Raw genomic sequence first — 72,089 nt, 5'->3', positions numbered from 1 at the left:
TTCAGTGGTTCTTCCTTATTTGGACCAAAAGTTAGAGAGACCCTCACCAGATGTGAGCAAGACTGTAAGACTCTATCTGCCGTAGGAGTCCGTTTTTCTACCCCTACTAGACCTTATCTCAAAGGTCAACAGGGAGGGAAAATGTGGTTCCATAATACCCAAGGAGCCTTTCCGAACTCACAAGGTGAAGCCTCCTCCAGGGGGCAGAGGGGGTGGCAATAGTGGAAGACAATGCCCACGTGCCAGAGGGGGTCCACAGAACCAGGGTGACAAGGATCAGTTCCTTGGGAAGCCCTATCAGCGCTCCTGAAAGGAGGCCTGACTGTCCTGCTCTGGAGGCAGTCTGGGGACGTTTGTCTTTGTACCTAGGCGCCTGGCTAAAAATCTCAGAAGACCGATGGGTACAAAATGTTATATCCAGAGGATATTCCATCCCCTTTCTCTCAGAATCCAGACCAACAAAAGGAATCCTAGACGTTCCACCCAGTCTATGGGATGTGGCATCTGTAGAGGTCCAAAAACTATTGCAAAAAAGAGTCATCCAGCCAGTCCCAGCAGAACAGCAAGGATCCGGAACTTACTCAAGATTCTTTTTGGTACCAAAGAAGACGGGACTGGAGACCTATTTTGGACCTCAGCAGACTCAACAAATATGTGGTAAAGACGAAGCTCCGGATGGTCACGCTTCAGTCCATACTCCCGTTCTTAGGGAGGGACAATTGGATGTGCTGTATAGATCTCCAGGATGTGTACTACCATATCAAAATGGCCAGGCCATCCAGGGATCATCTGCGCTTCAGGCTGGGAGCCAGTCACTTCCAGTTTCGGGCCCTGCCCTTTGGTCTCACTACAGCCCCAGTGTGTTCAAATGTATGGCAGTGGTCATGGCTTATGAGACATTTAGGAATCTGGGTGTTTCCTTACTTGGACGACTGGCTCCTTAACGCTTCTACCAGGCATCAACTTATTCAGGCAAGGGACACTGCCCTAGATCTATGTTTACAGCTGGGTATTATGATAAATTCAGGAAAGTCTGCTTTATTGCCATCACAGCGTACAGTCTTTATAGGAGCAGACTTAGACATGGTCAGCTTGTCCCTGAAGCTCCCTCCAGAAAGAGTGATTACCCATCGACAACAAATTGTGGATCTCCTGTCAAGACAAAAAGCACCAGCTTCACAGATTCTCAAGTTGCTCGCCACTATGACAGCAGCGATTATTGCAATACGCCTTGCGAGATCTCACATGCGCATTCTTCAGTGGCTGCTATTCACACAGTGGATATTTCAGGACTTAAAGATGAATCACCCAGTTCTGATTACCAACTCTTACAACGACGATCTTCAGTGGTACGTCCATTTGTCCTTCCGGCTGCAGTTGCAACAGTAACCACAGATGCCTTCCTGATCAGGTGGGGGAGGCATTATCAGGGACAGACAGCCCAAGGTACATGGCAGGCTCACGAGGCTCATTTTCACATAAACGTCCTGGAGATAAGAGCGGTTCTTTTAGTGTTGCAGTCCTTTCAAGACTCTCTTCCCCTAGGCACATTTGCAATCCGGTCAGACAACATATCTGTAGTCTGGTACATAAACAAACAAGGAGGAACCAAATCTTACCCCCCCCCATGTCAAGAGGCTCTAAGATTATGAAAATTTGCAGAGTCCACCCAGCGTTTTCTGATAGCAATGCACATTCTGGGGAAATCCAACGTAATAGCGGACAGACTCAGCTGAGCTATTCTGTTGCCTCACGAGTGTTCTCTTAAGAGTGAAACATCAGAAATGATTTTCCGCAGGTGGGGCCAGCCTTGCTGCGACCTTTTTGCTACCTCCACAAATACCAAGTGCCGCAACTACTTTGCCCTGATCCCTCAACAGGGACAACCACAGAGGGACGCACTCACCCACGATTGGCCCCCCCAGGACTCCTATATGCTTTCCCCTCCTTTTCCCCTGATTCCCAAAGTCTTACAGAAAGCCAGTTTTCTGGGCAGGACACTTAACTTGATAGCCCCATATTGGCCTCGTCATATTTGGTTCCCCTTCCTGAAGCCTCATCTAATGGAGGAGCCTTGGATCCTGGACCCAGTGCCGGATCTGTTGACCCACTCATCAGGAGCTCTTCACCCTTCTCTTCAGTCCATCAAACTGACAGCTTGGCTGCTCCAATTCTCAGAATAGCCAGGTTCCAGAATTTATCAGAAGAGGCTCGACATATTCTCTTCTCGTCACACAAATCTTCAACCAGGAAACATTACCTCAGTAAGTGGAAAAGGTTTTCCATCTGGGCACAGCAAAATAACATTGACCCTTTCCTGGCGTCCATTTCGGATATTTTGGAATTTCTAACAAAACTGTTCAATGAAGGAGCTGCAGCAGCAACCATTCGAGTCCAACTGGCTGCTATTTCTAATTTTCATATAGGTGCATCTGAAAATGGTGTTATGTCTAATAAGTTGGCTAAGGCATTTTTGAAAGGTATAATGCACTTAAAACCACCGATCAGATCTCCTACTACTCAGTGGAACTTAAATCTAGTCCTATCCAAAATTATTCTCCTGCCCTTTGAACCTGCCTCCTGTTGTGAGCTGAAATATCTTTCTTGGAAGGCCATTTTCTTGGTGGCCGTTTCATCAGCACGCAGAATTTCGGAACTGCAAGCCCTTTCTATTAAGCAGCCGTACTTAATATTTCACAGATAGGGTTTCCCTCAGAACAAATCCATCGTTCTTACCGACAATGTGTTCAGAATTCACACTTAATTAGATGATTGAATTACCTGTTTTCTTTCCCAATCACTCAAATCAGTTGGAATATGTGCTTCACAAACTTGACGTCCATAGACAACTTAACTTCTATTTGGACAGGACAAAAGACCATAGAAGGGCTGATCAGCTGTTTGTCTCCTTCTCAGACTCTAAAAAAGGTGCACCAGTCTCCAAATCTACCTTGTCTAAATGGCTCTCTGATTGTATATCCTTTATTTACCATGAAGCGGGTATTGCATTAAGTGACAAAGTCAAGTCTCACTCTACAAGAGCGGTTTCTACTTCTGCAGCCTTCTTGACCAGGTTACCCATTGATTCAGTTTGTGCAGCTGCCACCTGTTCAAATCCCTATACCTTTATATCTCACTGCAAAGTGGACAAGGCCTCTAGGGACAGAGCTTCATTTGGGTCTGCTGTCCTGAAGCAGGTACTCCTGTGAGCCACCCAAGATTGTGGTGCTGGGGACGCTACCCATCAGTAAGAATGAAGGCGAGATTGAACAACTTCACATAAAGAAGTTATGTACTTACCATAATGTTCCATGTGAGTTGTTGTTCTCGCCATTGTTATTACGACCTACCCCCATCCTATGTCTGGAAGTTCGAGAGGTTCTATCTTGGTTTTGGTTCTCCTGAGGAGTTTCCTCTCTCAATGGTCTGTATGATTTCCTTGAAGTCTGGGGTAGGTTTTTACGCTAGTTGGCATAGTTGGCAGCAGACAAGATCTGGGGAATGTAGTGGTGCATTGTGGGATATGGCTTTGCCCTCGAGCTGTTAGAGACCTTGAGCTTTGCAAATTGGCTGACTCTAAGCCGAGGATCGGCTCCGAACCCATCAGTAATAATGAAAGCGAGAAGAACAACTCGCATGGAACGTTATGTTAAGTACATTACTTCTCTTTAGGCATTTTTCCCTGTTTAATTAGGTAGGTGCAGTACGACCATGACCAGATGGAATACATCAGTATGCAAGCTACAGTAAAAGCAAAAGAAAATAGTAACAGTGAAGTAGATTAAGAAAGTGCACTACCTTTAAATCCTAGCTTGTGGTTAAAATATGCATTTCACCAAGATGTTGTTGGACAGAAATTACAAAAAAAATATAGCTTGCATAACCTACTTTAGTTGCATGAGAAGTTTAGAAACATAACTGAAGAGCACTTTTTAAAGAGCAGTCTTTCTGCTTGTTGAGTAGCAAAAATCACTGTTTGAAGAACAAAGGGACTGATCTGTTAAAAAGAGTTTTAGTATCCTTGTAAATAAGTTGTAGATTGGCACATCTTGCATGGACAGTCCCTGACATTGGCTCATACTCGAGAGTCTAGTTTGTATTCCAAGTTAAAATTGCAGTGATGTAACTCACACGGCACAGATGAGGCAAGTTGATGTTCTACTATTACGTGATCCCTAGTAATGCACATTCTTTGCAGTTCTGCATCTAATTAAAAGGCAGTTTGCATGATTATGAATTACTGAAGTGGGCAGTCTGAATACCCTATCAGCCTGTGCAGGTAGCTAACACACATGCACAGAGTTTGCATGCTGTACCTACAAAAGCTGCTGTCAGAAAGGAGAAGCTGTATACTGCAAGACCACTATAGATTACAACTGTATTCTACTGAGCCACCACTGACCATACCCAGACATGCAGTCATACATGCTACATGGAGGATCAGACACTTAGAAACATCCACACACAAAGATACCCAGAGATATATATGGTGTCTACTCACTTTTGTCTACACACATTGCATCTACAATCTCTCTATCCAGAAAGGTGACATCAGGCAGTGGTCATCCACCACACACACTTATAATAAGCACACATGCAGATACACTCAGAAGCACACATGCAGATACACTCAAAGAGCCTACTCACACACTATCCCAATACCCACACACATGCACACATTCATAGCCTCTCATGTACAAAGTTTACTGCTATCTATACCTAGATTGATATTCGGAGCAGGGTGAAGATGCTATGCTTTACAATGTGCAGATTCCCTTGCACTGAAATTTATATGTTATGTATTCACAACTAAATAGTGTACATTTTTAACATACTTTGGGCACTACTGTGCCTAGAAATGATGCCTATGAATTGATGTACTATGAATTTACCTTATAGAACTGAGATGCTATTGGACCTCGTTAGCATATGCTCATCCCTACTACTGTATTTATGTGAGGCATCAAAGTTATTCCCCCCCCCCCCAATTTTTTTTATTTTGTCTTATGGTTTGAATAACTGTTTACAATATTTACAAATAACAAACGCGTGTAAGTTACACTTGTTGCTTCAAATATTCAACATAATAAGCCATCTCAGTCATTATGGGTACATCTTATCCATAAAGCTCTGCTAAGCATAATTCTGTTTTTCCATCCATGTTTTAATGTAAGCTGCTGCTTGAAATAAATATTGTGGCATAGTCTTGCATAGACCTAAACCTTGTCACCACAATAAATAGGACATGATGGAGGGATAGATTCATGTACCAGAGACTTCCCATGCTCTGGAACAGGCTACCCATCTATGTCAGGCAAAGTTCTTCATTAGCACTCTTCAAGAAAAATCTTGATGAGTGGATGGGAAATAGGAAATACACCCCGGGATCACTTCTGTGTCTCTGCTTGACAGTGGCACAGGAAAATAACTTTCTTGGGTGGCGTAAGCCAGGGAACCTTGTTGGCTAGGTTTACGTAGGCCTTTGGGCCGATAGCCTAGTACCTACCTATGAACTTATATGTTTAGCATATCCTTGTATCTGCAAATATGATTTGTTCGTTTCTTATGTGAATATATTCTCCCACACTTTGCCTGCAAATGGTCAACTGAGATCAGTAAACTATCCTGGTAAACAAGTACAAATAAATAAACAAACATATTCAACATCAATTGTATTTTTCTAATAAGAGATTAAAATGTGTTTACTACTTTTCAATCTCAATATAATATAGAATTAATTTCTTTGTGGCAAACAACAGGGGCTAGGTTTATAAAAGTATTAAACTTTGATGGAGATTCTTGTTTCCAGTTTTTAGTTATGAATTTCCTGGCAGTGGCTAATAGTGTCCACATTAAAGAATATTGTGATGAATTTATACAAAAAGGAATTGGAGCATTAAAATAGAAAATATTTTGAAATCTGTTTATAAAGCTTTAAAGAATCCCTAGATATCTTTCCATTTTTCCTAATTATAGGAAATATGGTACCAATGTGCTCTTTTGCTTCCTTGCATCTCCAGCAAACATCTTCTTTGGTTTTGAAAGGGTTATTAATTTTATAAGGAGTGAGAAAGATGCAACAATGCAAACACTTTACAATATACTGGTTGAAGAAGTCATTCCTATTGATTTGAAAATCAGCAATTTAGTGCTATCATTGACTATTATTTTTAGATCATACTGATGTATACAATTCCAAAAATTATCTATATCCAAGTTTAAAATTTCTGTAATCTTGATGAGGATTTTTTTATCTTCATTTTCATTAATTAACAAAAAAGTGCTTCAGTAGGTCTGGATAATATTGCTTCTCAATATTTGTCACTAAACATTTTTCTCCTCTAATTTTAACTTTATATTGTAATGAAAATCTAGTGTATATGTTCCATTTCATATTTAATAATTCTGTCTACTGAAGTTATATCAGTCCTATGTAAGCAGTTTGACCAAGTTCCCAAGTTGGATTTACAGTAATTTAATTTGATTATCTTTAATTAATTAATTATCCAATTATGCAATCCTTTTGGAGTAGGTTCATATGAGTGTAATTTGCTTTTTCTAATGCCAATTCTGTTTTATGTGTTTAATACATCTTTATATTCTTATAGGGTCATAGGTGTTTACTAGGCTAAGGACCACAAGGAACTTTTTAAGCCTAGCCGTGCATCCCAAAACTCTGACAGGTTTTGGTATTTTTGATAAGTGTAAGCAGGGACCTGGAAGATGAACCATTTACAAGCAGGGTCTGGGAGATGAACCATTTACAGGCTGCCTGTGTCTATTAGAGATGTTGGTACCAAACCAGGGATGAACTTCCTGTTCCCCATCCAATTGTCCAAGTTACACTTGAATTGGGTTAGAGAGGAACTCTGCTTCACATGGATGGGGAGCCTGTTCCAGAGACAGAGTAGTCACTGGGATACATACCTGTCTGCCCAGGAGATCCTATTTATATCATAGGCAAGGTTTAAGTCTTTAGAATGGGTAATTCTTGTGCTGTTTGTTTTGCAGCCATGCAGGGGGTCTGTTAGAGTGGGGTCTGACAGTGCCCTGTATGCCAGGCATTGATTTCCCCTCAACAGCCTGTAGGAGACAGAATACAAAAATACAACCTTGAGGCAATCTGCATCGGACATAGTAAGAAACCTCTGTGGACATTCCAGTTGTTGGATATGTCTGGTTAGGTACATACCCAAAGGGGGCATTGTACTCGATAGGTCTGATGAATGCCGAATACAGTGGAACAATAACTTCCTTGGACCTAGATGCCATACCTTTGTTTATAAGTTGTACAACATAGAATGATTTCCTCACTACTGTAGACATATGATGGTCAAAGGCTAGATTATTGTCTGTGTGTCTCTAAGTCCCTGACTACAGGGCCAACTATTGTGTTGTCAATATGATAGCTACAAGGGGTGGATGACTTCCCAAAGGATACTATTATGTATTTCTTAGCATTTATGCCTCTGAAACCAGTTGTTCGTCAGTGTCAGCCCTTCCTGGAGAACATTTGTCAATGTGGAATTCAATGACATCTGCATTTGCAGTCATCTGCAAATTTAGTCAGGCAGGGGCCATTGACATTGGCCATGACTTCAAAGAAGTAAATGCCAAAAAGGAATGGTCCCAGGACCTATCCCTGAGCATTTCCACTTGTGACTAGCCTCTTCGTAGAGGTGGATTCCCCAGTTATAACTTCCTGGGTCCTGTCTGTGAGCCAGTTGACTATCCGCCAGGTGACATAAGGGTTTGTACGTAACCTGTTGAATTTGCCAACGATGTCCTAGTGGGGTATTGTGTCATATGCCTTGGCCAGTTCAAAGTAGGCAATGTGAACCATTTTGCCCTCATCCATTGCTTTTGGTGACCTTCTCAAAGAAATCCACCAGGTTGTGTAGGCATGACCTGTCCAGGATGAAACCAAATTGGGTTGGGTTCAGTGTCTGGAAGTTTACTGTATCATTACTGATAATTTCCATGACAAGTCTTTCCACAGCTTTGCATATAAGACTAGTGAGACTTATGGGTCTGTAGATGGCCCACCTTTGTTCATAGGTTCATAGATTAGTACTAGGCTAACTGCCCTTGTCGGTCATTTTTTAAGCTTAGCCATTTACCCAATGTGAGAATCAAACCCTGGACCTTGTGCTTGTAAGGTAAAACACCTTAACCATTATGCCAACCTCCCACCCCCTTTGTGCAGAGGGATGTCTGTTGCTGTTCTCCATTCATGAGGCATGAAGCCTGTTTGGAGGCTACAGTTAAATAGCAATTCCAGAAGGTGTGATGAATCATGTTTCATGCTATTTAAAAGGCATCCTGGGATATTGTCTGGGCCCATTGATGCAGTGTTCTTGGCCTTAGAGCATTAAGGACCTGTTTCCTGGTGACAGCAGGGGGAATTATATTTGATGGTATTTTCTGAGGAAAGGTTGAGTGGGTGAGAGGGGTAAAGTTGGAGCTTCATTTGTCAGCCAGTAGGTTTGCTATGTCTTCTGGCTCAGTATATCTGTCACCATTTATAATGAGTTCTGGACACAACTGTGTATTGCCTTTGAGGTTGTGGACATAGCTAAAGAATGCTTTGTGGTTGTCCTTGGCCTGGGAAGCCACGTTTACCTCAAATTTAGCTTTGGTAGACTTTATTTGTCCTCTGAGTTGTTTGTTTAGTTTGATGAGAGTGCTTTATCCTGCTGGGTGCTGCACCTCCTAATTTTGGCCATGATTTTCTTCATTCTGTTATACAGCTGATTGATTTTGTGATTCCACCAGGGTGGCTTGTTTTTTGAGTTAGTTGTGTACTTCTTGGTGGGTACAGCTGCCTCTATGCAGCTATTAACATGCTTGTATGGGGTTCTGAGAATATTTCTGCATAGGCAGCAGTATTCTTGGGGTTTAGGGGGGCTTGAAATTTTACTAGGTTATCACTTAATAACAAGAAGTTAGCCTTAGAGTAGTTCCAGAATATTCTGGGGTAAGCCGGGGGTCCATGTGTTATTTTTCTTCAAAGGAGACCATTTTGTGGTCTGAGCTTACCAGGGAAGACATTACACTGGGGACTCTTTCATATAAGTGAGGATCAGATCCAATATGGTTGCACCCTTGGTTGGTGTATTGACAGTGTGGTCCAGGGAGTTTGTGTTTACAAAATCCAGGAATTTCTGTGACTATGCATTTGGTGTTGTACAGGATTCCCAGTTAATAGTGGAGTAATAAATCTTGCCCATAAATATGGTATTCGGTTGGATTGTGAGTGTTTCTGATAAGTTTAAATACAGGGTATAGGTTTCCTGGGTCATACTATGTTATTGCCATTTGGACATTATTTTTTTCTGCTTTTATCTTTTCTGCATGTTTTTAACATCTTTATTCCATTTTGTTTCTCTTTATTTTCCAAGATTTTATTTTCTCATATAGATAACATTTTAAGTAGTTCCATAGCTTTATTTTATTTACTGAATTATTATTATTATTCAAATCCATGTAATGTTTGATTTTTTTTAGTAACCATTCTCTAAAGCCAGGTTGATTTTGTTAAGTAAGTAGGAATTGTGCAAGTCAAAAATAACCTTCTGGTACATATTGTAAAATTAAAACACACTGCATTACAGGCAGATGATGAGGAAAGGCATAACTACTACTTTACCAAGGTTACATTGTTTGAGAAATGTACCCTACTTATTATTATCATTATTATTATTGTGTAGAATACAATTAAAATTCCCACTGAAAATCAAACTTACTTTCATTTCACGTAATATTTCCAAATATTAATTGACTGTTTGGCTATAAATCCTAGTATCCAATGCACATTTATTTTAAAGATCTTTTTATGGTATTTAGTCATTGCTAAATGTATTATCCCTTTTGTATCTGAGTATGTATGTAGCGATTTATGCATAACTACTGTTTTTTTGCCATAAAATTGCAGTGCCTTTTCTCTTCTCTCTAAAAGATACAGCCACTAATAATTCATAATCTGTTATTCATGTATTTATCTTCTAGAAAATGTGGTTCATGAAATAAAACTGCATTGGCTTTATTAACATCGAGATACTTAAATAAATACTCTAATTTCCAGCGTTGTCATTCATGTTGAGAAAAAAACTTCAAAAGTGTTTATATTTTTTATTGTGTGACTGTCGTCACTTATTAATATATCAACCAAATCATAACAAAATACTCTTTTAGATAATCATATATTTGAAATATGAAGATTTAAAATGATTGGTAATAAAAAAACGTATTACTACGACAGTATATGAACAATTATACAACATTCAAAAGCAAACTACTTATATTATTGTAAACCCATAAAATCATGGATACCCAAGTTCAAAGCCTAGTTAAGATTCCTAAATCCACTTTACAACTCATAAACAGTCAAAAGTCACATGCAGAGTAGAGTCCCTGTGTTCAAGACTGAGTCTTTACAGATTAAACGCTGTAATTTGTGAGCAAGTTATTTAATTGAATTCAAATTATTTTAACAGAGCTGAAACTTCACATCATTACTTCAGTACTCTTACTTCCTTGTTTCTCCTTTGACTTCTTCAACTCACAGTGGTCAACATTCATAATTTCATTCAGCAGTCACCTAAATATCGCCTTGTTTATCCAATTTTATTTCCATACAAAGCTTGTGTAGGATTACTTTATAGATGAAAAGATTTTACCATTTCATCTCAAGGTTAATTATTTTGATTAGATGTAAACACCCCCATTTTAACTTTCATGCCATACTATTTACTATTACATAACAATGCTTAATAAATGAATCAAGTGTAAGGTAATTACACATCTAAATAAACATACATGTAGATTCCTCAAATCCATCAATCCACAACCCCCTTTCTCCATTTTTACACCTGGGGATGGGGTGTCAGTTTGACACTGACAATCATCTAGAGCCAAGGTTTACACTGCTGGGTGGCATCTAAAAAAAATTACTTGACGTTTTACATTTGTAACGAGAAGAATGAGTGAATTAATCCATTTGCAGATGCCATTTGAAAATTAACTCAATTACTTTCTATTTGGTGTATAAACAAGCACACGTTTGACTCCAGTAATGGTAGACACATCATTAAATAGAAGTGAATTTATTGTAGCTCCTAACTTCTTTATAAAGATAATATTAGCAACAGTTAAGTTACATCTTAACAGCTCTCCTGCCAGGGCTATATAATCAGTAAACTAACGAACTAGCTAGTCTAATGCAGTCTCCAGCTTTAAGTCTGTTGATTGTCAGTGGGAGGCGAGGAACCTTTTAATCCATTATATATCGTCACCTTTACCGCTATTATTTCTGTCAACTACAGCAGTTAATGTAAATCTTAATTGTGCATATATAATTTACATATAGCAGGGAAGCCATTACATTTCCTTCTTTTTTTTTTTTTCCTTTTTCCTCTTTCCTTCCTCTCCTTCCTTCTCCTCTGCCCTCTTGCTCTCCCTTAATATGCTCATAGTTCTATCAAACACTGTCAGTCTACAGTAAACAATGTTTCTTCTTATGTATTATTTTTTCTCACTTCCCCTGTTCCTGTTCTCTTTCCTCCTCTCTCTCTTCTGTCTTCTCCATTTTGTAGAATAATAAGTAATTTGACAAAGAAACCAATGTTCTAGGTATCTATGGGTATTAATTATGATTCCTAACTAGTTTTCCATATTCAGTCAAAACAAAAAGACTGCAAATCACCACAGTATCTGTTATAAAATTAGGGTAGTTAAAAGGCATTGGCAGCAATGTAGCAGCTTTTATTAGAAATAAGTATCCTAGATGAATACATTTCCATGCTACATATATTAGAATAAAATTGTACACAACTATCCATTTAAGTTATGTGACAGAAGTATGGTGGAGGACATTTATGAAAATATTTCTTTTAATAAGTAAATAAATTATTAATGTTATTCTATCCATCACCCCTTTTTTTGACATTTTTGCACATAAGGTTAGAGTGTGACATCAACAATGACCATCATCTAGAAGTAATGTTTACACCACCAGGTGGCTAGCCCTGCATTACATTAACAAAATTGCTAAATAGAAATGAGTAAATATCAAGAAGAACCTGTATTGTTCATTAGCAATTATTGCTGAGACGCATATAAAACTTGTTCATTTAAAATATCACCAAAATTGAAACAAGCTTAACTTTGTAATTAATGGAAGTTATTTTTCAAGATGTCTGTGTATTTTAATAATATCAACAGGTACACACAGAAATGTCTCATCACACATACACACATCTTAGCATAGCATAACAAAAGTAATCAACCCTGTTTAAATGAAATCAACTCTATTCAGACCCTTGAACACTGCCGAGTTACCTTGAAATGAGAATATCATACTAATTACACTATTCCTAGCATCTTCCTTTCCTTAGAAACTCAATTCCATGTGCTTAGTAAATGACTATCTTCAAGTTAGACTAATTACCCAGTATGAATTACATGTGCTGTTAATGCTAATACTACATTTAGTGATATATTGATTTATAGAGAAACAACTAGGTTACTTGCAGATAGCATGAAAGAATATTTTTATTCGTGAAATGAGCAGCATTCCAAAATATTTTTGTACTATTTTAGTTCTTACAGCGTTTAAATCACTTTAGTTATTTACTTAATTGATATAATGACATTTTCTGGTCAACATTCACATAGTTGCTGACAATTCAAATTTATATTATGGTAGTTAAAAACTAATATTGTAAAGCATTACCCTTGCATACGTCTGGACCGAGAGGTAAACAAATGTTTTATTAGTGCACTTGAGATAACAAGAAAAGCCACCTTGTTTAACCTCGAGCTACCTGTAACTGATACTGAATGATTCATTTAAAGGAGCCATGGAATATTTTACTGAAAAGAAAAAAAGAAAAATCGGTGATTTCACAACTTAAATTTCATTGTCTATTTGAAATAAAATTGTTCAATTAGGGTCTATATCAGAACATCGAAGTATTAAAACTTCGAATGTTCTGATATCGAACACTATTCAACGAACACTAAGAATAGCGGAGCTGCAGAACAGCGAATTCTTTCCTCGGGAAAGAATTCGGTTGGCCATTTCTGTGGCTTCGCTATTCTTAGCGTTGTGGAAAGTTACGGGTTGGGTTCAGATAAGTGTGCGATTGTTTGTACGTTAGGGTTAGGGCGTGGGTTAGGTGTGTGTGCGATAGTGACAGACCATAGGGTTACGGTTTGAGTTAAGGTAAGTGGGTAGATAGTAGTGTATGTTTAGTTTAGTGTAGCGTTAGATGTAGGAATTTAAGTGTATGTGTGTGGTTGCTGTTTGTTTGATGTGCTTGTGTTGTGTGTATGTGTTTCGGAACAGCAAATTTTTTCCATGGGAAAAAATTAGCTGTTCTGAATGTTCGATATTTTCATGTTTAGATGTTTTGGGGCCAAAGAAACAGCGTTCGCTATTTTCATCTTTCGATAACGTGATATAAATGCTTCAATTATGCTTGTAAATTTTTTTGATCTAAAAAGCCAAAAAATTAAAGTGAAAATAAAAAAATAAATGTATACATTTCCCTAAATGTCTTTCCCCAGCAACAGTGAGAAATAAAATTTAATGTGGCTTAATTTAAGTGATTAAAATAAAGATTAAACGTTGTACTGTGTTGTATTTGTAAATAATTTAGTCTATTTGTTCAGGTTATATTACCTGCTTGTCTGATAATCAGAAACTAAAGTAATAAACTGTGTTTAAATCAAATAATCATCTCTATTCATGCCCTCACATAGTTATTATCAAGTTATGTGACATGAATGTCAGTCTAAGCTCGTCTGCTAAATCACGTTGAAATGATAGTATATTAATTACACTATTCCTAGCATTGTACAAAAACTTTATGAATAAGATATAACTACTTGATTACCAGTATTGTCTTGTATATTTTTACTTTGATTTCTAGAACTAGATTCCAAAAAGACTGGCTACTGATTTAAATGAATTAGTCTTAATGTATACACCAGAGTAAGTCACTTACATCGAGAAGTATTATTTTGGAATCTGAACTGCAGTGTAAGCCTGCTTTACAGATGGGCCCCACACAGAGTAAGTCCACTGAGAGCAGGTCTTTTTAACTATGATCCTAATGTCAACTGAACATTTATAAATAAACAGTAAATTTTTAATTTGTCCTTTAATTTTTTTAGTATAAGCTAAAGTTTTCCACTTGGATCATTCAGCTTGTCTTTGTAAGCTCATTCCTATCCAGTCCATTTCTTCAAAGCATAACACTTTATCCTTTTTGACATATGAAATAACTTCTTCTAGTAAATTAAAAGTTTTTGGTCCTTCTTATAGAAACAAAAAAAGTCTTGATATGGCTGGGAAGACCAGATCTTGAGGTTGTTCTTCAGTTCTTTTATCAAGGATAAACACATTTCCCCTTTCTCTGTTGCATTACTAAAGTAGTTGTCATCAAATCTGATAGTTTTTTCACCCACTTTTTTGGGGGAGAGGGTTGTTGGAGATTTGTCCAAACCATTTTTAGGATTTAGTCTTTATCAATGTCTGAAATTAGTGTAACAATATACCATGGCAGGAACCCCTTTCTTTCTGGAAGGTTGAGATAGAGATCTGAGGATTATTTCTTTCCTGTGTGATAATACATACATCAAAATATTTCAGCCGTGGGCAATAATGCCCCCTCTAGCTTTCCAATATACCAAAATAGTCATTCCCATAAGTGTCCAAGTTTTTAAGATTATCTGAACCGGTGCTTGCTTTAATGTAATTTGGTAGTCTGTTCCATGCATCAGCTACTCTCTCAGAGAACCCCTTAGAGCATGTCTCATTCCTAGATAATTTCCTGCATAGGTTGTCTGATGACCCCAAACATTCACACCGAAGTATTTGTCTTTAAATGCTGTATATACCTTAATAAGTTGTTCTCCTAAATATCTCTATGAGACACTGTTTACTTTTTCGATATTTTATTCTTTCACAATAACTTAAACTTTCATATCCATGGATGCCCTTGGTATATTTCCTCTGCACTCTTTCCAATTTACTCTTGCTAGTTTTCTTATAAGGTTTCAATATTATAATTCCATACTCTAGCTTGGGTCTAATGTAACTTGCAAATAATTTAATAATTCTGGATTTCCTAGACTTTATAAATCTTTTTATATAGCCTATAGTTTTGTAACTATCAATAATCAATTGGTTGATATGATCAGAAAAAGTCAAAGCTTGCTCTACCCATATACGCAGGTCCTTAATTTACAGTTTTAATCATTGTTCTTTTGTATTAAATATTTACTGTTTAATCTATTTCTTCCAAATCTCATAGGTTCACAGGTAAATGTTGAGTTATCAGTCTGCAGACTTTTACAAGCTTAGCTAATATCTAGAGGTCAGAATCAAACTTGTACTTTGTATATGTGAGGCTAAGACCTTAACTATTATGCCAACTCTCCCCCTCCCTTGTGTGTTTGTATGTATCAGCATATTATTCTCCTGTGCCCAAATGGTCAGTTTAGTCAAGTTCTTTTGTAGACATGCCCTGTCTGTAACAAATTTAATCAGTTTACTCATTTTCAAGTCATCTGCAGATTATGCTTATTGCCTATAAAGGAGGGGCAGGCTTACTTAAATAAAACTCTGAGCAAGTAGCCATAAGTGATTATAGTAGTTTTACAGCCTTAAATTGTTGGGAAGTTACATTAAGGAAAAGTTGCGTCACTGGTGTGGCTATGTCCTTTAGCACAAGACTAAGTCCTGTAATTGACTACACATGTGCCGTTGGTAATTCCAGGAACATCTTTTTTACTGTCACTTTAGTTTTCCTTTATTCTTTGTCTCTGCAGAGTACACTTAATTGAGGTAGTGGAGAGGGAACCATGTCTGTATTAAACTCAGAGGAAGACGCCACACATGATAGCAACCAATAAGAATAATCTGCACAGATAAAGGAAAAAAAGTCAAAGTGAAAGGGACAGCAGCGGAATGCTTCTGGAGCTACTGGGGATTAAAAGTGCATTCATTGGAATCAGTTACTGGGTTGGTCTCCTGCTAAAGGACAGAACAGCATCAGTCTTTCCAAGGGCCCTTTTTTAGCTTCTGATGTAAGTTATTAAAGTTTCTAAAAAGCGTACAGTTAAGGACCTTATTCTGCATCCAAAGAGCAAGTAAAACTTTTTACACAGGTATTTTATTTTCAGTGGCATTGACAGTCCTGTGTTTCAGTAGTGTCATATAATATTGGCAACAGAAACAAAAAGTACTACTAAAGATAAGGACAGACATAATTAGATCTGAACAGAACATTTTAAAACAATTTAAATTACTAAAGTTTAGTAACAGAATGAGGCATCTTTGCTTCTGAAGTATGACTAGCCTATCTTGCAGGCTGGTTATTTACCATACTTGAACAGAGCTTGTGAGTGTGTTATAGAGGATTGTGTTAAAGCTGGTAATATGTCATTGTTCTATGTGTTGTTTCTATCACTGTTTTAAGATTTAATTATAAATCAGAAGGGATGTTGTAACTTTGACTTTACTAGAGTTATACCCATTCAGATTTAGGATTTTACTAAGTAGCAAAACACTGAAATGAAACAAGGGACCGTGTTAATACCTCAGTTCATCTGTAACCAACCCAAGAATTTCAGATGTGAATTATGATCACCGCTGCAGTAGCCTAACCTGAACAACGTTATATCCTACATAGGAAGTAGCCAGACACCTTTCAAAGCTTCACAACACTTTCCACATGCCCAAACTGTTAGCTCAAGCTGAGCTGACTAAAAGTCATGTTTGGGCAACAAATCCTTCAGAGCTTTCCTTCCATCATGAAGAGAGTTCTTCTGCAGGCTTTCAAGGATTGATGGTTGGCTAACTGTATTCCATTGCTGTACAGATAAATTCCCTTGGGGGAAAATCTTCCACTTCACTTTTTTTTTTTTTTTTACTTTTTCTTCATCTGCCAAGACCAAACTCCTTTCTCCTATCTTACACCATACACTATTTCAGCGGGTAACAGAATCTGTTTCTTCTTCTCATTTAGGGAAAGGATCTTATTCAGGAGTATTTCTTGTGCCAAAGAAAAAGATTCTTGGATACCAGTTTTGGTCATTTTATTCCCGAAACAGTTTGTGATAGTGTCCAATTCAGAATGCTTTCACTTCACAAGCTGACAAGCCTTCTTCCTCATTTGAGTTTCTTAATAAATTAGATTTAAAAGATGTATATCATCTACATTCCTGTTCATCCAGACTTCAGGCATTTCTTAATGTTTTGTGTATCTAGATCATATTATCAGTTCTCTGCCTTACTGTTTGTGCTAAAAGAGAACAGAAAGCCAAATATGTGTGCCAAAAAGGGAGTTCCAAAATACCATAAAGTTATGTAGGAGTTCCAAGTTAACCTTGGAAGAAATGCAGATGCTTCAGGAGTTGGTTAATAATAAATATTTACATGTTATGAAACCTGACAAAGATTGAGGGTTGGTGGTGATAAACAGTACATATATTTTTGTCACCTTTTTTTTTTACTTAATAGTACATCACAATATTTAAGACTAACAATGGGATAAATGTTGCCTGTGGGGGAATTGATCATCAATTTTATAATTTGTTAATGTGCCATACTATTACCCATGAGTCATATACCTCTTTTAAAGTAAATGAGCTTATTATACAGGCCATAATTGTTATAGCCAAGGTATGTAAGAGTATATAATAAGCACCATTAAGACCTGTGGCTGCTTCACGGTCAAAATCACATCCACTGGCCACATAAGCAGAAAGAAAATTAAAAAGTTTTTTTATGAAAAATGCCTGTGTAGAATAAAAGACTCTTGGACATTTCTGGGGAGCATAAAAGGAATGCTATGATTCTATGCTCGGGCTCGCTCCATGCTCCACCCTGCCCCCAAATCTCAACTGCCCCCAGTGGTGCTAAATTTAAAGAGCAATAAACCACACACCCCTTCCACAACTTATCACAGATAGCCCATACTTCCAAACACCACCCCTTCTTGCCACTAATCCTTCTGTATTCCTAACCCACATACCTTAGCCAAGTGCTATGTTAACTATCAAAATAAGACCAATAATGTTATTAATTCCAATAATGCTCATTCCATATCTCCTCACCACCTATGAAAATCAGCCCCACTTTGGCTTTCACCACCCCTTATCCCAAACCAACACTACTCCTACTTTAAATAAAACAGCTCAACTCATAGCTCTCTACAAACCTGACTTTTCCACTCTTAACAACCACCAACTAACCACACTATGGTCTATTTCCCCAAAACCAGATATCATAAAATAATTAGCAAAGCCCTGAAAATAATCATTACTGTACAATGCAGTCTCTGATAAGGGATGGAGACATCCACCCAAACCCTGGTCCTACCCCTCCCACAAGCTCTAGCTCCCAACCCATTACCCCTTCTAATATTTGGCCAACTACAAGGACCCCTAACTCTCTCCTGTCACCTAAATATCAGGAGAATAAATAACAAGGTCCATAATCTCCATGCCCTCTTTGCAGCCTACTCACCTAATGTGCTATGTCTCACAGAATCCTGCTAAAGCCAGGAACTAAAGACAATGAAGTTATCCCACCAGGGTACAACATACTCAGACTAGACTGTAAGTCTAGGAAAGGTGGGGGAGTAGCAGTACTCTAAAAATACACTAGATGTCACATTAGCCCCACAACAGCCTCCCTTGTTCAATAATGTTGAAACTCTCATTATCAAACTACAGCTTAACAAAATTAAATCTATATTCATTGACTGTGTTTACATCCCCCAGGCAATAATACAAATACCCTAGAGGACTTCCTTCATTGGCTATCCAGCATGTACCCCCATGAAACTATGGTGTTAGGAGACTTTAATACTGACTGGAACAACTGTTCCTCTGAATCTCCCATAACCCATATAAACCTTCATGGCTATACACAACTCATATACTCACCCACCAGAATAAATAAACAGTACAACAAAGGTAGTATCCTGCACTGGATTCTTATCAACAATCACTCAGATCTGTAGAACACCATTACCCTCCCAGATGGTATAAGTGACCACTTGCTCACTTGCATCATCAAGCATAAAGTAGATAACCACCACCAAATTCTCTATAAATCTATAAGAAATAACAAGAACTTCAACACCATTGATTTTCAGAACGAACTCAAAGCATGCTGTTGGGCCATCATAAAAGATCTTCCACTGGATGATGATGTAACCTATTTTATTTCTAAATTCCTTACCATTCTAGATTCCCACACTCCTGCCTGCTCCATTAGAGCCAAAACTAAAACTGCCCCCTGGCTCACTAAAGTAACCAAAACCAAAATCATAGCAAGAAATAAAGCATGGGACAAATGATGTACCTCAAAAGACCCACTTTGCCATATTAAATTCCAGCAGCTAAGGAATGATACTAAAAAGCCATATTGTTAGACAAAAAAACTTCTATCAACACCTTCAACAAAAACATCAGAACAAACCTGAAATGTTTTGGGCAGGAATAAACAAACTGCTCCACCCGGACAATCCATCACTCCCACCCTATCAGCTTGTAACCTAAAATCTCCAGAGGAAACTGCAAATAGTTTCTTTACTAAGACCATCCAATCACAAGCTAGCCAACTGGCTCCCAGTTGCTCCAGTCAGGATTCCTCCTCGACCACTACCCCACTCTCTTTTAACTTCCAGCCTGTATCTACATCAACTATCAGATCTCTAATTAACAAACTAAAACCCACTACCCTAGCAGCTGATCTCCTTCCATCAGAATATCTACAGAAAGCAGCAGATGCCATTGCATACCCTATTTCTATTATTATAAACTGCACCTTGTCTGAAGACACCATTCCCTCTATCTGGAAGGTTTCCCACGTTATTCCTCTCCATAAAGGAGGGTACTCATTAGACCTCTCAAACTATAGACCATTAGCCATATTATCACCACTGGCCAAAATAATGGAAAATTGCATCCATAACCAATTAATGCACTATCTCACCCAAGATAAACTACTGGCCAACTCACAGCATAGCTTTAGGCCAAACTACAGCACCACCTCAGCCCTCCTATCCTTCTCTAACTCCATCAACCTCAACTGAAACAATAACAAACTTACCTCGGCTCTCTTCCTAGATCTCTCTAAGGCCTTTGATATAGTCAACCACCAACTACTTATCCATATCCTGAAGAAACTGTCACTAAATAACTGTGTGATTAAATGGTTCCAATCTTATCTGTCTGAAAGACAACAAGCAGTATAATGGCAGCATACACTATCCACTCATCTACCCATCACACTAGGAGTCCCCCAAGGCTCCATACTAGGACCACTTCTCTTTTCAGTCTTTATCAATAACCTACCCACAATCACTCCCAAGGCCACCTGTATCCAATACACAGATGACTCCACTTTAATCTGCGCAGCCTCCTCCCCAACTGAGCTTATGACCCTAACCCAGAATACTTTCAGAGATGTTGAAAAATGGTTCGCAAACCGTCAGCTTATTATTTTAAACCCCAACAAAACTAAGCTTCTAATTTTTTCCCCCACCTGTAAGTCCTCTTCACCATTCTTTACCATAAGATCCAATAATGGCACACTTATATCCCCAGATGTTCACACCAAACTCCTAGGAGTCACAGTCGACAGTACCCTAAAATATGATATCCATGTCAATCAAACCATCAAAACCGTCAACAAAAAACTGGGCTCCCTCTATAGGGATCAAACCTTTCCTCACTCCATTTGCAAGAACTTCTATCGCTCACTCCCACTTACTGTCTACCGTTCTCTATGCCTCCCCCCTTTTCACTAACTTGAATAAAACCACACTTAGCAAACTTGCTAGCTGTTACAACCATATTGCTAGATTTGCTAGCTGTTACAACCATATTGCTAGATTTGCTACAGGTACAACCTTTAGGACCCACCACTGTATCAACTTAACTAGGTTGGCTTGAATGGACTAGTCTTCTCCAATACAACCAACTTATAATAGCCCACGAAGTTCTAAACCACCCTGATAAGACACCAGCACTGAAAAAGATCATTAATCCCTACAGCAACCTGAGGTCACTGCGCTCTGCAAACAAACTGTTGATTCAAACGATCAAAAGCATAAATGTGGCTGAGGACTCTCTATTTGCCAATGCTGTAGGCAAAACTTTGAACTCTCTACCTGTTGAACTTACTCTCCAGCCCTCTCTAACCCAGTTAAAAAAAAAAAAACCTCAAACTACACTTTCAAATGCACTGGCAATGTCCCTGTTCAAAATCTAACACCCACCCACTGGTATCGGATACCTTGCCTAACCAAATCTGTCATTTGACTCTAAAATGTATATGACTTTTCTTTGTGGCATATCTAGAGCTCATTAAGGGATAAAGCCCTTCCCGCGATAGTGGTGCTGCGGTAGCGTTGTCGCCTCACAGCAAGACGTTGTCCCGTTCGATTCTCAGCTAGAGCATCTTCTGTGTGGAGGCATGTGTGAATGGGCATGCCTTCATTGAAGGTTGTGCGTCAGGGCTGGTAACTCGGCACGTAAAAATCCACCACCAAACATTAGCGGACCGGAGTTCTGTTGTGGCGACCCCTAACCAGGATAAACTGAAAGACACAACAACAACATTAAGGGATAAAGCCCTTATCTGTGTGAAACTTAGTTGCCTAAATTAATTGTGCCAACCATGTTCTATAAATGTTTGTAACTGTACTGAAGACTGTAAACTACGTTAATTCGTAAATGTTACTCGTGTAATGTAATCTACTAACTTGGAGCTTTTTTCCCCGGGCCTTCACTGAAAATGGACATATATCCAGTTGGACCTTCTCTGTAAACAAATGTAAAATAAAATAAATAAAATAATAAAAAAAAAACATTTTTGTAACAGACTTATTTTCAGTTATTCCTCATTATGAAGGCTTGTTATGGTTTGAAGAAGAACTATGTCAGTGTGAGTTTCTAAGTAAGCAGAAAGTTCTTATATTGACCAAACTGATAGAAATGGTATTTAAAAACAATTTCATCTTTTATGAAGGTGACCAGTATCTGCAAATCAGTGGTGTAGTCGTGAGAGCTCCTCGTGTTAGCAAATCTTATAATGTTGTACTAGGAGAAAGAATACATATTTAGCTCCCCTTTTGCATCTAAGTTTGGTTTATACCAGTGGTACCTAGGTGATAATTTTATCAAAGTACGCTAGATGAACTGGGGTCTATATTATCATATCGCACGCTCAGAAGAGCGAACCCCAATAATCGACCCCAAGTAAGCAAAAGTTTACAACATCAAAAGTTCAGAACAGCGATTATTTTCCAAAGGAAAACAAATGCTGTTCCAAAATAAAAAAAAAAAAAACAAAAAAACTGTAAAATGTTACTTGATGTGGGGGGCTGTGCCCCCCACACCCCCCTACTTAAATATACCAACTCCGACATCGCACTATAGTGCCGAAAAGGCAAAGTAGCAAAAGCAGCCAAACAAATTCTTTCCCAGGGAAAGAATTTGCTGAAAAGCTGCTTCGCTATTTTGCCTTTTTGTGCTTTACAGTTTGACAAAGATGCATTCGACAACCTGCGACAGCATAACAGGGAGTCATGAACTGTAGGTGTATTTAGATTACATTCAAAATATTGTTCTATTTTTTCAAGTTTACCTATAATATCTCAGTGGGTCTATATTACATCATCAAAAAGTCAGTTACATCGAAAATGCCATTCATCAAATTCACTCTTGGGCGGGGCTGTGCCCCCCCACCCTCCTAATTTTATATATCAACTCCGAGATCGCATTGCAGTGAGGAAAGGGCAAATTTTCCGATCTTCACTGTACCGCAATGTCACTATGAATAGTTCAATGAACGGCATTTTCGATGCAAGTGCCATTCACTGAACTGACTTTGTGATTATGTAATATAGACCCTATCTCAGCTACTAGTATTAAATACCTTGATGTGTCCATGGAGAAAGATTTTGACAGAAGGAAATTTAAATCTCTTTTTTTTTTTTGTAAACCTACCTTCTCCAATACATATTTACAGTATAAAAATAATTACCCTCCCCATTAGATGAAAAGTTTAATTAAGGGTCACTTTGATATATTTAGCGAGATTAGTGTCAGAAGATGACTCTGTTTACTGATCAAGGTCACCCCTTAGGCTTAATGACACAAGGAACAAATTCTTAAAAGACAGCAATTCTAAGCATAGGCCCCTGTTGGGAAATGGGTTATAAAGAGATGGACCTTTGGAAAATTCTTCACATAATAGTAATTTTAATAAAGCTATGGTTTTAAAATATAGCCAAGGGATTTTTAACGTTAGACAACTAACAGAACAGAATTAGAAATTACTTTTCTGTTATGATGACATACCACCATGGACAAGTGATAAACCTTCTTTTATTTCTAAAAGGAGCAGTAACACAAAAGAGAAATAAGAGGTAGTGAAAAAATGTATCAATACTACTATTTCAGGGAGCTAAAAATGTGGTATATGTCCACAGTGCCCAACTACACATACTCAGGGGTTTAGAATATGATTTTAAGTTCACACAGAAATGTAATTGTGGCAGTGTAGGCATTGTATATGTAGCCTACTTTGATCCCTGACAGTGTTTTTATGTGAGAATGATGGAGAGTACTTTGCACAAACATAACTGTGAGCATTGTTACGGCATAAAAAAAACTAATGAGAACAATGCACATATAAACATACCACATGGTGTAAGAAACATAAAAGGTTTCTGTTTGTAGTACTAGAACAAATTTCTATCAAACCCAGAAAGGGGGGGGGGGGCACACGAAAGTTAAAGTTTGAATATAATGAGCTTATGCAGCAAAGTAGTCTTAATGCTGGGAACTATCCAGATAAATGATAACATTTCTGTTAGCAGGACAAACTAGTACTTAGGAATTAAAAGCAAAGCAACACAAAAGTCAGCTGGATGGAGTACACTTTAATATCAATAACTAAAAATAAAAAAGACAGAGATAAGCATTTTTGAAAATCACGGTTGCTTCTTTAGCTCTAACAAACAATTAAAATCACAGAGCATATATAACACCATCAATTACATTAGAGCCAATCAGCATTTCAAACCTCTAGAACTCAAGGACGATTTTAAAGGGACATTTTCATTTAATCCTATTCCCCTGTTGGCTGCTAACATAAAAATCCATTTAACCTCTAAGTATGCTGTACGAGTCTTAACATCACCCCCTCTAGCCGTATTCTGAAACCTCTCAGGTACCATAAATTTAAACTTATGTGTAATGCCTTCTTTAATGGTATGTTTAGCTAATGCATTTCTATGGCCGCCCTTATTAAGCGCATAAATATGCTCCCTTATGTGATCACTGAGACACCTGTTAGTCTTACCAGCACAGAACTACACACTTCACACATAGCTAAATAAACAAATCTCTCATACTACAGTTTGCATAAATTTTGTATTCAAACAAATATCCACTGAGGGGGTGTACAAAACAATTATCTGTCTTAAAATACCTACAAACTTAGGAATTACCTGCTGCTGTGGATAGTCAGTTTTCCAACATTTCTCCAGCCAGCCTGATTGACATGGGTATCCTCAGACAATGTAGCAATTGCCTCATGTATACTGACAAGCACCAACTCCTAAAGCAAACAAATACAGTATGTCAGATATGTCAGTATACCATCAAACTTGAATCAGGCCTCTCACGTAATAATAAATAAGACATCAAACAGGTTGTCAGCACACATACCTCTCTTGTTCCCCAAGATAAAGTCAAGATGCATAAACCCACATATGCAAAGGTAGTCACCAAGAGGCTACAAAATGACCAGAGACCTCCTAAGCACAAGTTAATCACACATACTGATATATGAACAGAATCTGCCATTACACATAACACACACATCAGCGTCTCAGCAATTAAGTTCCTAAGGCAAAACACCTCAAAGCCAAATGTCCTGATCATAGGCAACTCAATATTGAGACTCGCATACATCCCCCTCACCAGGTTGGACAAGAAGGCACACTCAGCTGCCTGTCAGGTGCCAGGATCCATCAAGTCACGCACGCACTCAAGTCACTCAGCAACAATTACCATTATAACTCTGTCAAAGTACATTTTGGAGTGAATGACTTGAGATGTACCTCTCTGAACTATATGAAGAGAGACATGGTAGAACTCTCAGGATGTGTGTTCCAGGTAAGTATGTCTCTAGCCCTAAGCAGCATTCCATCTTCACCTAGGATGATGCCATATTCCAGACATAAAATGATTGATTCCAACAATTGGCTTAGTTTCTGGTGTCACTCCAAGGGGTTCTAGTATCTGTCACTCTGGGAAGACAGTCGACAGACCATGATGCTTTACCAGAGATGGCCTTCACCCGTCTCCTCAAGGCTTTTGGATACTGGCAAAGATGCTTGCCTCCCCCATAGTGCCTTTTTTAGGCTATGTCAAAGCAACAAAACTTCCGACGTAAACAAATCCACTAGAAACAAACATAAGGTCATGCTGCTTAATGCTAGGAGCCTAAACAGTAAACTGCACTCCCTGGAAGCGCTTCTCACCTTGGAAGATGCTGACATCTGTGCAATCACTCATACTTGGTTAAAGGCTACAGAGAGCACTCCAGCCATACAAAGCTACAATGCCTTTCACTTGTTCAGACCCCAAAACAAGCATGAAAGAACCAAGGGTGGAGGTGTATCCATTTTTATTAAATCCAGATACACCTCAAGACTGGTCAAATAGTACAACTCTCAAGCTACTACAGGTCCAAATAACTATAGATACAATACACTACTACATCATAGCTAGCTACAAGTCTCCCACCATGAGCATATCTAAACAATCCTATCTTGGTTTGTGATTTATTTATCTTTACTGTTAAAAAGAAGTGCAACTGCAAGCAATAGTGAGGAATTACAACTTTTGTCTGGCTTGCAGAGCTTGTATGGTCAGAATAACTTTACTGTACTTAATTTATTATTTAGTTGTATATTGCTAATGTGATTTTTTTTTCATAGAAGTTGATTTAAATTCTCTTTGAATTCTGTAGTTACTGTTTTTGATTATTCTTTTCTTTTACAGTATTTTATTCATTTGAAGCTAAATATGGATTCCTTAAATGAGCATGCAATTAATGATTTGCTAATGCACAAATATCTTGTACAGTGTAATAAATGCTATGCATATTTAAAGGTACTACTTGAAAACACTTGTGATCTGTGTTCCTCATGTCAATAGTTGAATGATTCGCTTACCATTGTTAGAAGTAAATCTAGACTTAATGATGATGATTGCACTTGCATAATTGGCACGGCTTGGAGAACTGTTTCATATATTAATGACTGGACTAGTGGGCATAGAACAAATAGAACACATTTAGGAAATGATACATCTATTTTCTGCAAAGAACATTCAACCCCTATGAGACAAGACAATGTCCATGACAATTTTGGAATTCTGGATGCAAGTATTCAGCAATCTAAGGATCCAGTTTGTTCAGAAGGAAACAAAAAAAGAAAGAAAGTAAGAAGTTCTCAACAAATAACAAGGAAGAAAAAGAAACTGATTAATGAGTGTAAAGGAAAGAGAACACATAGTAAAAAGGACACTGCTTTGTTACATACCACACAGGTTACAGGGAATGATGATACTTTTCTATCAGAAAACCTTGAGTCTACAGAAAAAGGCATCATCTTTCCAATGGAGAAGGTCAAAAAAGAGGCAAGGGGCAGGTGAAAAGGAAGAAATCAAAACTGAACGTGGAAGGATTGAAGAACATTACTGTAAGAAAGAAGAGAAAGATGTTGACTACATGGCTCAAACTGTGGATTTACAATGCCAGCTGGATGAGAATTTAATACACAATGAAAACAGTGGTATTAGTAAGACTAATCGCAATAAAGATATGTCTGTCATAACAACTGATCTAGCAGATATTACTGTATTAGAAGCTGAAGATTCTTCAGAGCTGGGCAGCAAAGATATTCTTGTAACTAGAGATTCAGCTGTTAGAGGAACTGATACTTATATTTGCAGAGATGATAAAAAACATTGAATAGTGTTATGCTTGCCAGGGGCAAAAATAGGAGATGTGAGACAAGCCTTGGAATGCCTTAACGTAAGGAAGTATGGCTGTGTTTTTATTCATGTTGGTACAAATGATGTCACCTGCAAGAATCCTCTGACTCTTACTAGGGAACTGACAGCCCTGTTAGATATTATAGCTTCTACTGGTGTTAGAACATATTTTTCACAAATTACCTATAGAAAGGATAGTCAGGTCATTGTGAATGGAAAGATTTTTTGGGTAAATACCTACATGGAAAAAATGTCCTGTTTTAAAAAAATGGAAATGTGTAGAGCATCCAAGTTTAGTTTTGAGCACACGTGTTCAGACAGGATGGTGTCCAGTTCTTCTGTGGTTTTAGGATGGTGTGCATTTGCCTAGATCTGGGAAGATATTTTTTGCAGCAGATATTTTGCAATATTTGACAAACATTAGGCAGGACTTTTGCCATGTCGAAATTTTAACAATTCACAGATAGCAACAATTGATGCATCTCTGATGGTTGTATAATGAAGTTTTTTATTGGAAAATTTGCTATGTTCCCACAAGATTGTTATTGCTTGTGAAACATGGCTAAAGAACACTGACTGGAAACTAGTTCTGTCAGGAGATAAATGTTTTACTATAACAGACATTCTAACAAAAAATCAGGTGGAGGTGTTATGATAGGGATTAAAGATAGCTATGAGGCCTGTGATTATTATATGTTCAATGATAATACCAATACTATAGACTGTGTAACTGTGACAATAAAGACAAACCTGGAATACATAACAATTGGAGTGTATAGACCACCAAAGTCAAGTGCAGATGACCTAGAAGAATTCATACATTTCTTGTATGAAACACAGGATGGAAGAATAATAATAGCTGGGGATTTAAATTTACCAGAAACAGACTGGAACAATATTGATTCAACATTAGTAAAGAGATTAATCGCAGTGTATACTCAGGAACAACAATTGCTTCAGATTGTAAAAAAGCCTACTAGGGGATGAAACATGCTAGACATTGTTTGTGTTCCCAAAGAAATTACTGTAACTTCAAGTCACATTTTACCACCGCTGATGTGCAGTGATCATGGGGTTATAAAGGTTAAATGTGAAGTTGTTTAATCTCGCCGTTCATTCTTTACTGATGGGTTCAGAGCTGATCCCTTGGCTCAGATACAGCCAGTTGCAAAGTTCGAGGTCTTCAAATAGCTTGAGGTCAAGTCCCTATCCCATGATGCACCTGGAATTACCTCAGATCTAGTTTGCCACTGCAACAAATCGGAGGTTCTGATTTAGCTCGGGCCAGTTAAGCTGTTTTTCCATTACTTTCTTATTGAAAATTTTTTGTTAGTTAGAATAGTTTAGGATAGCTGATAAAGCTCTTATAGCTTTTCAGTGTTATTCAGTGACCTTTTGTCACAATTTCTACTGTTTTCTTAGATAGCTATAGTCATTTGCTGTGTGGTCTGTCAAGCCGCCTGAATTTTTACAGATAAGGCTTAGTACTTTATTACTGTTGAAGTTATTTAGATAAGGTTGTTGTTTCATAGCAGCTATCTCCATCTTTTTTGCATAGTCTGCTTGGAATTTCTTATTGTGTGATATCACAGTTATGCTGGTATTACTGTGTGTGTGATTTAGCCTGCTTTTATTTTAGGCTTGTGTGAATAATTACTGTTGTAGTTTTTTGTGGTGACAGTAATTTTCGTGACATTGCTATGGCTGACCATGATAAGCACCCTAAATCTGGCCAAAAGATGTCTGTTACAGACAGCCACATTAATTGTGTTTACTGTCTAGGGGCTCCGCATTTGCAAGACAGTTGTTCTGTTTGTCATTCCTTCTCCTCAAGGGTCCTACAGGAAAGGAAGAGGAAACTCATCAGTAGAGGGTTGTCTAAGCCTTCATTTCAGGAAGCTTTGAGTGACCAAGATGGATCCAGCAAGTCCTCAAAGTCTTCCAAGACATCAGACTCAAAGAAATCGAAAAAAGTCTTTGACTTCGGCTCCACTGCCATCGCTGCCGACAGTCTTTACCTTTCGGAGCCAGTCCCCAGTCTTGGAACCAGTGTCCGAAGTGCCTAAGAGTCCACTTCTCTAGTCAGTACCACCTTCGGTATACTCCTCTCGATCATCTGTCAGCCTGTTGGATCTGAATGTGGATCATGTGGTGCAGAAGCTGTTATTGGCACCGGCCTTAGCAAAAATGTTATCGGCTTCGAACCAAATGGCTTCAGAGCCGAAGACCCTTGCACCAACTCTAACTATTCCTCCTCCGAGCCATGCTGGTCCTTCGGAGCTGGAGGAGGCAGACCTGATGTTAATGGAACCCTCAGAGCCAATGCCTGCTCTAGTGTTTTCGGCTCCGTGCACTCTGACATCCTCAGTGCCGATCGAGGACTCTAAGAGCCGACACTCTCTGGTCGGGTCTAGGGAGGACAGTCGGATTGACTTGTCGGTTCCAACTTTGCCCATCGGGGCCTCGGCTCATATGGGCTCAGCTCCTACCTCGGGCTCAGAGCCCACTGTCCCAGTGCCGGGGGTATCTACAGTTTTTTTAGATCTGTTGGCTCCCTCACATCAGAGCAGAGGTGCTTTCGATGCCATGAGGAGAGTCATGTCTCCTAGGACATCCTCAACCTCAGGTCTGCCTTCCTCTTCCCCTAAAGTGCCTGTGTCTGCCTCTGCCTCACACGTCCTGAGCAAGAGTAGAGATCCAGAGCCTCAGGAATCCCCATTGGGTGGCCCCTGCTCTTCCGAGACCTCAACAGAAGCTCCCACTGATGAGGTTCCCAGGAAGAGATTGTGTAAGAGGAAACATCTATACTCCCCACAGGAGTCTCTAACATCAGATACTGACTTAGTGGAGTCAGAAGGATCCCCACAGTCCCCCTCTGAGGATATCTCATTCGCTGAGATACTTGAGATCCTTAGGCAGAGGGGTGACTGGCAGTCCAAAAGCCCTACTGAGGATGTCAGTTCTCCTGAAGGCTTTCGGGTCTCAGCTCTCCACCGCTTGGGTGTTTCTGCCCTTCCATGAGCTGATGCAGTTGGTCTCACAAAGGGCATGGGAGTCTCCAGATACTATGGAGCCTGTCCCTAGGAGGCCGAATAAATTTATTTCTGCCCCCTTGACAAAATATGCTTAACAAAAGGCGTTCCGGTTGATGCCATGGTGGTGGCGGCGGCAGCCACCAAAAAGGAAATGTCTGAGACTTCCTCATCTATCCATCCACCCAGCAGAGATTCCAGGATTATGGATAGATATGGGAAGCGCATGTTTAGTTCAGTGACCTTTGCACTCCGTTTGTTTAACTATTTAATCCATTTTACTAGGTTGCAAAGAGATTTCCTTAAGGAGTTAGGAAATACTCTTCAGGGTACAGTAGCTGCAGGGGCTTCCAACAAAGTTGCTACCCAGCTTGCTACCCTCAATTCTATTGTCAACTCATCCATGCGCCTCATCTCTTATGCAGCTGATAGAACAAGTAGGGCAGCGGGTACAGGAGTTGCTCTTAGGAGACATTCCTGGATGTGCTTGTGTTCCTTCATGGAGCCCTTCGTCATCCTTCATGAATACTCCTTTTGATGGCTTGTCTCTTTTTGGGCCTAAAGTGAAGGAAACCTTAACCAGGTGTGAGCAGGATGGAAAGACTCTGCCATCAGGGTCCATTTTTCCACCCCTACCCAACCCTACCCTAAAGGTTAAAGGGGAGGAAAAATGTGGTTCCGAAAAGCCCAAGGAGCCTTTCAGGGCACACATGATGAACCCCCTCCAGGGGCAGAGGAGGGGGCAATAATGAAAGATGCCGCCCTCACAGCAGAGGGGGTCCACAACACATCACTTCTCTGGGAAGCCTTACCAGCGCTCCTGAGAGGAGGCCCGACTGTCCTGCTCTGGAGGCAGTCGGGGGTCACTTATCTTTGTACCCAGACACCTGGCTCAAAATAACAAAAGACAGCTGGGTACAAAGTATCATTTCCAGAGGATACTTTATTCCATTTGCCACACCCCCTCCAATCATAAGAAAAATCCCGGACGTTCCACCCAGTTACAGGGAACAGGCAACAATAGAGGTCCAAACTTTGCTAAGAAAAAAAGTCATCCAACCAGTCCCAGCAGACCAGACAGGATCCGGAACTTACTCAAGATTCTTTTTGGTTCCAAAGAAGACGGGATACTGGAGACCCATATTGGACCTCAGCAGACTGAACCAATATGTAAAGAAAGAGACGTTTCGGATGGTCATACTTCAGTCTATACTTCCCTTCTTGGGAAAAGACAATTGGATATGCTCAATAGATCTCAAGGATGCATACTACCACATAAAAATGGCCAAACCATCCAAGGATCACCTGCGCTTCTGGCATTTCCATACCTAGACAACTGGCTCCTTACTGTCACCACCAGGCATCAACTCATTCAGGCCAGGTAGTCCACTCTGTCACTCTGCAATCATCTGGGCATTACAATCAACTCAGAAACATCTGGCTTGTCACCATCGCAGCATATTGTTTTTATCGGGGCAGAGATGGACACCACCACCACCACCACCACACTAAGGCTTCCAATAGAAAGAGCCTTTCTTCTTCGTCAACATGTCAGCATTCTGATATCAAAAGACAGAGCACCAGCATCAGAAGTTCTGAAATTATTAGGCATGATGGCAGCAGCAATTCTAGCCATACCACTAGCTTGTATGCACATGTGGCTGCTGCAACGGCTGTTGTTCACTCAATGGTCTTACCAAGAGCTCCCCATGACTCACACTATAATTATCACAAATTCTTGCAAAAAGGACCTTCAGTGGTGGTTGACCTCACTTCATGTCAAGATAGGATGCCCATTTGTGCTATCCCCTCCAGTGGCCACAGTGACCATGAACACTTCCCTGATAGGGTGGGGGGGGCATTTTCAGGGAAAGAATGCCCAAGGCACATGAACCAATCAACAAACACATCTGCATATCAATGTCCTGGTGATGAGAGCAGTACTTATGGCTTTGCAGTACTTTCAGGACTCTCTTCCTCTGGGTATGATTGTGATTCAGACAGACAACATGTCGGGTGGTCTGGTATTTGAAAAAACAAGGAGGAATCAGGTCTTGCCCCCTTTGTCGCGAGGCTCTCAGAGTTTGGCAGTGGGCTGTTTCCACCCAGCACTTTCTGTTGGCAATGCACATCCCGGGGAAATCCAACATGATAGCAGACAAACTGAGCAGGGCAATCTTGTTGCCCCACGAGTAGTCCCTCAAGAAAGAAATAGTGGACAGGATATTCTGCAGGTGGGGCCAGCCTTGCTGCAACCTTTTTGCCAGTTACATGAACATGAAATGCAGAAGCTACTTTGCCTTGATTACCCCTCCGGGAGAAGTCCCAAGGGACGTACTCATATACAATTGGCCTCCGGGTCTCGTCTATGCTTTTCCACCAATCCTGTTGATACTCAAGGTTCTACAGAATGCAAAAACCCTGGGAAGGACCATCATTCTAATAGCCCCTCATTGGCCTCAGATTTGGTTCCCCTTCCTTCGACTTCATCTTTTGGAGGATCCTTGGATTCTGGACCCAGTTCCAGACCTTCTGACGCACCCATCAGGGGATCTTCATCCCTCTCTGCAGTCCCTGAAGCTGACAGCTTGGCTGCACCAGTTACCATCATAGCCAGGTTCCATAACCTCTCCAATGAGACAAAGCAGATCCTTTTATCTTCTCATAAATCTTCTACAAGGAAGCTATATCTAAGCAAATGGAAAAAATTTTCTATATGGGCCTCTAAAAATAATGCAACAAAAATAATAGTGATCCTTACCAAGCCCCTATGGCCTCCATCTTAGACTTGTTGACTATGATTTTTAACAAAGGAGCTGCAGCAGCAACAGTTCAAGTTCAATTGGCTGCTATTTCTAATTTTCATCTTGAATTTGAAGGATTGAATATCATGTCTCACAAGTTATCCAAAGCCTTTCTCAAAGGGACTTTTCATATTAGACCACCTGTGAAATCTCCCTATTCTCCATGGAATCTAAATTTTATGCTTTCCCGCATAATTATTCTGCCATTTGAACCAGCTTCACCTTGTGATCTCAAATTTTTGTCTTGGAAGACCATCTTTCTGGTAGCTATTACTTCTGCCTGCAGAGTGTCAGAGCTTCAAGCTTTATCCATCAAGCCTCCGTATTTGATATTCCATGCTGACAGAGTCTCACTTAGAACAAATCCCTCATTCTTGCCTAAAGTTTACACTGAAACCAATCTCAACAAAGTTATTGATTTGCCAGTCTTCTTCCCCAACCATTCTAACAATTTAGAGCATATGCTGCACAAACTTTATATTCACAGACAGCTCAGATTTTATTTGGATAGAACAAAAGATTTCAGAAAATCAGACCAGCTTTTTGTTTCATTTTCAGACTCCAGGAAGGGGAGACCAGTGGCTAAAACAACTCTGTCCAAATGGTTATCTGATTGTATCACTGTTGCCTATTCAGCTGCCAATATGCCTTTGCACCATAACATTAAAGCTCACTCAACCAGAGCAGTTTCTACATCATCTGCCTTTTCTGCCAGACTTCCCATTGATAACATGTGCAGCAGCCATTTACCTCATACCTTTATCACTCATTACAAAGTTGACAAGACCTCCAGGGACAGGGCCTCCTTTGGATCCATGGTCCTGAAAAATGTATTCCCGTGAGTCACCCAAAATTGATGGTGCTTGGGACGCTACCCATCAGTAAAGAATGAACGGCGAGATTGAACTTCACATAAAGACGTTATGTACTTACTATAATGTTCCATGTGAGTTGTTCATCTCGCCTTCATTTTATGTCCCTCCTCCTACCCCCTCCTGGGCTGATAGATGACCAAGATGCTGGTCCACCCTGGTTACTCAGTCCTTCTATACCTTTCTCTTGGGAGTGAAAGAATGACATATGGTATTGTTATATGCAGCAAACAAAATCTGAGGTAATTCCAGGTGCATCATGGGATAGGGACTTGGCCTCGAGCTATTTAAAGACCTCGAGCTTTGCAATTGGCCGTATCGGAGCCGAGGGATCAGCTCAGAACCCATCAGTAAAGAATGAAGGTGAGATGAACAACTCACGTGGAACGTTACGATAAGTACATAACTTCTTTTTTGTTGCTAAATAATTCTGCCAAACTGAGGTCTAAGAAAATGCAGAGAAGGCCAAGTACAGATTGTATGGAAGCAAAACAGTCACTATGTAAAACTAACTGGCGTGAGGTGTTCAGTGGAAAAAACTGCAGATGGAATTTGGAAAGTTTTGAAAGAGAAATTGTTTGACTGCAAAAAATAAAAAAAAAAGGTTTAACATCAAGAGCTAGGCATATAACATCTGGGGGATATATTTCTATAAGAACAAGATATCTGATTAAGGTGAGAGACAAAAAATATAAGAAATGAGAGTGCAAACTACAATTTTGAAAACTGAAATAAGCAAGCTGGACAAACAGATTAAGCATAGTGTGAGACAAGATCAAGAAAAATTTGAAGACATTTTATATAAAGATATTGAGCATAGTAGGAAACTTTTTTATAGATACAGAAGATCTGGAAGGAGTAAAGACACACAACTTTGTAAACTGTGTGCAGATTTTAAAATGTATTCTCAGACACAACAAATTATAGATATATTTACAAAATCTTATGCAAAACAGTTTGGCTCCACAAAAGAGGTGATAAGTTGTCCTAGTGACATCCACGTAACCCCAGATACTGGAATAAAATTAGATTACATTGAAAAAGAACTGCACAAACTGGATCCAACAAAGCACAGGGAGGAGACGGAATTAGCAACAATGACCAGAGAACACTTGGGCAATAACTTACAGTACCATTATATCTATTATTCACTAGGTCATATAAATATGGGGAGATTCCTCAAGATTGGAGACATGCGCTTATTAAACCTGTCTTTAAGGGAAAGGGGAGTAGGACAAACCCAGAGTCATATATACCCTTAAGTCTACTTTCATGTTGTGGAAAAATAATGGTGAAGGTAATATTGGATAAGTTATTATCAGAACTGGATAGGTTGAGACTTGAAACCACATATCAGCATGCATATATTGAAAACAGATCTATTACCACCTGTAGCATGATGTTCTATAACAATATAATAACAGCTATGAATGAAAAATTGTGCTGGGATGTAATTTATATAGATTTAACTTCAGCATATGACAGGGTCATACACAAAACACTGATCAATAAATTAGTACAACTAGGTATTGATGTACTCCTGATAACATGGATAGCTGTATGGCTTACAAATAGGACATGGCAAGTATCATACAGCAACTGGTCAGGTAAAATCCTTGGTTACAGTCAGGGTGTTCCTCAGGGCTCTATCCTAGGCCCTTACTTGTTTAGATTGTACCTTTCAGACCTTTTTCATCTGAGCTGTTCTACAGTCTATATACAGATGACCTTAAATTGGGTCAACTGATTCCATGTGTTACAGATAAGGCATGTCTGCAAAACAACTTGACTAAATTGACCATTTGGGTACAGGAGAATAATATGCTGATAAATGCATCAAAAACTAAGCATATGAGATTTCAGACACATAAACTAAAAGGTGAATATTTAATATAGCACACAGTGATTGAATCTGTAGACTCATTTAAGGACCTGGGTATATGGGTAGATTCAGCTACAAGTTTTTCTAATCATATCAACCAATTGGTTAATAACAGTTATACAACTATAAGTTGTATAAAAAGATTTATAAAGTCTAGGAAATCAAAAAAATTGAAGTCATTGTTAGTTGCATTAGACTCAAACGAGTATGAAGTAACAATATGGAAACCCTATAAGAAAACAAGCATGAGTAAACTGGAAAGAATACAGAGGAAATATACCAAGGGCGTCCATGGATGTGAAAATTTAAGTTACTATGAATGACTAAAATATCTGAACTTGTACAGTGTCTCTTACAGATATCTAAGAGGAGATCTTATTCAGGTGTATAGGGCATTTAGGGACAACTACCTCTGGGAATGTTTGGGGTTATCAAAATGTACTAGAGAATCATCAGACAATCTATGTAGAATATTCTATAGGAATGAGAAGTGTACTAATTGGTTCTCTGACAGAGTAGCTGGTGCATGGAACAGACTACCAAATTACATTAAAGCAAGTACTAGTTTAGATATTTTTAAGAACAACCTGGACACATTATGGAAACAAGTGTTTTGGTATATTAGGAAGTTAGAAGGGCATTAATGCCCATGCCTGAAATATTTGCATGTATGTATGAACCAGGAGAAACACGCCACCTACTTGGACTTGCAAGAGTCACTCAATATACAGCCAAACACCTCGATCATGGGAGACTTCAACTACCCATTCATCGATTGAGCGGCTTATACAAGCACAAACACAATCGCTTTGAGGTTTCTGGACTTTAATTCAAATTCCCTGAAAAGTTATTCTGCACCTCCAGCAATGAGCTCAAGTGTTCTATACCTAGTACTAACCAATATGGGGGGTGTCACTGCACTACCCCCAGTTGCCCTCCCTAGTTAAGTCAGACCATAAATCTGTTTCATTTGAAGTAAAGATTAGACCTGACACCTCCACAGAAGCAAAAAAAAAAATGAACAATTTCACCAAAGTAAACTATCGCCTTCTAAGCGATGCTATAAATGATTTCAATGCCTCTGCTAACACAACCAGTAATGACTCCTTGCAGAGGAGTACACAAATGTGCTATATAGACACTGCAAGTATACATTAGTTATATAACAAAAGAAAGAAACTGATATCCAAGAACAAGTGGGAACTTACTCAGCAAAGGAAGATTACCCTCCACAACATAAACAAGCAAATTAGAAACCTTGTAAAGTCTTCTAAAGGTAATTACGAGACTAAACTAACATCCCTAGCTAAAGACAATCATAAGGCATTCTTTAGCTATGTCCAACACCTAAAACGGAATGCCCAGCTATGTGCCGAATTTACAGTGGACGGCACCACTGGCATGAAACCTGAAGAAATTGCTAACCTGCTAGCTGACAGATTTGGTGAAAATTTCACGCTCTTGTGCCTACCAACCATATCCCGTAGCATTCCTGACACCAGTCTTCTACTGAGTCTCCAAAAAAAAAAGGTCATACAAGAGCTCTCCAAGGCCACAAATATGACCTCTGTGGAACCAGATAACATCCCAGGCTGCTTACTAAACAATCTAAAACAAGACCTAGTGGAACCACTTGGTCTTTTTAACCACAGCCTGAGCACTGGTTTTGTGTCAGCAGAGTGGAAAACAACAACAGTAATCCCCTTACACAAAGGGGATCCATCAACTGACCCTGGGAACTATAGACCCACTAGCCTGACCAGCCTTATCTGCAAGGCCATAGAAGGAAATATCATGGACCTTATCAACCAGGGCATAATCAACCTTTATACTCTTGACCTGACCCAGTTTGTTTTTTGTCAAGGGTAGATCTTCCTTATTAAACCTGGTGGGCTTTCAGAATGTCACCAAAGCCCTGGATGAGGTGAAAGCAGTACACACCACCTATCTTGATTTAAAAGAGGCATTTGACACAATTCCCTGGATAAAGTGAAAGCAGTACTTGCCACCTATCTTGATTTAACCACGGCATTTGACACAATTCCCCGCTCAGGGATCATTGAGAAGCTCTCCCAGCTGGAGAGTAACCCATATGTCACTAGATGGGTAGCCAAATGGCTCACCAATAGAATGCACACTGTCAAAGTTGGGGAGTCCATTTCCAGCAGTAGACCAGTTACCAGTGGTGTACCACAAGGACCTGTACTGGGCTCTCTACTGTTTGGAATCTATTTATCTGAAGTCCAGGCAAAACTAAATGGCCTGTGGCTTATCAAGTTTGCAGACAACTGTAAACTGGGTGCAGTCATAGAGTCCCCCAATGATGTCAACATATTACAGAAGGGACTGACACAGACAAATGATTGGTGCCAAAACCATGAACTAAAACTAAATGTGAAAAAATGCCTCACTTTCCCCTTTGGCAAAGAGGTAGCCCCTGTTATTTATGATATGAACAGCACCACCCTAAGCTCATACACAGTGGTGTGTGACTTGGGAAAGCAGATAGCAATCTAAACCTTGATCACTATGTGTTCACAGTAGTAAGGAAAGCCTCCTACACTGTCCATCTCATTAATAAGGGCATCACATCCAAAACCAGGGAAGTCAATACTCCACTGTACTCAGCCCTTAGCAGACCACTGATTGAGTGCAATGCTCCCTTCTGTATGTATCTCACCAGACACCTGAGCAGCTGGAGAGACCACAGACATTTCTAACCAAGAGAATTCAGGGGCCTCCAAGACATGGCATACATGGAAAGACTGAAAGCCTTTTCACTGTACTCTGCATTGTACAAGCTGCTGAGAGGCAACCTGTGCCTGGTCTACAGGGCAGTCTCTGATCTTGCTCTAATGGAAATGCTGCACATCCGCAAATCAAATAGGACAAGAATCACTCGGTCCAGGGATCTCAGCCTAGCTTGTGACATTATGATATGTCTCCCAGAGACTGACACTCCTCTGGAATAAGCTCCAACTTCATGTGAAACAAAACTCCTCAATGACCCTATTTAAACTCCACATTGACAACTGGATGGGTAACTGTAAATTCACCCTGGGGGGTGGTGTCTCCTATGTTCCTCATGGACAGGGACAGTCAGTGACAATCATAGAACCACTCTGCAAGTGATCATCTAACTATGGTCAATTAGGATACAGTTTTTTTTTTTTTTTTTTTTTTTTTTTTTACATGGCTAGGCCATTAGCCTATTAACCACATATGAACCTAAATGCTTGAGTAACAACTTGGAACAAGGTAAGATACATAAGTGAATGACCTTGAGGTAGTTAAGAGTAATCAATGTGTACTTTTCACTGTTTTAACTGCATGCTGTAATAAACTGGTTTGTGTTGGTCCATAAAAGGCATTTTTGACGAATGTAATTAAGCCGAAAACAGTTCACTGAAACCACCTTCAGCAAACATTAAAGCAAATTTTTTTCAACCCCCTCCCCCCTGGAATTATATATACCAACTTCGAGGTTCCACATCAGTGGAGAAAACAGCAATCTCTACTTTCGTCAAAGAGGTATTTGGTGAACTGGCTTCAGTTTCTTTGCATTCTCTGAAATCACCTTCGACAAACTTTCATGCTCCTGTTATAAACACCTGCATATTCCTGGCTCCACAAAGTCTGCTCTTCACTTTTTCCCTTAGAACTGCTCTATCTCTCAATTTAAATACCATATTTTCATTCTAAGGTCCTTCACTGGTCCAATTAAGTAATCCTACAAGTTAGCACTATTAAACCATAAGCACTACTTACTCTTATACTCTCTACGATTACCCTGTCCCCTATTGGTCCATCTTAAATTCAGTTTCCCTATATTACTCTAGCATGACCAAAGGTCAGTCAATGGTTTCCTCTCCAGTCCAGCTGGTGAATCTGGGAATTTTGAGGCAATGTTACAACTGTCTCATGTACACGGACAACCCTCTCCTCCTCCAAACAGGTTCAAATATATGTGAGAGATGCAACTATTTAGCCAAACTGGAGGCTGAGCTCTCTCATCTCAAAACTGGTGTAACCAGTCAGGAGGAGAAGGTAACCTCACACAACACAATTCCAGTATCACATAGTCCCACCACATCAGCGAACCAAGCACATAAATACACAAAAACATACTCGGAGGCTCTAAATAAAAATCTACCTAAGCAGCAGAGACCTCCAAAGCAGACATCCAAGCAAACGCTACCTCAAAACAAAACACGCACAACACATAGCCCACAAAGTCAGTGTGCCAAGCAGCCACAGCCCTTAAGGCTGAATAATACACCTGATACTCTTGTAATAGGTGACTCTATTGTCAGACACACTGACGTCCCACTCACCAGGCTGAATAAAGAGAAGGTCACGGTGAGCTGCCTGTTGGGTGCTAGGATCCGCCACATAACGCAAGCACTCAGGTCACTCCAAAGCAAATACAAATATGACTCAGTTATTGTACATGCTGGTGTGAATGACCTGAGACGTACCTCCCTGGACTACATGAAAAGAGACATAGAGCAGCTCTCTGATCATGTAGCCCAGGCTGGTATGACCCTGGCCTTAAGCAGCATCTTACCCTCACCTAGAATGATGCCACAGTACAAAGACAAAATGATCGATTTTAACAATTGGCTAAAATTTTGGTGTCATTCAAAGGGGATCCAGTGTCTGTCAGCCTGGGATGACATGCTCGACAAGCCACGTTGCTTCGCTAGGGACGGCGTGCACCTGTCACCACTGGGCTTTTGGATATTGGCAAAGGCTCTTGCCACCCCCATAGTGCCTTTTTTAGGCAAGGCTCAAAAGTCAAACCCATCCCCATAGACAGCACAAGGAACAAGAAACTAAGGGTAATGCTGCTAAACGGCAGAAGTCTTAACCTCAAGATACACGCACTCAAAGCTCTCCTCAGTATGGAGAACATTGATATCTGTGTAGTGACAGAAACCTGGTTCAAGGCTCCAGAGAGCACCCCAGCACTACCAGGCTATACCTCATATCATGCTTTTCGGCCCCAAAACCCAGACCGAACCACAAAAGGAGGGGGAGTTTCCATATTTATCAAGGATATCCAAACCTCCAGGTTAGTGACATTGCACGAAGTATCGGAGACGACCCATGTGCAACTAACAGTGGACAAGACTGCTTTTCAGTTTATAGCATCCTACAGACCACCCTCTCAAAGTCAGGAATCCCACTCGGCTTTCCTGAAAACATTGGAGAACATGAAGATCTCTCCGAACACCATTATATTGGGCGACTTCAACTACCCAAACATTGACTGGGAGCACTACTCAAGCCCCAGCACCTTAGCCCAAAGGTTCCTGGAAATTATAAACTCAAATGCTATGGAACAACTAGTCACCACTTCCACAAGAGTGGACAACATACTAGACCTGATCATTACCAATATGGGGACTCTATGCTCCACACCAGAAGTATATCCCTCATTGGTAAGATCAGACCATAAATTAATCTCACTGGATGTCCACATCCCGACCCCACCCCCAGCCCAGAAAACCACAGTGAGAAACTTCTCAAAAGCAAACTTCTCACTTCTCAAAACTGAAGTGGAATCCTTCAAGGCCCCAGGGCCAGTGGAAACTACGGCCAAAACTGCAGAATCCTATATAAATGCATTCTATGGACATCTCCAGGAATGCATGGATCATGCTATCCCAAACAAAACCAAGACCCAATCATCCAAAGGCAGGCGTCCAGTCTGGTGGACCCCTGCCATAAATAAACTGTACAACAGAAGGAGGAAGCTACTACATGATAGAGCAAAATCCCTAATAGGGAAGGCATCTCTGATCAGTACTAGCAAAAAATTACGATCCCTCATAAAATCCTCCAAGGCCAGCTTCGAGAGAAAAATTGCACAGGACACCAAAGACAATCATAAGGCTTTTTCAGTTATGTTAGAAACCTGGGATGCAACTCCCAGACTTGTTCTGAGTTGATTCTAAATGACAAAAAATACACTGAACCCACAGACATCGTCAATATCCTGGCAGACAGGTTCAGTGCAAACTTCTCCACCCTCCCCCCCAAAAGAGCAAGTATCTATCCCAGCAGAGGGCTGCCTCCCAAACATCTCTGATGCTCAGGTGAAGGCTGCCCTCTCCAAAGCAAAAAACACTGCTTCCATGGGACCAGATGGTGTCCCAGGTTGCGTCCTACATGGACTCCAAGAGGAACTAATCCATCAAATAAAACAGCTATACAATCTCAGCCTCACTACAGGATATGTGCCCACAGAATGGCGTACAGCAACAGTAGTCCCACTACACAAAGGTGGAGTCTCTACGGACCCTGGAAACTATCGCCCCATAAGCCTGACTAGCTTAGTCTGCAAGGCTATGGAGAGGATCATCATGGAGCTCATAAACAAAGACATTGGGGACCTACAGACACTAGATCCTACCCAGTTCGGCTTTGTCAAGGGCAGATCCTGCCTTTTGAACTTGGTTGACTTCTTCAAAACAGTCACCAAAGCCATAGATGAAGGGAAGGTAGTCCACACAGCCTATCTGGACCTTGCAAAGGCATTTGACACAATACCCCACTCGGGCATCATAGATAAGCTAGCCAGTTTAAATATAAACCCATATGTCACAAGATGGGTCGCAAACTGGCTCAAAGACAGAACCCACAGAGTGAGAGTTGCTGGAGCCATGTCAGACTCGAAACCAGTCACAAGTGGCATCCCACAGGGTTCTGTCCTGGGACCACTTTTGTTCGGTATATACTTTTCCGAGGTACAGGCAAACGTGGGAGGACTATGGCTCACCAAGTTCACAGACGACTGCAAACTGGGCGCCATAATCAACTCTCCAGCTGACACAAACATCCTTCAAAAAGGTCTCACAGAGACAGATAACTGGTGCCAGCGCCATAGTCTAAAGCTAAATGCCAAAAAATGTATAGTCATACCCTTTGGCAAAAACAATGTGCCCACAAATTACCACATAGGCGGAAACCCATTAAGTACAGAGAAAGTTATTAGGGACCTGGGGACCCAAGTTGATAGCAATCTCTCCTTTGAAAACCACATTGCCAAAGTGGTTAGAAAGACCTTCTACATAGCCCACCTCATCACGAAGGGTTTCACATCTAGATCAAGAGAGGTAATCGTGCCCCATTATTCATCCCTCATTAGGCCCATCATAGAATACAATGCCCCTTTTGGGATGTACCTTACCCGACACCTGCAGCAATTAGAGAGACCCCAAAAGTATCTCACCAAGAGGATCAAGGGTCTCAAACAGATGCCATATGCTGCTCGGTTAAAAAAACTCCAGCTCTACTCAGTTGCACCTCACTGAATCTCTTCAAGAAGAATCTCGATAGGTGGATGGGGGATCGTAGGTTTGTCCCAGGGATTACTCCCGTGTCACTATTAGACAGAGGCACAGTAAACTAAACCTTAAAGGGCACAGTATACTCAAATCAAGGGGTGGCGTAAGCCATACAGAATCGGGCTAGGCTTATAATTGCCTCAGGGCAGATAGCCTAGTATGAACCTATGAACCTCTGAACCTGGTGTTCTGCAAAGCACCAGACAGAAACTTATAAAGTGCAGTCCCGTCTTTGTCTTCCTGCTGGATAAAGTAATCTCTGATAACATTCCTGCTAGTTAACCTAAAGAATATCTAACTATATACTTAGAAGAATATCTCAATTAATGCTGCTAGCAGAAATGGTACTTATGATTTGAACCTTACAAACAGGAAGCTGAAGAGATACTAAGTCACAATCATGTGGCTTTAGTGATTAGAGCAAGGCCTCTTGGAGTGAATATTTTAGTCATACTAATCAGACAGTCAAGTACAGTCAAAATGAAATGCCGTGAAAAAAAGTTTATTTTCTCCTCTTATACAAGTCATATTGCACACTACTGGATTGTTTTAAAGCCTGTACATATGAGGATATGATGTCTTTCTACATTTGACACATTGTAAATGAGCCATCCAAGTATTCTCTAAACAGTAATATCCTTCTGAGAGTATTTTTTGGCAATATCTTTCTATTATCCAACAACAAGATCTTTTCTAGACCAGGTAAACATTTACAGATAGAAATGGTCCATTTACAAACTGTAGGCCTTTAAAACAAATTGAAATGCATATGCATAAGTAAGTGATGTATCTGTCTTTTTTTTACACTTTTGAACTGAACCCTTAAGAGATGAATGTTTGATAAAGTGTCAGCAAGACACATATTGCTGTGTGGTCCACTTGTGTGAATTTAAATTGCTCAGACATTTTACATTACTGTTGAACTGCAAATTATTTGCACATTTTTATATGATCAGCAATTAGCTGTTAAATCTGCAACTTGAGAAGTAGCTTATCTGTATTTGAGTGCACATACAGTTCTTAGGTAATAGTTCACAAATGAAAATAAGGTAAATTAATCAGAGGTATGCAACGAAACAATATACATATGAGGGAGCCAAATAAAATAGCACTATTTTTATGTAAAACCATTATAAAGTAAAATTTTATATGTGGCACCTACCTTTCATGATTAAATACATGTTGAATATTTTAGGAAACCTAACAAAATGAAAGTGTTAGTATCTCTGAAAAGAAAATGTTGAATTGCTAAGAACCATTAGGGTATAATTTATAAAAAAAGACTACAAGAATTATTTTTTATTCGAGTTACTAAATAGAACCTCTTTGAAAATCTCTATAAAATGTGTGTGCATGTGGATGAACACACATATTTATATTGTATGTGATATTATCAAAAGTTATCAGACCAAGATTAACAATTAGAAATGGGACTTCCAAAATGGCTGCACTGAACAGCTTGACTTCATCTCTACCAGTATGAAAACAGAAACTGCATACAGAGAAGCTATTAGTTTCAGTAAAATTCAGTTACTGGTTAGGAAATACATTGCCTAGATGCCTGCATAGAAGAAACCAAGGGAGCCTGCAAGAAAATCGACTAGAAAAGGTGAAGAGAAAACAACGACTGTGAAGAATCTTACAGCTGTTCAGCAAAAAATCAGTTCAAGCTCCAGCTTTGGTGCAAGACATGTCTTCATGTAATCTAGAAGAAAAATAAAGCAAATGTGCTCAGAGCTGATTCAAATAAATGAAACACTGAAGGAGTATACTGACTTAAATAACAAAAGGCTGGAAAAATGGAATCAGATTTAAATAGCTATTCAGATGATAAAACTAGATAATGTAGTAGGAAGGAAACTAAATTAATGTGAGTAGTGGCAGAAGGAGGCATTGTACAGGGGCAAACAGTTGAATACAAGGTGTTATTTTAACTTATGGAGAAACTGAGTAAGACTGAGTTAATTTCTAAGTCTGGGGGTATGGAGTTCCATATTTTCCTAGTGTGTACTGAAATGAGTCAGTCCCCAAAATGATTCTGTATAAGTTGTTGACCTTTGAAACCTAATGGTTCTGGTTGGTATATACTTAGTGATGACAGAAGGACATTTATGTGGCTTCTAGAATAGGTTATGCATACCGTATTTCCCCGAAAATAAGACCGGGTCTTATACTCTTTCCCCCGCCAAAATACGCATTACGGCTTATTATCAGGGGATGCCTTATTTACCCACACCATCCAACAATCTACCTTTATTCATTTATTCATGTACAAAAATCAACATTTATTAATGAACACAAATCGACATTTATTCATGTACAAAAATTGACATTTATTCATGTACACAAATTGACATTTATTTCATACTTTTCTGTTATTGGACCACAGTTCTAACGCGTTAAAACAGTTGTGTGAGAATTTTACATAAACAGTGCACCAAATATTTCAACTTCAGAATATCTGCACCTTGGCTTTCACAGTTAAATACAGTCATGTCATCTTCTTCTGGAACATTGTCATAAGTGTCCAACCCCCGAATTTCGACCTGAATTTCTTGTGACTCCATTTCCTGTAGAACCATTGGCCCCAATCTGTCATGCCTAGCAATAGAGCTTTCCTTAAATGAGCACTGCTTGTCCAAGTAGCCTGCTCGTAGTGCATTGCAACACATCTATCCGTGATTTTATCCCATGACTTTTTCACCCAAGTCACGACCTTTTGCAGGCTAGGCTTCACAAAGTTTCCATGCTGATTTCTCTCCATTCTATTTTCACTGTAGTCATTGAGTTCCATGTGTAAATGTTCCTTGAATGGCTTGTTTATTGCAATACAAGAGTCTGGAGGTAGGCAGTCATTCCGGCGGGAATCATTATTTGATCTATTCTTCTCTGTGAAAGGGATTTCTTCATTTATTTAATGCGATGAGTGCTGGCTGAATCCCAGACTAGCAGACCTCTTTTGCCACCTCGCAAAACAAGTGGCAGCATTACATCGACCCACTTCCTTATAGCTGCTTGTGTGCACCAGGCTTTTTCGGTTTCAAGAATGTAAATGCCTGAAACACGCTCAGTCTTATTTTTATGCCCTTACTAACAATTAGAGATGGGATTTTCTTTCCATCTAGATGAATTGCCAAAATAGAGGTAACAAGTGCACTCTCGTAACCAGAGGAGGGAATGTAGATTGATGAGGCACCCTTCTGATCAATTGTTGTTTGAGATCCTTGGCCCATAAACACTGCAGTTTCATCCATAGCAATCATGTTGGAGAGCTGGTATTTAGAAAAGTCAATGACATCAACAAAGGACTTGAATGTAAGTGCACATTTAATATCTTCCAGCTTGAACAGTGTTGCTGATCTTCTTAGAGACAGTTCATATCAGTGAAGGAAGCCATCCAGCCAATGTTGTGATGCTTTAAATTCTTTTGGGGATATTTCTAACTGTGGTGCCATTGCAAGGGCAAAAGCTTGTATATCAGCCCTGCTCACAACCAAAGTGTTTGCTCTCCTGTTAGCAATCCACTCACAGATGATGACTTCCAGTTCAGAAAATAATGGTTGCCGACCTGATTCACACTACCATTCGGAGGTCTAACTTCTTCCCTTTGCAGAAAGCTGTCAGATTCTTTCCCCGGGAGTACACCACAATTCCTTTCTTGTACGAGATGGAATAGCTCTTTCTTTTTGCACTCATCTTGTCTGGGAGGGGGGGGGTTAATTTGAAGACTTACGAGACCGGAGTGGAAACACAAAACTACACTGTTTACAAAGAGAAGGCACACCTACAACCATGCAGTATCACGTGCGTGTGCTCTACTCACATTGTCTGTACTTTGATCGATCAAAATATGCCTGCCAGGGTTTATGGGCCAAGGATCTCAACTGTCAAAAGTGAGTGATGGTTAAGGTTACAGTAAGTATTGTGGAGGACTTCCAGGCAAAGAATTTTATGACTTTCTGCAAAGAGAAGAAGTTGGGTGTCTGAATGGTCCATAAATGGTGAGTAGAGTACAATAACCTCAGTCAATGGGTGTCAATAATTTTATTTTATAATTCAACACGTCCATCGTGTGTTGTTGACAAGCTTAACTGGGGCTTATTTTGGGGGTAGGGTTTATATCATGATCACCCTGGAAAACCATGCTAGGCCTTATTCTCTGGTTAGGTCTTATTTACAAAGAAATACAGTAGTTTTTAGCTGATTAAGTGCATCTTCTAGTTCAAAGTGTTGCTCCTTAAAGCTGTGCAATTATGAGCTTTGTTGGAGAAATTTGCAGCAAATCTGCCATTTTTGGTTGCAGTTTGTAAGTTAGAGGGGAGAAAAAAATGGCAATACTCCTATAGTTAGAAGGTTATTGTGTTTGTCTCCTTTATAGAGAGGAGTTATGTAAGAATGTTTCCATAGTAGTGATACATAATTTTCAGTAATGGATCTATAGCATCATTGACTTTTAAAATAAAATAGTTTTCTCTTCAGGTTAACTGCAGAGAGCAAAGATCGTGTGTGTCATCTGGCAGGGTCAGAAAATATAGTTTAATAAGAGGAATTCCTTCAGCCATGCTTCTTTATGGGGACAGTGCTAAGGGGCAAGCCTCAGCTGACATTCTCATTCCTTTAGTAATTGATGGGGTTCTAAGGTTACATAATTCAGCAAATTATTCCTCTAGTAATAGGGAAGTTGTTCATTTTGCCCTTGATTTATGTGGTTTTATATTTATTCTGGGGTTACTTAAATTTTTTTGAGACACACTCACTTGATGCAAGGCTAACCTTCTGCAGTTATCTGTTTGGGATATATGGCTTGCTACTTTAATCACATGAAAGTATAAAGGAAAGTAAGTATTTAAAACATACTAATAAAGAATTTAAGATACTGTATGTAAAGAACAAATTTGCAATAAAAGTGAATTAAGTACTTGGTATGTATGTACAGGAGCTGGAATAAAAATGTCAAAGGAATGAAAACGATGTTAATGCATTGCAGGAAGAGATCAGAAAACTGTATGATGTACTTGACCTAACCAAGGGCAATTGTTAGAAGAAGAAGATGTAGTTGCCATGGAACATGTTTATCATATACCTGTATTTGCTCAACAATACAAAATTTAAAACTCATGTGTAGGGTTTTCATAATGTGATTAGCTAATGCATTTGTCATTTTCTTAAAAATGAAGCATCTTTTGAGTGACTGTACTTATAGGGAAGTATCCCTTAATGAAAAGAATGGGGAATATAGGCATATAAGGGGACAGATACGTAATCTGTTTATCGAGAAAATAGTTACAATTGATGAATATAACTACTTAAATATAGCTAATCAAAAAACACCTTTGATTTTTGGTGTCCCCAAGTTGCACAGAAGTATTAACCAACCACCCATGCACCCAATATTGGCATCGTTTAAATGGTCATCCCTCTATTAACTGCCTCTTGAGGTTAAAAGCACTGGAAAGATAGCTATTTTTTTTTAATTAACAGGGTAAACAATTGGAACAGTTTTATTTTCTGGTTTAGAATGTTGCTATGGTATTAAATACATGCTTACAAAACATTTTTGAAACAACAGTTTCATGAGACATACATATAAATTGTATATATTTTTAAATATTTCATATGGTTTATTTTCATATACATTTTAATGCATATTTTCATGCATTTTTAAACATTGGCTCATATTTATTTCAAGCCATAAATCACATGCATTTTATTTAATTTAAAAAAAAATTGCACTTTAAAAGTTGAAGAGTTGTTGCATTTGGCTTGATCTGTTAGTCTGTGTGCCTTATTTCTTAAAACCTGTTACTGTGTATTTTTTAACTTGTAAGTTTCTTTTTAAAAGAACTACTTGACTTTGAAAACTTTGCTGGGGGCTTGGCTAACACATGACTGTGTTTAGCAATTCTGATTGGTTTAGGATAGTATAAAGGGAAGCGGAAAAGCTTCTATGATTATCTGATGGTTTCAAACACGGAGACGAAAGCACTTATGTTTTTATTTGTTTGGTTTATATTAGTTTACTTAATAAATTAAACCTTGTCTGGAGAAGTTTGCTGTTTGGTCAAGTCTGCTGTGTTTTTACATTTAGAGAAAAGTCAGAAAATATTTTTTTTTTTAGTTTAAGTCTTGCAAAGTGTCAACACAGTTACCATTTTCATGTCCTCCCACCACAATCGGACAAAACTACCCAAATCAAGACTTCTCTGATGGAAATGAGACAGGTGGCAAACCTATCAACAAGGTGTACTGATACTGTTTATAAGAATGCCTTTTATGCTTTATCCTTGGAAAGAGAGATCTTCCACTGAACTTGAGTCAGTCCTTACACAAGTGGAGTGCATGAACATTTTCTAGTCAACAAAGGAAATGCAACAATTGACGGCAACCATGATATACAGCTAAATTTACTTTAGCTTGCATGTGCTATGTGCCTTTTCATAAAACATTAGGAAAGGGAAATCGGAAGTACTTTATATATCTCTATAAATAAAACAAAAGCACTGCTTAGTGAGTATAAAACAGCTCTAGCAACCTCGCTCTCACTCACATGCACACATACACACAAAGACACACACACACTTTTTATTTACTTATTTTACACTTGCTAGACAGCAAAAGCACTGCTTAGTGTGTGTACAATAGTGACAACCATTAAGTTACTTTCAGTCTGGACTCCATGGCAGCTTGATATGCTGTCGTGAAGCATCAGAATCATTTTTCAGTGGACATTACCTGTAGATTAACACCCTGCTGGAGTTCATTTCTTCTCCAGCCAGAGTGCTGACCTACAGTTCACCCATTCTCTAATAGTCACTAACGGAGGTTGTCATCCCAAAGGCTGCAAAAAACAAGGAGAAAGGAATGTTGCTTATAACTGCAGTCAAAATGGAAGCCTAGATGACGAATACTGATACAATACCAACAGAGGTGGCACTGATGTTGGGCATCCTTATGGCAGTTGTGGACAGCTGGAAACAGTCCCACTGCCATAAAAACAGGTGATCACTTGAGGTGGAAGTTAGCAATCCATCCAAGGAGTACAAGACATTTTTTTGTATTTTTCCCCAGTGTTGATCATGTTGTAAAAAATCCCAGAGGGAGAGATGATGAAATGAGTTGGACAAAAGGGAACTTCAATGGCATTAGATGCCTGTGTAACAGCAGTTATCAATGTTAAGTTTAAGTGAATTTTACATAAAAAATAAACCTTATAATAATACTTAATGTTCATTCATATCTGTTTTTTTCATGTATTTTACAATGCCTTAAATGTATACCTCTACAGCCATGTTCTTTTTTTATTTAAACAAGAAACATATTCATTAAATTATCACTTTTGACATAGGCAATCATACATTTATATAAATGAAAACAAACTCTACTGACATAATCTTAGTTGCAATCATTATACATCACAAAGCATATTGACATAATTTTAGTTGCAAACATTATACATCACTTATAATCTACCCAATCATTGTTAGCCAAACATTACATAGCTCATTTAAATCTGGCCTTCTTTTAAACCTCATTCTTCCCTGTATGTACTGTTCCCACAATTCCCATTTTTTTCTATGAAATTTGCTCCTATCCTTTTCTAAAGATCCAAATTCCAGATGTTTATCTGTGTTACTATATTCACTGCTTCTAGTACAGTTGGTTTAGACTTTTGTGTTAATTTTCTAGTAATTGTTTTTTAGCCAGCCACCATAATTAGACTCAGCAAGGCCTTACTGTCTCTAGGCAACTCCGATTCTGTATCATATCTCAGAAAATCACTTCCCCAGATACACCAATTTGCTCAACCAGTATTTCTGATAGAGTAGTCTGCAGGGAATCTTTAAAGTCTGCCAGCTCATTACACTCCCAGAAATTATGTTTACAATTACCTCTTTCTTCCCCATCACACCTCCAACATTTGCTGTCTACCTGAGGAAAAATTCTTTGGTCTACTTGAGGGTATAAAAATACCTATATAAACATTTCCAAGCAAAATCCTAAACCTGCTCTATTTTGTTGATTATTTAGGAGACATGCATATATCCCCCATTGTTTCTTTGTGAATTGCTTATCCAGTCTCTCTTCTCCATCTTTTCTAACCTTCTCTGATTGATTCTTATAGTTATCACGCAATATTTTATATACTCTACTAATTATAACTTTTTAAACAGCAGATTTTGTTATAGATTCTACTAAAACTCTATCAGTGCTGGTCTTTCATTTAGGATCCCTATTTCTTTCTCTTTGCCTATTCTCTGATATCAATCCTTGATAGGGAAGGCAAGTTCTAACCTGCAGTTCCAATAAATTATTGGCATCTTCCTATTCTATTACTGTTTCCCTCTCTAGTTATTTGCTCCCAATACCTTGGTCACTTTGTCAGTTTTCTCCCAAAAATTTCAGCCCTCTCTTGTCTATTGTCTGTATACCTAATTGCTGTCATCCCTATTGGCATAATTTCCTTTTTCCATTCCTGTGTTGGCTTCATTCTTAGAATAATTTCTGCTACTTTATTAATATAATATTCTGTATGATTATTGTTATTCTCTTTAAAGATCTGCATCCAAAATCCCAGTCTCTCCTTATTTCTTGAGTTTCCTCTCTGTTTCACCATCATCCCCTTACTCTTTGAATTATACTTTTCTGCTTCTGCTACATATAGCAGCCTTGACTGTGTAGTTCTGACATGCCCTTTCAAATTGGGTAATCCTAATCCTCCTTGTTCTATTGGAAGGATCAGCTTATCCCACTTGACTCTTGCCATCTTCCCCTCCCGGATAAAACTCTTCAGCTCTTTATTAATTGCTATCCACAGCTTCTCCTCTGGTTGATAACAATATGCCTGACCTGTGTATAAGACTAAAGGAACTAAAAACATTTTCACTACTTATATCTTACTATCTATGTCCATATAACAGAGCTTTTAATTTCTCAGTTTTTGTATTATGTTTTGCTTATTCTCTTCCCACATAACCTTAGCTGCCACACCAGAATCATTTTTAATTCATACTCCTAAATATTCATTTTATCATGTCCCCATAAATATGGATATTACTGAACCAATTAGTTTGTGGGTACATAATTTACAGCTATTGCCTTTGTTTTAGTTTCATTCCCTTATTTTCTTTGCCAGTGGTTCAAAATATAATGCAAATAACAAAGAGGAAAGAGGACAAACCTGCCTGGTTCCTCTGTTTAAGCAGAAATTATCAGAGAGGAACCCTCCTACTTTAATTTTCTCCTCCAATCCTTCATATATCCTCATAATCAACCTTAATTTTATCAGGGAATGTAAATGCTTCCAATGCCCTGTTCATAAAGTCCCAGCTTGCTCTATCAAATGCTTTCTCTGAATCAAGACCCATGAACAGCAGTGGCATTTTCTTATATTCTGTTTCCATCTGGGTCATCAGTGTTCTTTTAATGTTGTCAAATGTTTGCCACCACTCCACTAAACCACATTGGTCCATATCTATCAATTTTGGCATCAATTTTGCATTCTTTTAGCCATGATAGACATAAACACTTTATGATCATGATTTAGTATTGAAACAGGCCTGTATGAAGCTGCATCTGATGGGTCTTTAACCTCTTTAGTTATTACAGCTACCACAACTTTCTTCCAGGCTGTTGGTACTTCTCATCCTCTTAAATAGTGTTAAACAAAACCTTACAGACCTTCATCAGTTTTTCCTTCCTAGCTTCCAAACTTCCAGAGGAATACCATCTATTCCGGGGAACTGTCCTGTGGATTGATTATACATCACCATTTTTAACTCACCTCCTCATATCCTAACTGTTAGCAATTAAGCCTGATCTACCTCTAACCTTGGCATATTTAATTCTTCCATAAACATTTCCATTTGTGCCTTTTCCTGATGTCCATATTTCTCTGCTTTATACAGCCTTTCATAGAATTTCCAAAATATTTCTAATACCTCTACAGGATCTCTTGCTATCTTCCTTGTAGGCTCTCTAAGCTTGGTGAAAGCCCTTTCTACTTTCTGTTGCCTGAGTCTTTGTGCTAAAAGATTTTGTGCTCTAGAGTTATCAAAAAAAAAAAACAGTTGCTTAACAGCAATCTTTCTAAACTCATGCATATTATCAAGGTAATCCCTTATTTTCTGTTTAGCATTCTGCAGTTGCTCCTTTTCTAGTTCTGTGAAATTCCCCCAATTCTGAAATACTTTAACATTTGTCAGTCCCTCTAAATAATTCTTGTTGCTTCTTAACCACATCTCCATTTGTTTTATTTCCACCCAATTTTTAAAACTCCACTTCAATTTTATCCCACTCCCTAGCTATATTTTCAGAAAAAATATATATCTTTTCTAATAGCTCCTGAATAAGATTCACTACCCATTCCTTAAATTCCTCTCTTTTCAACAAATAAGTGGGAAAGTGCCAGTGTCTCATTTTTATTTCATTATCCTGTATTTTTATCTTAGTTATTATTGGTGCATGATCTGAAATAGGTAATGAGACTGTATCAAGACTTTCAATTAAATGCACATATTCCTGAGCAATATAAATTCTATCTTTCCTAGCCCTGTTTTTGTAACTTGGGGAATAATATGTAAATTCACACCAAACTCCTACTACTGAATGCACATCTACCATGCCAAATATTTTCATAAAGTTTTTCCAAAATCTACCCTCCTTTGTTATAGTTTCCCTTCTGGGCCCCCTAGACACATCTTCACTGCTGGAAATCACCTATAAGTAATGTTCATTGCTGAAAGCTGATTATTTCTCCCAGAATTTTATTAAGCTCCATTATAGCAGTTTACATGCCTGCATAATCCTCCTCCCTTGCCAGTAGCCCCTTAGTACTATAAATCTACCATTATAATATTGTATACTCTTATATCACTGTTGGAACTCCTCTTGCAATTAATATAAGTACTCCTCTTTTCCTTTGTCCCATGTATTCTGTTGTATAACCCTCCTTAAAAAATAATTTCTTTATCAAATTCACATGTTCAGTTCTTTCCAAGTGTGTTTTCTTTAGCATAGCTATTTGCACTCTACATGTTTAATTCACTTCTCTTTCGTTTTTGTATTTATCTGTGAGACCATTGACATTTAAAGACATTACAGAAAGCATTGTGTTAAAAAGTTATTATTCCCACCTTTTATGTGTAACAGCTTTTTTGTTAAGTGTCTAGCTCCAGCTTTTGTGTTACGTGCATACACTGTTTGGCAGGATGATCTTTTATACAGTTTTTTCTTATCATATCCATTTAAGCCTATGTCACATCTTACAAAACTTTTTGTTTTATTGAAAACCCTCAATAAAAAAACACCCCAATACCCCCAAAAACCTATTAAATTAATACTAACACACAAAACTATGTACATCTTCAAATATTGAAGTTTTACCATCCTAATAGCCACATTTACAGACTTGCGATAACCTAAAAGAAAGGACTTGTGATAACCTAAAACAAAGGATATCCATGCTAAGATGAATGGTATAGCCTGTACTTCTACTAAGTGGTTTTGTCTTATCTTTATAGCTCTCCCAGCTGGGGAAACACTTGAATGCTTTCAAAAAAACATTATCTCTTAGCCATTTCTCTTTATCAGATTGTCTCCATAGAAACATGAGGACCAGATACAAAGCTGCTACTAAGCATACATTTATTTGTTTTAACAAATCTTTATAATAATCATTGTTCTTTTTTTCATTTATTTACTTTTTTGTAAAACTTGTTACAAGGCCAAGCTAAGGGCCTTACTCCAGTCATTCATCTATGCAGGAATGAAAAAAAGTATATAATTTTTGTCATGCACTTTTGACCAGGCTTTTCTTTTCTTTTTTTTTTTTTTTTTTACATTGCAGTGCCTACATTTCTTAAAGCTGAACAAGGAGAAAGACAGAAGTAGGGAGAAAAAAAGAAAAATCAGGAGCACCTGTTTACATTAGTATCCCCATTACATTTAAAGGGTCTATATTAGAACACTGAACGTTCAAAATTTCGAGTGTTCTAATATCGACCCATTTTCAGCGAACGCTGAAAATATTGCAGAAACAGAAAACCAATTTTTTTCCTAGGGAAAGAATTTGGTTGGCTGTTTCTGTTGCTTTGGTATTTTCAGTGCTGAGTGGAAAATTACAGGTCAGGTTCAGGTAAGTGTGCGATTGTGTGGACATGAGGGTTAGGGCAGGTTAGGTGAGTTAGGATTAGGGTGTGAGTCAGGTAAGTGTGTGATTGTGTGGACATGAGGGTTAGGGCAGGGTAGGAGAGTTAGGGTTAGGGCGTGGGTAAGGTGACTGTGCGATAGTGACAGACCTTGGAGTTAGGGTTTGGGTTAAAATAAGTGGATAGTTAGTGGTGTGTGTATAGTTTAGTGTAAGGTTAGGTGTAAGAGTTTAGGTGTATGTGTGTGGATTGCTGTTTGGTCTGCTTGTGTTGTGTGTATGTGTTTTGGAACAGTGATTTTTTTTCCCTAGGAAAAAAATTGCTGTTCTGTATGTTCGATGTTTTAAATTTTCGATTCATAGGGTTCGATATTGGAACACTTGAAATTTTGAATGTTCGGTGTTCTAATATAGACCCCATTTAAAAATAACTGAGAAAACATTACTTTATAGCATGCAAAGAAAAACATGCACTATAAAACCATTACTTTAAAGAAAAAAATAGTTTTACTTACAGTTAACTTTCTCCCTCCTCTTCCCCTCTCCTAGGTATTTTTCCAAACATTAAAAACATAAAGTAACACATATGCTTTACAGTCCCCTACAAGTTTGACAACTCAAAAAAGTCCAATATTTTCCAATTGTCTTGTTCTGTCATCTTTCACAAATACAATTATTTATTTGTAATCTCACATTTGTCAGTTTCCAAGTTACTGGTTTAATTCCTGTTCATCACCATCTCCCAAATCCTGTCAATGCTTCATTTCCAATGTACTCTTGATTCTTCTAGTCAACTCTTGTGCATTTTTCCTTCATTCAAACATTTTCCATTAAAAGATTGGAAGTGGTTTCACTGACACAGTCTCTCTGTGGTCTTTATTACCAGAAGAACAAGAAGCAACATTTCTTTCTGTTTCACAGCTCAACTTTGGGTGGACAAACTTTTGTATTTCCTTCTTAGCATGTACTGCATTAAAAAATGATTTTGACCCTCCAGGAAAGAATATTTTGAATATAACCGGGTACAGCAGATTGAATGTTATGCCTGCTTCTCGACATTCCCTGAATAGTAGAATTAATCTACTTCTCTTCTACCTGGTGTACAGTGAGTAATCATTCTCCACAAACACTGCTGTCTCCCAGTTTTAGCACTTTGTTCTTCTGCCACAGTTTTGTCAGAATCAACTTCTGCTGGTAGGATTACATCTTTATTATTAAAGGTCTAGGTTGCTTTCTCACATACAGGGTTGGAGCATACACATGATGTGCCCTTTCAATTAACAGCTCCTGCTGTGAAGTACCAGTCTGGTTGCTTATTTGTGCTTTCATAGAATTAATACAATCTATTCCTTCCAACTTCTCTGGTACAGCAGAAAATCTTAGGTTTTCCCCTGCATGCTCTGTCCTCTAATTCTATTATTTTTGGGTGGCACAGTGGTGCAGCGGTTAAAGTTAGTGAGGTAGTGTAGGAAAGTACAGTTGAACTTACCATATCAGTAGATGCCCTACTTTTCAGTGTTGCAGTATTCCAAACAGATGAGTTTTCCACAGCTGATGTATGGTGGGAGTACCAAAGCCCACATCTTCCCACAAAAATACGTCTGACATATGACCTCATCTCATAAGCATAGGGGTATACATAAGGACATGTATGAGCATAATTCCTCACACTGTCTCCAAAATCTCATCTGACAGAAAAGCAGTTATCTAGGTAGGGCATAGTAGGAGAAGAGGGGACCCTTTCTGCCCTAGGGTCTGTCAGATAGGGCAGGAAATGTCAGAAGGGGGAAGAAGGGCTGGAAGGAATACTGAACAGTGATCAGTAGGACATCTACTGTTATAGTAAGTTCTTACATAACTGTGCTATGTCTTGACTGAAGTCATTGTGGCAGTGTTCAAAACAGATGAGTGATTCACAAAGCTTAAAGGAACAAAAGGGAGAATGGTTGAGAATGGAGAGAGCTACCCAAGAGATCAGAGAGGACTGACCTGGCAAAGGCTGCTCTAGACCTGAAAGAAGCATCAATTCTGTAGTGTTTAGTGAAAGTGTGAAGAGAAGACCAGGTAGCAGCTTCAAGGATGGTTCTAGAGTCTACCCTTTGTATAAGGCCCCAGAAGAGACTACTGCTTTAATAGAGTTAGCCCATGGGAAAGGGGCAAGGGTTTGCCATGGTGCAAGTAACAAAAAGGAGATGGACTTAGAAAATACAGTTGGGGATAGTTTGTTTGGAGACTGGTTGGCCAGGCTTAGAGTCCATAAAAGAGACACATAATTGCTTTGACTTATTAACAGTCTCTTATCCAGGTAGAATATAATCTGTTTATGCACATCTAGGGAACGAAGAAGTCTTTCACCCCTGTTCTGTGGATTGGGAAAGAAAGTAAGCAGATTGATGGCCTGGTTGTGGGACATCTCATTTACACTTTTGCCATGAGGTTGAACCACAGGGATACTCAATCCTTATGGAAGATAAGAAAAGGAGGAACAGCTATGAGTGCCTGTAGTTCTGAGAGTTTCCTAGCAGAAGTGACAGCCAGCAACAAAATAGTTTTCCAGGTGCTTAATTTCAGAGTAGAAGAAGTGGCTGGTTCAAAATGAAGCTGAGTGAGTTTTTCCAGATCACTACACAGGTTTTCTTAGACAGTTTTAGCACAGACCCCTTTTAAAAATTGATTGATCTCAAGCCTGAGCATAACAGGTGGGTTGATGGGGAGACAGGCTGAAATGGCAGAAGGGTGGGCTTTAATAGAAGAGTAAGCTAGGCCTCTATTCATGAGTTCACACAAATAGGATAAAAATAAGAGGAACCTCTGATTTTCTAAGGTTCTTTTTTTTAATAATTTTTATTGATCTTATAAACTGAAAGATGTACAAGTCAGATACACAAAATAAAAAAGTATTTACATATGTCCATAACAACTGAAATAGTAAACAAAGCCATTGTTATTCTTCTAACAAGTCACATATTTTTTGCCAGTATTTAATCTGATGTGTAATATTTGATGTCCTTATTTTTAAGGTTGACAATTCTTTCTTACATACACCTTTAGCTAAGATAATGAAATCACTGAAAGACAAAGCAGTTTTACATTTCCAGTTTTAGGTAACTATTTTTCTTGCTGTTGTCAAAACAGACCAAAGGAGAGGCAGCTGTGTTCTTGGGACAGCATTTGGTATTGGAGCATTAAACAGAATAAGTGAATCAGATATATAACATTTATCTGTCCACAAAGCCTGAGAAAAAAATTAAATTCATTCCAAAAGGACAATACCAATTTACATTCTAATACCATATGAATCAAATCTGAATCTGAGTCACAATTACATCTCCAACATTTAATTTTCTTAGTTTTATAAATTAATTCAATTTTGTTAGGAGTTAAGAAGATTATATGAATAAATTTACAACTATAAGTTTTCCACTAAACAGAAAATGTTTTCCAACTTGATTTTAAAATCATTTTTTTATCGTTCATAGAAAACTTGCTTCCATTTATCTTTGTAGAATAATTCCAAAAAAAAAATCAAATTTGTAAATTCAGCCCTTATTATGCTATAAATTACTGATAGGATTTATTGTGATGTGGAGTATCATTAATATTGAACAAAAATTCTAAGATTTTAGGGATTTATTCCTTGATAATTCATTATGATTTTAATTTTATCATTCACATATGTAATGCAACTTTGAATATTTAACCACTTATCTTTTGGTAAGGAGTATTTTGAGAGAAGAAATTCTGTAGTATGTAGTTTATTTCAATTTAAGAGTTGACGCCAGAATAATAGATGAATTTCTTGAAATTCTAACATTTTGTCTGTATTAAATGTTTCCAAACAGCCATTAGTATTAGGTATAGGAAATAATAGAAAAAGTAAGTCTTTAAGCATGTAATTGGTATCTATAAATGTATTAAATCTGCAAATGACGTAATCTACAAACAGAATAGGTGTTACTATTTTTATCATTTGTAAAATAATGTTTTAAAATCCAATAAAATTATTAACTCCAAATACGTTATGAGGGATTAAATTATATTTATTATTTTAGATTACTCTTTCATGTATAGATTTTCACCTTTTAATACTTCTACAGGATAAAGTTACCTTTCTCTCTCCTAGCAGACATTTGTCCTGCATGACAACGTTGTTATCACAACCACACATGACCATTGAGCGATGCACTACTCTTAATCCAGCCACGCTGTTACCTACAGCTGATGACAGTGCCCCTCACGTGTGTCTAGACTTAATACACTCTAATGTCTTACCAAGACCAGACCTTAAGGATCAACCTTTGGCAGATTCAGATTGGACCCTGTTTGTAGATGGGTCAGCACGTAAAAATGAGGCAGGTATTACACAAATGGGTTATGCAGTCACAACTGCGACTAAGGTACTAGAGGCAAAAACCTCTCCCCAGGAACCTGTCCGCACAAGCGGCCGAATTGATTGCTTTTGACCAGAGCATGTACCATCTCTAAGGATAAGGCAGTTACTATCTACACAGATAGTCAGTATGCTTTTTCCACGGTCCATGTCTTTGCACAGCAATGGAAAAAATAGAAAAATGGTTACGGCCTCAGGAAAGAAAATAACCCACAAGGATTTAATCCTTAGCCTCTTACAAGCTGTCCAACTGCCATGGGGATTGGCCATCTGTAAGTGCGCAGCACACACAAATGCCAAGGATCCAGTATCACTTGGAAATGCACTAGCTGACAAAACTGCAAAAAGTGTAGCCTTAACCACTACTTTTGCACTCGAGACCACACAGAAGGAACTTCATCCTACAGATAAATTTGATCTACAAACTTTACAAGTAATGCAGAAACTTAGTACAGTTCAGGAAAAACAGCGATGGGTTAAATATGGGGCTATTCAGAAGCAAGGAGTTTTTGTAGGTCCAAATGATAAGTATGTCTTGCCAACAAACCTTTTTAGGTATGCCTCATTAGTAACACATGGCCCATCTCATCTGGGCCCTGCTGCTATGGTTCAAATGACCCAGCAAATTTTCTGGACCAAGGGCTTTATAGCATATGCTAAACGATTTTGTTTATCGTGCCTGCTTTGTGCACGATACCATGGTGGTGGGGTACGGATCACTCCAGCAGCTTTCCCGCTGCCTCCGTATCCATTTCACACAATCTGTATGGATTTTATTGAACTAACTCCTGTTCAACAAAAGCGATTTGTATTAGTCATTATTGATGCTTTTACAAAATGGGTTAAAGCTTTTCCAGTAACACATCCAGATGCCCTGTCGGTAGCCAAGGCCCTTACGAATAATATTATCCCTCATTTTGGGCTACCCACACGCATCTATTCTGATAATGGCACACATTTTGTAAACCAAGTTATTCAAAAGCTGGCTGCCGTTTTTCAAATTGAACTAAAACACCACTGTGCCTACCACCCACAGTCAGCAGGGTTGGTTGAACGCCATACTGGCATTCTCAAAGGCAAGTTACATAAACTCATGGCTGAGACACATCAGTCTTGGATAAACTGCTTACCTCTGGCATTCCTGTCAATGCGTACCACTCCCACTTCAAAAGGGGTTACACCATTTAAACTACTATATGGGAAATCTTATTACGTCCCACAGTGGCAAGGTCTTTTCCCTGCGGAATGTGAGGGGGGTGAAGAAATAGCAGATTACATGAGGAAAATGCTGACAAAAACTAACACTTCTCTAACAAATTATTATTTTTCAGATCAAAAGAACAACAGGATCCTGAAAGTGGAACCAGAAAACTTGAGGAACACTGATTAGTACTAATCTTGTTTTGTATAAATATCTGACTATTGTAGCAATGCAGAGAAATACCGGAAGGGAGCAGCCTTTCCCACCAAAGCATTCCAAAATAATTTTGTTGTTAATAAGTGTGATTGTTACTTTTCTGTTTTGGCCATTTTTATTTTCAAACGAAACTAGCCAAGTAAAGAGAGACGAAAATACAGCTTGGCATCCACCCTTTAATACGTACCAAGCTATTAAATATGCATATGCTTTGTCTTTTAATGTTTCAAATTGTTGGATATGCACAGCTATCCCTACTGTACATGGTGGTCTGATGTTAGGTACAGTCCCTTTGGGGGCAAATGACAAAATAGCATTACCCCTCATGGGTCATCAGAATGGAACTGTATGTTTCCAGAGATCTGGAAAAATTAAGGTTGGATGGAGTCAATGTAATGTAACCATAATTCATAACTGTACAATAGAAGGGCACTGTGCAACAAGTTTCAAGCCTATAAGAGTGCTTATTAATAGTACAGGGCTTATTAATGTCACAAGCTTTGTTGAAAAAATGTTATCTGTGTATGATCTTTTGTTTAAAGGGCTACAAGACAAAAAAAATCATTCTATTCCAGTAAATATCACCCTTAAGGTGAATGATTGTTATTTTATCTGTGGTAAAAAAAAAGCATACAAATGGTTACCAAGGAATTGGTCAGGCAGTTGTTTTTTGGGCTATTTAGCACCAGCTATAAGACATTAATTTTCTCTTCCCCAAGGTAAAATACGAAATGCACGTGCTGTTAATAAACCTATTAATCCCGTAGGTAACGTTGATGCATCCGGGATCTATCATCACGATTTGGCCCATAGTAGCAGCAAAGGACTGTCATACATGGACTTGGGCGATGATATTATTTCTTGGGCTGGTATTCTTCCAGCTTATGGGACAGTAAAATCTATTTGGGAGCTCAGAAAACTGTCAAAACTGTTAGAAACTCTGAGCAATGCAACTTTTTCTGCGCTAGGATTGGTGACGGATGAGTTAACTGCAATAAGGACTGTAGTGTTGCAGAATCGTATGGCGCTCGATTTCACCCTAGCGGCGAAAGGAGGTACTTGCAAGTGTTGTCCGTTCATTACAGACAACTGATATGACATTAACAGTCATCTGGAGATCCTACAGCAAGTTTCTGAACTTACAAAACCAGGACAAAATCCATTGACTGACTTTTTCCAAAATTGGTTTGGAAATTGAGGAACAGTACTTATGAATGTCTTAATTGCTGTATATGTTGGTGCCATTATATTCCTACTGTTGGGTTGTTGTTGCATTCCTTGCATCCAAATGATAATATCAAATGTATTGTCTGCCAATGCAACTAAAGCTTATTATTCTGAATATACAGAACGAGTTATGCAAAAAACTGTATGAATAAAATATATTACAGATGATACAAAGTGTTGTTAGGGGGGAAATGTAGTAGAAATCTTTGTGTTCAACATCTTTGTATCATGCACAGTAAGGGTTAAAATGTGAAACTGCATTTCATGCAAAGAAATAAGCTAAAATGAGTTGTTTTTCTTGTAAGAAATTTGCTGACCAGAAAGGAATGAACAGATGTTACTTTGGTCCAGGCACAGGCCTATCTTGGGACTGACCTCTGACCAAGGAGGAGTGCATAGATGTTACCTTGATGTAGGCACCAACTTATCTTGTGTCTGACTTTTTACCATCTAAGGCTCCAGTGAGTGAATTTATAGCCTTGACTGAAATTCCTTGTCTAGTAACCAGCTGCTGTGTATGCACAAAAGAGGGTATAAAAACCCATGTAAAGTGTATAAAAATTAGACTGCTGACAACCAAGAACTTTGTGGCAGGTCTCCATGCATGTAAAATAAACTCTTTTTTGGCCTACCTTTTTGCTGCGTGATTCTTCCAGTATATGTTAAGAGTATTAAAATCTTTTGACAAATACCATTTGTAAATAATTGAATTTTACAACTAAAATCCTTATCAGTTAGAAAACCTTTAATGTTATCATTCGATCTAATGTAATTTGCAAAGGGTTCAATAGCTAAAGCAAACAGTAAGGGGGATAAAGGACAACCTTGTTTTGTACCCATTGAGATTTTAAAGGAATTAGATAAAAAGAAATCAATTTCCGCAAATGAGTAAGAGTTGCCATATAGAATTGTAATAAGATTTATAAATGTTTCAGAAAAGTTGCTAGTGTCCTCTCCTGCTCAGCTGGTGAACCTGGGAATATTGAGGCAATGTTACAATTGCCTCATGTACACAGACAACCCTCTCCTCCTCCCACAAAACACAAATACATGCGAGAGATGCAACTATACGGCCAAACTGGAGGCTGAGCTCTCTCAACATAGGACTGGCAAGACCAGTCAGGAGGAGAAGGTTACCACACACACTATAGACCCAGTCTCACATAGTACCATCACAACCTCAAATCATACACATAAACACACAAAGACATACTGGGCGGCTCTGATCAAAAATCTACCAAAACAGCAGAGGCCACCAAAGCAGACACCCAAACAACCACCACCTCAGAACACAACACCTGCAACACATAGACCTCACAGTCAGAGTGTCAAACAGTCACAGCCCTTAAGGCCAAACACAATGCCAGACACACTAGTCATTGGTGACTCCATAGTCAGACACACCGACGTCCGCTCACCAGACTGAGTAAGGAGAAGGTCACAGTAAGCTGCCTGTCGGGCGCTAGAATCCGCCACATAACGCAAGCACTCAGGTCTCTCAACAGCAGGTACAAATATGACTCAGTCATTGTCCACGCTGGTGTAAACGACCTGAGACGTACCTCCTTGGACTACATGAAAAGAGACATTGAGGAGCTCTCTGATTATGTAGCCCAGGCAGGTATGACCCTGACCTTGAGCAGTATCCTACCTTCACCAAGAATGATGCCACAATACAGAGATAAGATGATCAGCTTTAACAATTGGCTTAAACTCTGGTGTCATTCAAAGGGGATCCAATGTCTGTCTGCCTGGGATGACATGCTGGACACGCCACGCTGCTTAAGGGACGGCTTGCACCTGTCACCCCTGGGATTCCGGATATTGGCAAAGGCTCTTGCCACCCCCATAGTGCCTTTTTTAGGCAAGGCTCAAATTCTAAACCTACCACCCTAGAACACAAAAAAGGAAAAACTAAGGGTAATGCTGCTCAATGCCAGAAGTCTAAATCTCAAAATGCACGCACTCGAGGCCCTTCTCAGTATGGAGAACATCGATGTCTGTGCAGTGACAGAAACCTGGTTCAAGGCTCCTGAGAGCACCCCAGCACTATCCGGTTTTACCTCTTATCATGCGTTCCGGCCCCAAAATCCGGACAATACCAAGAAAGGAGGGGGGGTATCCATATTCATCAAAGACACCCACACCTCAAGACTGGTGGCAACGCACGATGCATCGGAGACCATCCAGGTGCAATTAACCATAGGCAAGACTGCTCTGCAAATTGTAGCATGTTACAGGCCACCCTCACAAACTCAGGAACCTCACATGGCCTTCCTGAAAACACTAGAGGGGATAAATGTATCACCAAACACCATCATACTAGGTGACTTCAATTACCCTAATATAGACTGGGAACACTACTCAAGCCCAAACACCCTAGCCCAAAAGTTCCTGGAATTCATAAACTCAAATGCCATGGAACAACTAGTCACCATCCCCACAAGAGGAGAAAACATACTTGATCTCATCATCACGAACATGGGAGCACAATGTTCAACACCGAAGTATACCCTCACTGGTGAGATCAGATCACAAACTAATCTCGCTGGAGGTCCTCATCCCACCCCCACCTGAAATAAAAGACCACAGTAAAGAACTTCTCGAAAGCCGACTTCACACTTCTAAAGACTAGTGTGGTCTCCTTTAAGGCCCCGAGCCGACGGAAAACAGTACTCAAGCCGCTGAATCACTTACAAATGCCTTCTACCAGCACCTGCAGGACTGCATGGATAAGGCAATCCCAAGCAAAACAAAGACTCTTTGTACCAAAGGCAAGCGTCCACTCTGGTGGACCCCAGCCATAAACAAACTCTACAACAAAAGGAGGAAGCTACTACAAGATAGAGCAAAATCCTTAAAAGGTAAGACACCCTTGATCACTATAAGTAAAAACTAAGAGCTCTCATAAAATCATCCAAAGCAAATTTTGAGAGAAAAATAGCTAAAGACTCAAAAGACAATCATAAGGCCTTCTTTAGCTATGTTAGAAACCTGGGAGGAAACTCCCAGATATGCTCAGAACTAGTTCAAAATGATGTGAAGATTACTGATCCTACAGACATTGCCAACATACTGGCTGACAGGTTCAGTGCAAACTTCTCCCCTCCCAAAAGGAGAGATATCTATACCAAGTGATTGCAGCCCCCCAAACATCTCCAACGCCCAAGTGAGAACTGCTCTCTCCAAAGCAAAAACACAGCATCCATGGGACCTGATGGTGTCCCCGGCTGTGTGCTCCACGAACTCAACGAGGAATTAAACCCACAGCTAGGACAGCTGTTTAATCATAGTCTTACCTCTGGATACGTACCCAGGAGTGGCGCACTGCAACTGTGGTCCCACTTCACAAAGGCGGTGCCTCCACCGACCCTGGAAATTACCAGCCCATTAGCTTGACAAGCCTTATCTGCAAAGCCATGGAGAGGATCATAATGGACCTCATAAATAAAGACATAGGGAATTTGCAGACTTTGGATCCATCCCAGTTTGGCTTTGTCAAAGGCAGATCATGCCTTCTAAACTTGGTTGACTTTTTCAAACAGTCACCAAAGCCATTGATGAGGGAAAGGCAGTCCATACAGCCTACCTCGATCTGGCGAAGGCCTTTGATACAATACCCCACTCGGGTATCATTGAAAAACTCATCAGCTTAAATGTTAACCCATACATCACAAGATGGGTTGCAAACTGGCTGAGTGACAGAACCCACAGGGTCAGAGTTGCTGGCGCCATGTCAGACTCAAAGCCTGTCACAAGTGGTGTACCACAGGGCTCAGTCCTAGGCCCACTCTTGTTTGGCATCTACTTTTCCGAAGTACAAGCAAACACAGGAGGGTTATGGCTGACAAAGTTTGCAGATGACTGCAAACTGGGCGCCATAGTAAAAACACATCTGACACAGATATCCTTCAGAAGGGTCTCACAGAAACGGATAACTGGTGCCAGAGCCATGGCCTAAAGTTAAATGCCAAAAATGCATAGTCATACCCTTCGGGAAAAACAAGGTTACCCCTAGCTACCAAATAGGTGGCAATCCACTGAGTACAGAAGAAGTTATCAGGGACCTGGGGACCCAGGTTGATAGTAGTCTGTCATTCGACACCCATGTAGCTAAAGTAGTTAGGAAGACCTTCTACATTGCCCACCTTATCATGAAGGGATTCTCATCTAGATCAAGGGAGGTCATAGTCTCCCTATACTCATCACTCATCAGACCAATGATTGAGTACAATGCCCCATTCGGAATGTATCTGACCCGACACTTGCAGCAGCTGGAGAGGCCACAAAGTTCCTCACCAAAAGGATAAAGGGTCTCAAACATCTGTCCTATGCTGCCCGACTGAAAGAACTCCAGCTCTATTCAGTCGCCACCGCTTGCTCAGAGGTGACCTTTGCCTAACATACAAGGCCATGTCAAACCCAGATTTGATGAATATGCTTCACCTCAAAAATCTAGATCCGTCAGAGCCACAAGGGCGGAGACTTAAACCTCGACACGGCTATTAATAGGACGTGCTGGAGGGATAGATTCATCACCCAAAGACTCCCTATGCTGTGGAATAAAATCCCGGTATATGTGAGGCAGAGCACCTCGCTGGCCTTGTTCAAGAGAAATCTTGACCAATGGATGGGAGATCGCAGATATACCCCAGGGATTACCTCAGTGTCACTGCTCAACAGAGGCACAGCAAAATAATGGGTATAGTTCCCCATACTAAAGGGGTGGCGTAAGCCACAAAACTATGGGCTAGGCTTGTAAATGCCCTTGGGCAGATAGCCTAGTATGAACCTATGAACCTATGAACCTATGAACCTCTAAGTACCTTAAATAATTAAGGCCAGCTAATAGAATCAAGTGTTCTATTTAAATCTAAACTTATTATCATCGTTCTTTTTTCATTTTGTTAGCTAACTCAATTAATGTTATATTATAATGAACTTTTCTATTATAATAAAACCTGTTTAAGCCTCATTTATTAATTGTGGTATTATATGATTTAATCTTCTGGCAAGAATATACATAAATAATTTGTAATCAACATTGAGCAAATATATAGGTCTATAAGAAGAACAGAGCTTATTATCTTTATCTTTTTTAATAATGGGAGAAACAAGGGTACAATGCCAAGAAGGAGGAATAATTTAGAAAATATTTTACTTTTTCAAATACTTTCAGTAAAAGCTTTACAATATTGTCTGGAATTAGTTTATAAAGTTCTGGGATTAACCCATCCAGTCCTGGTGCCTTGTTTGAAATTTTTAATATTGATCCTTTAGTTATTTTAATAAGAAGGATTTATCAATAATATGTTTTTGTTCATTGGTTAATTTTGTTATATATTACTTTTCAAAAAGTTGTTTGTGGTATTGACATTGTCTAAAATTGTTGTATTATTATTGATATCCTCATAATGGCATCTATGTTCTAAAATGTCCTTTAAATCAGTCACTTCTCTAACTCTTCCCTTTTGGTTCACTTTTATTTCTCTAATGTAGTTAGTATTCTTTTTCTTGGATCTAATAGCTAGTTTATAAAGGCGTTTAGGATTAATTGAACATGAACACATTTTCCATTTCTCTAACTGTATTGATATTATATATTGCATAGTATTTAAATATGTTTGATTCAGTGTTTTTAATTCAAAATTTACAGTTTTGCATTTGGTTTTACATTTAATTTTAAATTATCTATTTTAGACTATGTCTTTAATTTTTTCTCCCATTCCTTTCTTTTATTTAAATACCAAGTTTTAATTATTCCATATAAATATGCCTTTAAGGAATCCCATAAAATAATGTCTGATACTTCACCATTATCATTTAGTTCCATAAATTGGTTTACTTCATTTGTAAACCATTCCTTAAAATCTTTCAGCTGAGTGATATAAGCTGGGATTCTTTGATTATTAATTAACGTATTAGTTTTTAAAGCAATAGAAAATAAAATAGCATTGTCAATGGATAATGGGCAAGAAGTTATTAGTACTTCTTCAATTTTAGAATATATTAGAAATAAAACCTTTGTCAATAGTAGTTTGGGTACCAAAGCAAAATGAATAATGTGTATATTGTAATTAATTAACAGATTTCAATTTGTATAAATCACACAATTTCAAGTCATTAATAAACGTTTTTATGTGTTTTGCTGCTGACGTCAATTTTAAGGTTTGTGTATTAGTATCAGCTTCTGATAGTATGCAGTTAAAATCTCCTGCAAATATTAGTTCACCTTTAAAATGTGTAGCAATAATATCAAGTATTTTTCAAACAAATTTTGCACCAATTCCAAGAATCCAATATATATTTACTAATGTATAGTATTGCTTATTAATTTCAACTATTATTGGTGCCAGCATACCGTCCTTATCAGAGTAAGTATGTATAATTTTAGATTTAGGTAAAGTGCTGCTCCAAAGAATCATCATACCTCTCCTTTTTTATTCAAAATGCAAACCAACTAATATATTATAATTTTTAAACAGTGTTCTATGTAAGTCTTCATCAATTACATGAGTTTCTTGCAGAAAAATTATATGAGCTTTGTGTAAATTCAAATATTTATTTAAACTGCTTATTTTTAAAGAACTGTTTAAACCATTAATATTTAGTGATAAACAATTACATACAGACATGCAAAACAGCAAAAAAAGCTTTAAATATAGATATCAATGACTTATCACAGAAAGCACTGGAATACTGCTGTGGACAGAAAAGTTAAAACTAATATTAAACATCTAAAATTGAAAATGATTAAACCATTAGCCATGGAATAAAGCATTCCTGATTGGAGGAATAAATCATCCAAACCATATCAAAATGATGAGAAAAACAATGACCAAGTGTATGCTACTACTTCATAAAAGAAATAGTGATTTATAAATATTAAAGACTCACACTCATAAATAACTGTACATTGCCTTAATTCAATAAGTAGGTGCAGTTAACAATATTATGACCATTGTAATTTTAACATTAAATATATAGTTATGGGGAAACTATTTGAATTGAATTCAGTATATCAGAGTCACAAGCCAGTATCTTGCTATTATATAACATTATCACGATGAATTGTCTAGCTTCATGACTGATTATATAATCTTTTCTCTATTAAATTCTAAACATGTTTAGAAACAAGTTTATAATGATCTACATTCAAACCATTTAATATGCAATATTACTATAGTGCCTATATTTGTTTTCAAATTTGAAGAATTGATATAAACATAATATTAATAATAGTATCAGCATAGTAATAGGTCAGCAGGACTAAGACAGAATATATGTGTGTGAATGAGAGGGAGGACAGAGGAATGGTGAGGATGCAGGGAGTAGAGTTGGCAAAGGTGGATGAGTTTATATACTTGAGATCGACAGTTCAGAGTAATGGTGAGTGTAGAAGAATGGTGAAGAAGAGAGTACAGGCAGGGTGGAATGGGTAGAGAAGAGTGTCAGGAGTGATTTGTGAGAGACAGGTACCAGTAATAGTGAAAAGGAAGGTCTGCAAGAGAGTAGTGAGACCAGCTATGTTGCATGGGTTGGAGACTGTGGCATTGACAAAATGGCAGGAGTCAGAGCTGGAAGTAGCAGAGTTAAAGATGTTAAGATTTGCACTGGGTGTGACAAGGATGGACAGGATTAGGAATCAGTATATTAGAGGGTCAGCTCAGGTTGGACAGTTTGGAGACAAAGAGGTGAGACTGTGTTGGTTTGGACATGTGCTGAGGAGGGATGCTGGGTATATTGAGAAAAGGATGCTAAGGATGGAGCTGCCAGGTAAGAGGAAAAGAGGAAGGCCTAAGATAAGGTTTATGGATGTGAGAGAGGACATGCAGGTGGTTGGTGTGACAGAGCAAGATGCAGAGGACAGGAAGAAATGGAAACAGATGATCCGCTGTGGCGACTCCTAATGGGAACAGCCGAAAGAGAAGAAGAAGAATAGTACCTTAATGTGGGAGAGTGTAGAAATAAATGAATCTATTAGCTTTTTAAGTGGGAAAGAATAGTTGTGTAAATTCTTACCATAACCTTAGATGTCCTTCTCTTCCATGTTGCAGTATTCATTACTGTGGGGAGGGGGCTGCCTGCAGCACCATACATCCGGCCAGTATACCAAAGTCTTTGGAAGGGGGTACATGCGACATTGCATGCATGTGCCATAAACCGACGTCAGCTAAAAATGTGTCTTGTATATACCCAACTCAGGACTGACTGCCACAGAAGATAGACCAGTTAGTATTCCAGCCAAACAAAATCTCTGAAAGGAGTCTATAGAGCAAAGTAGTGGTTACCTCATGCCTGCTCCTATAGTGCCAAAATGTAGAAGAAGGCTCACCAACCAGTGTATTAGAAAAAAAATATCAACTACTGAAAGAAGTAAATCCATCACCAAGTAGACACCCAAACAAAAATATATACATCTTAAATGAAACAAAAGGTAAAGAGGGGAGGAGGGAGGGTTCTGAATACTGCAACATGGAAGAGAAGGACATCTAAGGCTATGGTAAGATTTTACACAACTATTCTATGTCCTTCTATTCTCATGTTGCAGTATTCATTACTGTAGGGAGAGTACCAAAGCTTTTAGGTAGAACCCTAGGTAGTTGGATTAGGGGAAGAGTCAATGAGACCCTGTAAAATTGTTTTGGCAAAACCAGCTCTTGATCTGGATATCAAATCCAGCTTGAAATGCTTGGTGAAAGTGTGCACTGAAGACCATGTTAATGCCTCCAAAATGGTTGCATGGTCTAGGCCTTTGAAAAAAGCTGCAGAGGAAGCTGCAGCCCTGGTTGAATGAACCTTCACTTTAGAGGCTAAAGGTTTGCCATGCAAGGCATAGCAGAAGATGATGGCTTTTGAGATCCAGGAAACAATGGTCTGTTTAGAGATTGCTTTACCTAAGGCTCTAGGATGGAAGGAGACAAAAAGCTGGTCCAATTCTCTAATAGTCTTAGTCCTGTCTAGGTAGAACCTGAGCTGCCTGTGCACATTCAAGGAATGAAGTCTCCTTTCCGAGGAGTTCTGATGATGTGGGAAGAACACAGGCAAGTTTATGGTTTGATTCAAAGACAGTTCATTCACTACCTTGGGCATGAATGATGGGTTGGTCCTTAAGGAAATCCTGTCTTTGTGGAAGATGAGGTAAGGAGGGATGGAGATCAGGGCTTGGAGTTCAGAGACCTTCCTGGCAGAAGTCAAAGCCACCACCAGTATGGTTTTCCATGTGCAGAACTTAAGAGTTGCTGAAAAGGGTGGTTCAAAGGGAGGTATTGTTAGTTTTTCCAGTACACCAGGAAATGATGCAGAAAACAACAGTTCAGCACAGGTACCACTCCACAGATATTTATTAAGCGCTTTCATCTAAAATAAATGTCAGACTTCTTCAGAATAAAATTACAAAGAAATCACTGACTGTGCTGAACTGTTGTTTTCTGCATCATTTTCCTGGTTTGCTTGATTTTGTGCTTTTTTTTCAGTTTTTCCAGTACAAACTTAAGATCCCATGGTGGAGGAACACATTTCCTAGGAGGTCTAATATGCAGAACTCCTTTATGGAACAGTTTAACCTCTAGCCTGGATGCTAAAGGTGGAAGCATAGGCAGACAAGCAGAGATTGCAGATAAATGTACCTTTACAGAAGAGTATGATAATCCAGAATGCAGGACCTCACACAAGTAGGCAAGGACCAAAGGCACTTGAACCACCCAAGGGTCCTGTTTGTTCTTAGAACACCACCTGGAAAATCTTTTCCACTTTGCAATGTAATTTTTTTCTATTGCTAGGTTTCTTGGCCTCCTGCAGGACTTTGAGTATGTCCTCTGAATATTGGTGGTGAAAAGGGATTAGAAGTTTATCAACCACAGGGTCAA

The sequence above is a fragment of the Protopterus annectens genome, chromosome 11.part0 (assembly GCF_019279795.1).
Source record: "Protopterus annectens isolate FY-2018-M chromosome 11.part0, PAN1.0, whole genome shotgun sequence".
NCBI lineage: Eukaryota > Metazoa > Chordata > Ceratodontiformes > Protopteridae > Protopterus > Protopterus annectens.
The sequence above is the reverse complement of the archived record's forward strand: the minus strand, read 5'-3'. Positions refer to the sequence as shown.